Source organism: Dendrobium catenatum, unplaced genomic scaffold (assembly GCF_001605985.2).
Source record: "Dendrobium catenatum unplaced genomic scaffold, ASM160598v2 fragScaff_scaffold_542, whole genome shotgun sequence".
NCBI lineage: Eukaryota > Viridiplantae > Streptophyta > Magnoliopsida > Asparagales > Orchidaceae > Dendrobium > Dendrobium catenatum.
The window spans coordinates 5,526,172-5,598,260 of NW_021319004.1; the positions used below are offsets into that span (position 1 = coordinate 5,526,172).

The 72,089-nt window shown below is 33.1% G+C and overlaps 1 protein-coding gene across 1 annotated transcript; it reads left to right on the plus strand.

The window, feature by feature from the left end:
* Positions 1 to 45,752: 45,752 nt before the first annotated feature.
* Positions 45,753 to 51,781, plus strand: LOC110093961 (60S ribosomal protein L30). The gene is made up of 5 exons (XM_020819036.2): positions 45,753 to 45,898; positions 46,022 to 46,127; positions 49,473 to 49,574; positions 51,156 to 51,224; positions 51,305 to 51,781. Exons 1-5 carry the CDS (start codon positions 45,878 to 45,880, stop codon positions 51,343 to 51,345), a joined length of 339 nt encoding a protein of 112 aa, XP_020674695.1. The 5' UTR covers positions 45,753 to 45,877; the 3' UTR covers positions 51,346 to 51,781.
* Positions 51,782 to 72,089: the final 20,308 nt, after the last annotated feature.

Genomic DNA, 72,089 nt, shown 5'->3' on the forward strand with positions numbered 1-72,089 from the left:
CCAATGCCACTTAACCCTCTACCTTGTGGATTTTGACGTTAGAGCCTTCTCTAAAGCCTCTAATGATATCTAGACCCTTTATCTTGATGTGTTCAGAATTAAACTCTATTTTGGTGGACCTACTTAGACCCCCACTTGACCCTGGTCAAAATGACCAAAATGTCCCTTAAGGGCCATTTTGAAGTTTTCTCCAAACTTCAACATGGCCTAGTCAAATCAAACATCATAACCTATACTAATGCATCCTAAAATTCATTATAAGCGTATAAGACTAAAACCTAGACACACTGGTCAAGCTTGGTTGAGGTCAACCTATTTTGGCCAAAATACCCCTTAAGGGCTTGAATATCCATTTTAATTTAGATGGCCTCATATTTGCATGAGACCACTTCTATTGAACTCAAAACATCAAACCAAACCTTTTGGGCCTAATCCCAGGACCTAAGTTAACTTGGTTGACCAAGTCAACCTAGGTTGACCAAATAGCCCTTTAAGGGTCCAAAAAGTCAATTTGACTGAAATGGCCAATCATCTCTAAACATCACTGCAAACCTATTGGGCTCAAACCCTGGCTTTGGGTCAACATGGTTGACCAAGTCAACCTAGGTTAACCAAATCACTCCTTAAGCTTTCCTACATTAAATCAATCCTTAAATCCTTTTAAATTTCTTCAAAACTCCTTTTGGACACTCTCTTAGTGACTTGGGCTTGACTGGTCACCCTGACTTAGTCAATAGTTGACCAGGACAACTAGGCCTAAGCCTAGTCAAATTAGACCTAATTGAGTCAAGCTAATGCTTTCTTTTAGCTCATTCCATTTAAACTCCATCAAATCTCCAGACATACATGCTTTAAACTTCAAATCCATTTGAAAATTTTGATGACTTACATTTGTTATGTTTGACTTGGTCAAACCCATGTGTATGGTTAACCCATATCAAGATGAGTCATTTTAACCCACCTAACTTAATTAAACCTTTCAAGCTTCCAACATTATTCCCATGCATGATTAAAACACATTTAAACACATCATAAGTCAAATTCTATAAATTTTGACTTATTCAAACCCTCAAATATGGTCAAATCCTCACATACATGTACTTAATTCACTCAAACTTCAACTTGATTATTTCAAACCCCTTTCAAGCCATCACATCAGTTCATCAAGCCTTCCCTACAAACTCAAATCCCTTTGATGCAAACAAACTCCAGTAGCTTAAGGGGCTTCTTGAACATTCCTAAACCAGCCCAGGTTAAGTTCTAAGCATTCCTTATTTTCCCAACAAACCATGTTAAGCCAAAACCAACTTTACACATCATTATATTAGTGGTCCTTAAACTCCTTGCTATTTTAACTACTTTGGGACAAGTGGCATACATCAGGAGATATAGCCAAACTAATCCCAGTCCTCCAATTAGCCTAAAATCTTTTGAATTGGCTAAAAGACTCAAAATGAGTCTCATTTAAAACCTAGACTTCTTTCACTTCCCTTACTGCCTTTAGACGAAAACTCTTTTCTTTTTGCCTCTAGAGGCTCCTCTAGACATTCCAGGCTAGATTCGACTATCAAAAGCTCACCAGTGATGACTCTTCAGCCACTTAAGCATGAGGTCCATCCAAGGTTGAGAACTCCCAATCCACAATTTATCAAACTCCAGTTTCAACTCAGGAATTATGTGTGGACAACCAACAAGCTCATCGACGATGGCTCTCGGGTGGTGGCACAATCATTGCTAATGATTGCCCATGGTTCGAATTGGTGAATCCTGTTGCTACGTGTATTATTCCACTTTGGCCAGAGCTAATTAAGTGGTTTTAGATTAATTTTAAAACTATTTAATTACCCTAACTTTAGAAAATTTTAAAAAATTACATCTAAAAATAACATATAATATATCAAATTTCTTAGTTTATAAACCTCTTTAATTTAAAATTAAACTTAATTTACAATATTTATATTATTTAAATTATTTTAAATATTAAATATTAACTAATTTTAATTAATATTTAATTAAAAATAATTCAAATATTTTAGAAACTTTAAGAAATTTTATCTTAAAATGCTTTCCTAATTTTGGGAGAACCATTTAGAAATTATTCTTAATTTATGTATTTAAAAAAAAATATTGATATTTTTAATTTTCTATAAAATATTTAATTATTAGAATATTTTAGGAATTTTTAATTGTTTTAATTCAAAAGACTTTAATTTAAATGTCTTTATATAAAATTATTTAGAATTTGGGTAAATTTATTATAATTTAAAAATTAATTTTCAATAAAAAATATTAATATTAATTGAATAATTGATTAACAGGTCAAGTTATTCGATAATGAACTTATTTCTTTAATTAAATATTAACTTAAATATTTTTCACAAAAGAAAAAATTAAGGTTTGGAGTTAAAAATAGTCTTCATATAAATTAAAACTCATATTTAAAATATTTTAAAAATTAAAATAAATTCAAAAAGTTAAAATACTACAAATAAATTTGGAATAGTTTAACATCTTAAGATAATTAAGCAATGTAAATATTTTCAATGAATTCTAAACCAGTTTATTATAAAATATTTTTAAATAATTGAGAGAATTATTTTTAAAATATTTTAATTTTGAAAAACTAAAAACTAATTTAAGATATATTACATATATTTAAAATATTTTAAATAATTTTAATTATCCAACTTCTAAAATAATTAACATTTAATTAAATACTAATTTAGTCATTCAAATAATTTTTAAAACTTCAAAATTTATATTTGAAAGTATTTTCAAATTATTAAGGTATTTTTAAATTATTTCAAAATTATATTTTCTAAAATTCAAAATTAACCTATTTTTAAATATAAAATTTAATTTTAAAATTATATACATTAAATCCTTTAGTGCTTTTAGTGAGTGCTTGAAATTTTAAACATAGCTTGAGTTTGATTGGATAGATTTGAGGGGGAAAAATGATTTATTAATGAGCATATTTTTTGAATTGCTCATTGATTAGTCTTACAATTAATTGAGTTATATCTTAATTTGCATATATAGGATACACACACTCACCTTTTTTTAAGGCACTCCTAGTTTTAGAATTTGATTTGTTGCAACTTTAGCTCACAAGTTCATATTTTTTATGATAGCAAATATTGAGGTTCACATCATTATATATACTTGTCGCAACAACATACATGTGTTGACTACCTTCCGAAGGTGACTCTGAAACGATTTAGGGTTTTCCTTCTCCACAATCTTCTACCTCGGATTACTGGCGTTTGGTTTGTTTTATAGCGGTGGTTTTTGGCTTAGGTTTTGTTTTTTGTTGGTTGCTATTTTATTTTGAGGTTTTTCGACTTTTTTTTTTATGAGATGACGACTCCATCGTCATCTCTCCCACCGAATGTTGTTCCTTCTAATGGTCTCTCTAGATCTTTTAAGGAGGTTGTTTCTGGTTCCTCCACTGCTGCTCCTAAGCTTAGTTTTGTTCAATCTTCATTTAAGGGTTGTCTGACTTTACTCTTTGATGACGATGTGGTTTCGCAGCTAGCAGCCCCTTTTTCTTTGACTCTTGCAGGTAAATTTATGCTTCGTCGTCTGAATCTGGATATGATCCGCAAATTTTTTGTGAGTTTGAAGCTTGCTGGGGCATTTCATGTTGGATTGCTTTATCCGAGGAATGTTACGATCCAGTTAACGAACGACCTAGACTATAGCCATATTTTTGCTCGTAGAGCTTACTACATCAAAGGTTGCCAAATACGTCTCCTTAAATGGACTCCTAACTTTGACGTGAGTGAGGAATCTCTGATTGCTCCGGTATGGATTGCTTTCCCTAATCTTAGATTGCATTTTTTCAATACCCAAATTTTGTTTGGTCTTGCGTCAATTTTTGGAAGGCCATTGCAAACGGACCAGGCCACGGCTTCTATTTCTCGTCCCTCTGTAGCTCATGTTCTTGTGGAACTTGACGTTTCTAAAAAATATCCCTCGGATGTTTGGTTAGGCTCTAAGCTCAACGGCTACTTTCAAAAGGTGGAATTTGAAAACCTTCTTATTTTTTGTTCTCACTGTAAAATGCATGGCCATACTTTCAATGAATGTTTTAGGTTGCATCCTCATCTTCGAAAAGGTAATGTTGCAGTTAAATCCTTTAACCAAATTGAGGAAGTTCCTTCCGATATTGTTAATCTGCATCCTGCGATCACTATTGGAAATAATAATCGGGAAGTTGTGGAAACTGTTAGAATTAATTCTAGTTCTAAAGATGGACCTTGTACTGATATTAATGGGTCTTTAAATTCTCTGAACGATCCTATCCCTGTTTACTTCCTAATAAGGTTTAGGATTCATTGGAGATTGCTCATCCTAAACATCTCGAAGCTAGTGGTGGTGGTAATGACTCCTTTCTACTAAGATATCCTTGGATAAGCAAGGGTTGATTGATTCTTCGTCCTTAATTACTATTAAACCTGATGCTTCTATTATTAATCATTTATCTACTAATGTTGGTGATGATTTATGCGATATTGATAAACAGGAACTTCCTCATCCTTCTCTTCAAATTATTCCTTTTGTTGGTGGTGAGTCCAGTCAAAAGAATTTGGTTTTTTTAGAAAATACCCATCTTGGGTACATATTTCGGAGATGGATGGGGATGACTCTTTAGAGGAGGGTAAGTTTCAAACCTGTGGTATTAGTAAAAACTTTTTGCTAGATTGTAAGTCTCCTTCTAACTCTTTGCCCAATTATGATAATTTTACTGATAATGATGAACTTGAATGCACTGCTACGTGTTTTGCTAAAGATGATTTGGATACTAGCTTTGTTAAAGGGCATGGTAAACGTGGGAGAAAGGGTAAAAATTCTGTCTCAATCGGGAAGAAATTCTAATCTTGTTTTAAAATTTGGTGTTAGTACCAGATCTAAAAATAATCGTTAACCTATTTTTTTGATTAAGTTGATTATTTGGAATGTGAGGGGCATTGGGGGTGCTTCTTCTAAACTTCGGGTTAAGAATCTTTGTCATATTCATGGTATTTCTATTCTGTTTTTTCTTGAACCCCTTATTAATGTTTCCAAGTTAACTAGTACTGCTAAATTTCTTGGTTTTAAGCATGTGACGGCTAATATTGCTAATAAGATTTGAGTTTTTTGGAAAGATCTGATTCAGATTGACGTTATTGGTAATTTTACCCAAGTGCTGCACTGTCATATTGATGTTTTAAATATTAAGTGTTATGCTTCTTTGTTTATGTGGCATATTCTCGTAGCATTGGGAAAGTTTTGTGGGATCAATTAGCTGATTTCTGTACTTTGTCTCATGGCCCGTGGTTGGTTGGGGGCGATTTTAATGCCGTATCCTCTCCTTGTGAGCGTTCTGGGGGCTCTTCTCCTAACTCTTATTCTATGGAAGATATCAATAATATGATTATTAACTATAATCTCATTGACATTGGTTATTATGGTAATCAGTTTACCTGGAATAGAGGTCGGCTTTGGCAAAGATTGGACCGCATTCTTTTTAATGATAGTTGGATTAATTCTTTTACTGCTGTTTCCGTTGAGCACCTCAGTCGCACTCTTTCAGATCACTCTCCTTTACTTCTTTCTTTCAATGCTAATCAAATGAATGTTGTTCCTCAATTCAGATTTCAAAATATGTGGTTTCAACATGAGTCTTTTTTTGGTGTTGTTCAAGATAATTGGAATGCTTGTCTTCACCCTAATAATTCTATTGGGGGTATGGTTAGACTTTGTTTCAAGTTGAAGAGGTTTAAACAAGTTTTAAATTGGTGGAACCGTCATGTTTTCAAAAATATTTTCTCTAATATTTTATATGCTAAAGATTTGGTTAATGATAGAGAAATTTTCTGTCTTAATTACCCTACTGATGCTAATTTTGCCTCTCTTAGAGAGGCTAAAGCTAACCTTTCTAATCTTCAGGCTCAAGAAGAGACTTTTTAGAAACAAAAGGTTGACTATAAGTTCTTGGTGGAAGGTGATAATAATACTAAGTTCTTTCATGCTTTGGTGAATCATAGATGTGCCTCTAATTCTATCCTTAAAATTGCTCGTGATGATGGGTCCTTTACTGATAATGGTGAGGAAATTTCTCTGTTGGCTGTTCAGCATTTTTCTAATAGGCTTAATAAGAATTTTTCTCCTTTTAATTTGATCAACCTGGCTATTATTCCTAATCTTGTTTCGGATGTGGAGAATGTGATGCTTTCTAGCCCCCCTTCTTTTGAGGAATTTAAAACTATTGTCTTTGATATGAACTGCAATTTTGTGGCCGACCCTGATGGCTTTACTACTAAATTTTTTAAAAAAGCTTGGGATATTATTAAGGATGACCTCTATGCTGCTGTGCTGGATTTCTTTGAGGGTAATCAGATGCCTAAGTATTTTACTTCTACTTCTATTGTTCTTATCCCTAAGAAGTGTAATGCTTCTTGTTGGGATCATTTTAGACCCATTAGTCTATGCACTTTTTTTAATAAACTGCTTTCTAAAATTTTTATGGCTAGGCTTTCTACTGTTCTACCCAACATCATTTCCCAGTTTCAAATGGGTTTTGGTAAAGGCCGTTCTATTTATGATAATATTTTGCTTGCTCAAGAGTTTTGCCATGATTTGGACACTAAAGTGAGGGGTGGTAACTCTATCCTCAAGCTGGACGTTTCCAAAGCTTATGACAATATTAGTTGGCAGTTCATTTATAACATCCTCCATTCTTTTGGTTTTAATTTAGATTTTATCAATCTTATTAAGATCTGTATTGAGGGGTCTTACGTTTCTATGATTATTAATGGCAAAAGTTCAGGTTTTTTTTAAATCTTCTCATGGGTTAAGACAAGGTGACCCCATGTCCCCGGCGCTTTTTATTATTACTGTTGGTTACCTTTCTAGGAGTATTGCTAGCATGTTTGATTGTCATCCTAACATGTTTTTCAAAACTAAGGGGGGTTTCCCTATTTCTCACCTGTGCTTTGTGGATGATTTTATCATATTCATGAATGCCTCTAGGCCTAATATTGTTTGACTTACGCAATTTTTTCAATATTTCTACAATATTAGTGGTTTAACCTTAAATAATAAAAAAAGTTGTTTTATTGTCCCTAAGAGCATGAAGAGGAACCGCGTTTCTATCATCAAGAATCTGACTAGTTTTGTGAATGGGCAGTTACCTATGAAGTACCTTGGCATTCCTTTATTTAAGGGTAGGAAAAAGTCTTTTATATTTACTGATTTAATTGCTTCTGTTCAGCATAAACTTATGTCTTGGGAATCTAATTTTCTAAGTTATGGGGGAAGGATTACTCTTATTAAAAGTGTTCTGTGTTCTCTTCCTGTTTATTCTTTTCAAACTATGCTCCCCACTAAATGGGTGTGTAATCGTATTGATATTATCTTGAACAAGTTTTTTTGGAAAGGTGCTGCTAATAACTCCAAAATTATGTGGGCCTCTTAGGATAAATGCTCCGGTACTTTGAATGAGGGTGGCCTTGGCTGTAAATCTATGCACGATCTGGCTCATGCTTTTTCCTATAAACTTTGGTTTAATTTCTATGCTAATCTTTCTTTATGTGCTAAGTTTATGAATTCTAAGTATTGTGGTTTGAAGCATCCTTCTACATGCTATGTTAATAAAGGTGATTCCAAAGATTGGCAGAGAATGTGTAAGATTAAATGGGAGGTGGAGCCTCTCATTTCTTGGGGCCTTGGTAGTGGTAATATTTTTTTCTGGAAGGATAATTGGCTAAATCTGCTTTCTATTGATTCTCTTATTAATTTGTCCTCCATTGAGAATTTTAAGGCGAGCTACTTTATTTCTAATAATGGTTGGGATGTTAATAAGCTTGCTGAGGTGGTTCCTAATGCTATTATTCAGGTGATCCTCTCTATTCCTATTAACATTGATTCTATGATGTTATGTTATTTAAGTTAGCTAATGATGGCTTGTTTAAACTGAAAGATGCTTGGCATAATTTTAGAATTAAAAAAGAGGTTAGTCCTATTTATTATAGGATCTGGCTTAAGAATATCCCTACGACTGTTTCTACCTTTGTTTGGAGAATTTTAAATAAGTTCATTCCTACGGATGATTTTATGTCTAAACGTGGTTTTTTCATTACTTTTAAGTGTCAATTTGTTTCCATACCGAGAATTTGCACCATGTGTTTGTGTCTGGGCCTATTGCGGTTAAAACTTGGTGTTTCTTTGATGTTCTTTTTAATCTTAACAAGTTTAAGGGGACTTTGTCTATTTATGAGCTAATTAAGGTTTGGGTGGTGAATTATAAAGGTTTAGGAATGTTACTGTTTCTTTGATTTTTTGGTATCTTTGGTTGGAAAGGAACAATGTTGTGTTCAATGGTACTAAAATGGAGGCTTCTAGGGTTATTTATAAGGTGAAATACATGTTGTGTAGTCTGTTTTCTATTAAATTAATCTCTTGGAAAGGTTTTTATCAGTGTCATCATGTTGCTTCCACCTTTGGTATTAACGTGTAGCAGCTCTCCTTATTGCCTCGGGTGGTGGTTTGGGTTAAGCCGAGAATGGGGTCTTTTAAATTGAATATTGGTATTGATTTGGTTAACAATTCTTTAGGTTGTGGTGGCATTATTAGATATGGGTATGGTAATTTCATCACTGCTTTTGCAGGGCCTCATTTTGGTAATCTTCGTTTGGCCGTTTTGAACTCTATTGTCTACGGTTTAAATTGTTGTCTCTCTTTGGGTATTTCCAGCATTACTATTGAGGTTGATTTTCTTTAGGATGTTCAATGTTTAATTGGTGTTGGGGATGCCCCTTGTGCTCATGAAGTGTTTTACATTAATTGTGCTATCAAGGTTTTAACTTCTAATGTTCACACTGATTTTTCTTATGTGACTAAAGATGGGAATGCATGTGCTAGGTGCCTTGCTTGGCTTGGTGCTGGTTATTCTGGTTTTAATGACTTGGTGGAAGCTTATTTGCCTCTTCCTCTTAGAGGCCTTATTAATCTGGATAAAATTTGTTTTCCTTATGTTAGTACTTAGCAGGTGTTTATCATGTTTTTGGGTTCTAACTAACTCCTTCTGTTCCTTTATTTTTCACTGGTTTAGTGAGTTTCTTTGGGTTGGTGGCCTTTGTTTTGTGTTCTGGTTTGGGAATCTGGATGTGCTTATGCACTTAGGTTCTTAGCTCCTGTTTTTTGGCTTGAACATTGTCTGTAGCTTGGGGTTGCTGGCTATGTTTTCTCCCTCCTCGTTTATTCAGGTCTCTTGCCTTGGCTGGCTGTTGGTTTTTGTATTATTTTTCTGGGTTGGTTACGGCTGTTTGGTTGTCTGCTCTTTCTTGGATGTTCGGTGGGAGCTTCGTTCTGTGGTCTCCTTATTGCTACGGGTTGGTGTTGATTGTGGTTGTCCTTTCTTTTTTTATGGTGGATTTCTGGGGTTCTTTTGGCCCTTGCACCTCTTTAAGGGGGGGGGGGGGGCTTTTTTTTTTTTTTTATTGGGGGGGGGGGCGAGGGGGGGGATGGAGGGGGGGGATGGGGGGGGGGGGGGGGTTCTGTCTGGTTGTGACACTTAAGCCTGATTGTGAATTAGGTGGTTTCTTAAAACTATGATTTAGTCCCTGGATTTTTTATTACTAACATTATGTTGATCCTTTGCCAGGGAAACCGCATCCTTTTTTTTTCAGGGGGAATTTCTCTTTTATTGGTATGAGCCCTCCCTCATCTTTTTCTTTTCTGTGTTGTTATTGCTGTTCTATTTGTCAGGTGTTCCTTGGATCTTTAAGTGTTGCATGTATTTTGGTTTTTGGGAGCAATAGCGATAATGTTTTGATCTGGCCCTCATTTTTTGGGTGTTCATCCTTGAGCACCGTAGAATTCCTTAGGTATCATTGTATTTTGGATTAGTAGGACCTTGGAAGCTTCTAGTTTTTTTTTGTTTTTGATTGTAGCTGCTTTTGAGGCATTAGTCAAGCTCGAGAGGACCTTTAAGTACCTTGTATTTATCCTTTTAATTAACGCATAGGCCCCTCCGTGGATCCCAAAAAAAACATCATTATATTATTTTGTAATTGCAATGTATATTTTTTTGTGTTTCTACATTCTTAGGAACACCATGTACCATCCAGATAAAGATCAAAGGCTAAGATTGAGGAGAATTAGATTTATGTAATCGATTGTTTTGTATACATGCCATCTGATATTTTTTTTATTTCAGTGTCAATCACATAAAGGTGTATTGCTAGCTGGTGCCATGCACACTATATTTAAGGGAGAAGTAAGATTAAGTCAAAACTAGAAGATCAAATTTGAACTAATCATAATTGTATATGATCGCTCATCTAACAATCATATGTATGTTTATATAATAATCATTGGATGATCAATATGATTCAAGAAATCAATTGCCATATCCAATTTAGGAAAGTATTTTATAATCAAGTAATTTATTCATATCAACAAGGATGATCCACATTATTCATGGATATAGATTGCAATTCCATGCCAAAATTAATCCTAGTGATTAATAATACAATATGCTAAAATTATTTGGAATCCGACCAAACAGGATGATCGCTGATGATCATCCTAGATGAAAGAGAACATGCGTTGGGATGATAGGAATCACCAACTCTATCATACCTGATGAAGACCATACTTTTTCTACTAAGCATACTGGAACAATCACATTACGATACATGGCGATTAAGTACGTAACACTTGAACTATGTGGGCAGCATAATTCTATTCATTATTCAGTTAATGGACTATTTGTACTAATTCATAACATGTATGATACTTGATAGTTATTGGAATCTTAGGGTTTGTTCACTCCCCTATTTAAGCTTTCTAAAACAACTTGATAATGTCTTTGGCATCGCATTGATTCTTCATTTCTTCAGAGAAAAACTTGAAGACGAGAGCTTTGAAAGAGAGAGAGGAAAGATGAGGATTTTGAGAGGGGAAGATCCCATGTGGGTTTCAAGGGAGTGCGGAAGGGGATTTCACAATAGTTTCTTCGGCAAGCTTGCTTTAGTACCATCGTATTCAAGGGTTTTCTTGCGGTAAGGTTTTGGAAAGAAGATAGACTCTGTTGGTGTCAAAGACCAGGCTTAGCTTCCAAACCATCCACATTTACACCCCCCGCCCTCTCCCCCTCCCCGACCTCTCCCCCCCCTCCCGTGGCGTTCGCCGCTTCACCCTACCTGTTGGAACCCTGTCCCTCCGACCCCCGCCAACCCCTCTAATAGCCCCCGCCCACCTGGTCTCCCCCACTCTCCCCCATCACCTAAACTTCAGTTAGTATTTCAAGACTGTGATTTAAAGTCGAAAAAAGTTCAGTTAGCTTTGCTATTTAAAAATAAGTAGATTTAAAAAATACACACATACTAATCTTTGGAAATCATACATGTGAGAGTTATTCAAATCATGCACGACACTTTTTATGAAATATTTATTTTAATTTAAATTTATTGTATATCTTCTGTGAAATTAATTGATTATTGAATGTGGCGTATGAATTCATTACTAGTTATTTTGTACCATCATGTATTGTAAGATGGAGTCATAAACTAATATCCTTTTACTAAATTAAGCAGAATAGAATAAATCCAATGCTCAATGCATGCTAAATGCTGAATTATTTTTCTATGCTTGAATCTGAAGATTGCATGAAATCCTACATGTACTACCGGCAAAGAATGGAATAGATTTAGCACTAATATGAAGTACCAATGAAGTCCAGTAATCCTAAGTTGAATATTTAATGTATGATTAGAATGAGTTTTATATGAATCTATGAGAACTATCTTAGAACATTATGTACTAGTTTCTTTAAATTGTGACATCATTCTTGCTTTTGGTAAAGAATTCTTTTATGACTTTAAAAAGGTTAAAAAATTCCACAAATTATCTACCTACACACAACATCAGTCATCATCATCATCAAGCTTAATCTTCCACTACGTGGGGTCAGCTACATGAATTCTTTTTCTCCATTGGTCCAGTTAAAAGTCAAATTCCGTATTAAATCTAATAAAGAAAGGTCATTCTAATATTTTCTTAACGCAAGTTCTTTTTTTAGGTCTAACCCCACCTTTCCCTTACACATGATTCAAATTAATACGTCTACTGCTCCTAATTGGAATCAATCGGAAGGCCAGCCTTTTTATGTGCCAAACCATTCTAAGGCGACTCTCTCTAAATCTTACTTCTACTGAGCGTACTCCAACTTTTCACGTATTGCTCATTTCGTATCTTATCTCTGAGGGTAAGCCACTGCATCCACCTTGAGCATGCCTCATCTCTATCACACTTAACTTAGTATTATAGCTTTTTCTTGTAATCGGCCGAACATTTCGGCACCATAAAGCATCAGAGGCTCACTTAACCATCTTAAAAATTCTTCCCTTAAGTTTGAGGGGTGCATTTCTATCACATAAGCCTGATCATTCTCCCACTCTAAACATCAACTTGAATTCTGCTGATAATCCCCATCTATTTCACCATCACTCTGCTGAATCAATAGAATCAGATATCTAAAATGTGTACTCTTATATAATAGACTTGATCACACCAATAGTCACATAATCCCCTCACTAGGTCTATTAACTTTGACAAAATTAACTCTATATATTTCATTTTAGATCTACTCAAAGCGAATCCTTTAGCCTAGGTTGACCTCTCATTAATTCAAGTTTACCCTTCAACTCCCATCTGTCTTATCAAACAAGAATGAATAGTCATCAGCAAAAAGCATATCACCCAAGGTAACATCCTCTTAGCAATGTCTAGTGAGAACATGCCATTGACTAAAGCAAATAAGTGAAAGTTTCGTATAGGATGTTAAGCCCTAATAAGAAACTGGACCAAGCTAACCAAGAGAGAGGTAATTGAAATCTTTAACCCAAGATAAAATCCCAACCAAAATCACCACAAACAAAGTGCGGAAGAAAAATAAATGTAGGAGCGATAAAAGAAAATGAACACATCCGATTATAGTGGTTCGGTCCATAACCTTGACCATACATCCACGTCCTTGAGGCACCCTCCAAGTACATAGAAAAACCCTAACAGTGCCTCCTTTACCCCCACAGCTAGGCAAAGAAGCCCTACAAAATCACTTCCAACCTTCCCCGTTTGCGGCGGGAGTTCGCCGGGTCACTTCGAAGCACCAAAGAGATCTTCTTGCTTTTGGTGAACTACCTCCGAGACAAAGCCTTGAATCTGATGGACTAGGTGCGAGTTTCGACACGGAGCATACCGTATGAAATTTCCCCTCCACGACGCCCTTGCCTTCCGCCCTCCCGCTTAGCCCTCACAGGATCTTCTCCCTCTCAAACTCCACCATTTCTCTCTCCCTTTCAAGCTCTCTCTCTCAAGTTGTCCCCACAAAGACGAAGCTACAATGGCTGCCAAAGCTCTTAAAAGTTGCCATGTTATAGTCTCTAAATAGAAGCTCTCAATACTAGCTCATTAATGCAAGTTGCGAGCATTATCGTCAGGGACGATAGGCAATATCGTCTCGGCTGATTATTTCAATAATAGGAAACATCACACTCGCTAATATCGACCTGAAATGAGCTTGGACGATGTCTAATCGCCGCGAATCTGGAAGATCGTCCAGGACGATTTATCCATGTAATTGCTTCCTTAAATTCCAGAGAAATTTTTGGAAAAATTGACTTGATCTCTCTGTGATATTTATTAGTCCTGGACGATCCTCCTCTGGAATGTCTAAACATAACTATTTTCTAAATAGAATATGGGCGATAGATTCTGTTAATTGAGCCATGTCCTGGCCGAATACAAGAATCATCCAGGACGATGTGTTTTGCATAATGATGGCTGCTTAAATGAGGATGCCTAATTTGGGGTTTCTCTTTTGTCAGATCGTCCAGATGATATAGAATACGTCGCGGACGATGTTACCAAAATAGAAATCTTTAGGGCACAACAGAAAATCTCTCAGTTACAAACCATTAGATTCCACACCAAAGTCAAACAGACCAAGAAAGGAAACAAGATTCACTACAAGAAAATGGGGTCAATAGCGACCAAAAAATTAGAGACAAAAAAATTTGGTCGCTAAAGATCATCTTTTAGCGACCAGATAAGTAAGTGTGGCCTCTAAATAATAAGAAATATTGATATTATGCACTCAAAGAGGAAAATTGGCTTCTAATTTTGTCGCTAAATAGTCTAAGATTTATTTTTCCAAAATATATTTCATGTTATTTAGTGATAATTTTTTTCTTTTTTAATTGTGGCACATAATAAAATTTTAAAATGTCATTAACCTATTATATAATGACATTGTTTCCTTAAAAGTAATTTAGGTTAATGTATGGATGATTTATTTAAAAACAATTTAAAAGTGATGTATTGATTAATTATTCATTTGTATAAAATCATATGTTGTAGTTTCCTTAAAATTGGCTCGAACCTTATTTGTTTAATCATTGAACCGTCGTACGCTTCGTAGATATATTGGGGGTCTAAGTGGGCACTGCCCCTTGACGGGGGTTCGACCTGCCTGTCCCAGGTCGGGTGCAAGGACAGCGCCCTTGCGGGGGTTTTCGGGGGCAGAGCCCCCGGAAACACATTTTTCTTATAGAATATCTTTGAAATTAAAATTAATAAAATAAAATGATAAAATCAATCTAATATTTTAATTTTTATATGAGAAATAAAATAATTTATTGATGAAATAAATTATAATATATATTATTTAAAATTTAACAATTACTTATTAAATAAAACATACATTAAAAAACTAAAAACCTACCTCTAATGATCTCATTGTTCACGCACGCGAAATTGTCCTCGACGACTCGCCCACGCGAACTGCTTCTCAGTTTCTCTATTCCCGGTTTGCCCTAACCCTTTTAGCTACGACCTCTAACTGCAATCGACGGACTCCCGCGGCATTAACCTCTCTTATTCGTGCGTTGATATGATTTCTTTCCCTCACAATCTTCGAGCTTCCCACAAACTCGCACTCTGTCGGTTTCTTCTCCTCCCTCTCAGGTTAACCCTAATACCTTTTCATTTCAAAATTTCTATGCAACGCCTCCGTCGGTTTCTCGCCTTCGTCTTAACTCTTTTCATTTCAAAAATTTATATGATTTCCGTTTTAAACTATGATTTGCTCTCTCAGTTTTTGTGTATCATTGACATTATGATTGCTAGAGGTATGGTTCATTTTCAATGGCTGAGAGGTAAAGATCAAGTGATTTTTATTATTTATATTTGAGCACTATCCTTTTGCCATAAATTACTAATCTTCCTGTGATGGCTTGTTTGAAGAACTTTAAATTGTATTGGTTTTGTGTATTATGGACATCTGGAAGTGACTTTTTTGACCTGTTTCCCTAATAGTTTGATTATAGTTAGTTGTGGTTTTAAATCCATACTTAGTCATGTATCTTTGGTAGAGCTGTAATTAGTAAACTGCCTCTACGATTGTGGTGAGTTTGTCTATCAAACCAAGCCAATGCAATATATGGATGGAAATCATACCCAGTTTAATTATTGGTTGTCCTTAATTTTTTTAATTATCATGATTTGTTCAATTATGTTCAGAGCCTCTTATTCCTTACGTAATATTACGCAAAACTTGGTTTGTCTTCTGTCTTGGTGTCGTAAGAGCTGCCTTATTCTTCATGGATAGTTTGTATAATTGATGATCTAACGTTTGTTTCTCTTACTAACCTGTTCATTATTAAATAGATAAATCGCAGATTGTCAAACTTAAGCGTGTTTCATGAAGGAAGAATGGCTGAGTTCACGAATAAATATTTATATCAAGCATGTAAGCGTCCAATAAAGTTATAGGACTCACGTAATTGAGTATATATATATATTAATATAATATATATATATATATATATATATAATAATACATGAAAGGAGATTTACATGATAGTTCCTCTCTTTCTTAATGATAAAAAAATGTTCTTATTAAACGTGCTTATACAGGAAAAACCTACTGAAGTGAAGGGAAAATTTAGATCAGATATTAATTCTAACTGGTGCACATGTAATTCTTTGCTTTGTCCTTTTGTATAATGAATCATTAATTTCATATTTATAGCAGTGGTATACAACTGCTGTAATGTGTGATAGATTACAATGTTGTCTTTTTACCTCATAGCTTTGTATTATTTTATCTTTTTCAAATATCAATATAAAACCTGCTTCTACATTGTAACTTTAAGATGGCCCATAAGAGTAATTAGCATTGTTGTGAATGTTTACATACCTATAATTCAATGAGTTTCGTGGTTTGGCAGTAGGATTTCATTATTTAAATACTATTATATGGCCGATATAATGCTGCTCGTTTTCCTTTTATATCAAATGCAAGTGTTGCAGCATTGTGTTTGTTACGAATTGGAGGTTCTATATCAACATTGCAAGGTGATAAATCTCCATAATGCCTTTGGCTGCCCTTTGACCTTTTTCCATGTAAATATGATTTGGACCAAAAGTCTTTCTATCATCTGGAGTGAATATAGGAGGATTCTCACACCAACCTCTATTCTTTCTCAGTTATTTGATAAATAATGCACAAACTTAAAATGTGGCATGAAGCTTTCAGATCTCTTAATGCTAGAAATTTAACTTTGCCAATTAGTATTCTAACTTATTCGGGATTGTTTGAACTGAGTGGTGCCAAACTTAAAATGAATAATGGGCTTTATATGTGCAGTTAGTTCTTCAATCTTTAATAATATTGAATAGTTTCCATGTGAGCTTACTTGCAGTGGTTGTTGATAGAAAATTGAATTGCTATGTTTAAAATTTGCAGCTTTTTTTTAATTCCATGGAATATATGTATGATTGGCATAAAGAAAAAAGTTCATATTGTTGGATACGAATGAGTTAATACTAGCCTGGGAGGCTAACCGTGTGGCATTTATTGTTTGTGATTGGCATATAAGAAAAGTTCATTACTGTTTGTCGAAATAGTATGGATCTGCCGAATGACGATGCAGCTAGTTTGCCACTTTACCTTTTTATTAATCTCTTTTCTAGCTGGGAGGCTAACGCGCAATTGAATATAATTTTGTTGCGCGCGTTACTACCATCATGCACTTTCAATGTTGTGTGGCATATGCTTTTATTTGGTAACATGCAGGCAATAATAAGAAAGAGATTGCAGGTTTCGATCTCTTTGGTGACATCACTGTATGCTTGCCCAGTTTTACTATGGGCTGGTTTCTCCATCTATTTGATTGATAGTTCTGAGGCAGGAATGCACAAGGGAGGAATCGAAACCCAATTTCCTGGCATTTCATAGCATAAAACATCTAGTAGCATTTAGTTTTGAGGCTTTAATGTTTGCTTGTGTGATGAATAGGTAGTGGGGTTGTGAGCATGATGACCTTAGAGAAATACAATGCACAGTGGATGATGGAAAGATTTATAGATGTATAAAAGTAAGAAAGAAATCTTAAGTTAAGCTAACTCTTTTCTTAATTCCAAATTATTTTGATGTTCCCTCTGTTTTGAACCTGTGATCCATTATTCTATAGCTTCAACTCGTTTTTTTTTCCTGGATCCATGGTAAAGACTCCTTATTCTTTGTTTGCATGTGCTTTGATCTATTCTTCGTAAGTTATCTGCTGGTAGTGTCTTATTTAACATATATGTTAGTATCTGTAACTAGATTTTAATTTTTTCCTACTGCACATATAGCTCTTTCCAGCAAACTTAATCCTTTTTACGTGCTTCATTATATTCTTGGGCAGTAGCCTGGCGTACTAATGAGGTCCAAGTTTTGTGCTAATTTTGTGTTTATTTTATTCATTCTCTGTAATCATTCTCATTATATTCAATGATTCCATTCTTCAAAACATTTGTCACGGGGCTCTATGATTACATGGGCAAAATATGGTGGTCAATTCCTGCTTAATAGTCGGTCAAGTTATTGCTCAATAGTTTTGCTCTTTTCAGTGCACAGCACCTTTGGCATCTATTGAGTCTCTTTTTTTTTTGTAGGTAAGATTAATTTTTGTCCATTGAAGAAATCACTGTAAAGGATTGTGTAATGGCACACATGAGCAAGAAGATTTCTAATTTTCCGCTCCAAAAGGCTTATGTGCATTATAAAAAAACTGGAGGAGGAATGTTAAGCAGCCAAAGTCTTACAAAGAACTTATTGAAAGATAGATATTGGATTTGGGTTATGTAATTTTTTTTGAACTCAGAAACATAACGGTATGTCTTTAATTCAAAAAAAACTTATAGGTCATGCTAATTACTTATATTGTTATTAGTGATGATGAAACTTCTTATTAATCCTGTCTGCTAGCTGTTTTGCAAAATTCTTGTAGTTTGGTTAAATGATAAGTAAATAATTTAATGGTTTTTCTTAGATGATTGTAATATACAAAGTGTACGAGTGAATCTAACTAATGCCACTGTTAAGGTAAGATGCTTTCCCTCTGATTCCTTCAGCGATTTTCGGTTGATGTAATTATTGCATCGCCTATTTCATGGCATTCTGCTGCGTGGGATCTGAGGTAAACAACTTGTCCAAACATTCTCTTTTGTTTAGACATTTATTTAGCTCTATTTTCAGTTAGCTGATGAGAATGGCCGGTCACAAGGTTCTTACATCATTCTTTGGGAGCATGTTATATAAATATTTCGAATAAAGAAAGATAATTGGGAAACTTAATCTAAAATTGGCGTTCATCATAAACTTGGGTTCTGTGCGCTTTTTTAAACAGTATCCTTGGGAGCATGTTATACTGCTGAGGATCTAATGCTCTATGCTATTGGTTATCCTTGGTTTTCCAGATTCTGCACGACCCTCACAGTTCAAGGTCTTGAGTTCTAGTCGGTTCATTCTGGAGGAAGGAGAAATGTGGGCAATAGCATGGAAGTTTCCAAGGGAAAATGTTACTTCAAATAAAATAAAATAAAGACAATAAAGTAGATAATAAAATAAAATAAAAGATGTTTATCTATTACTTTATCTGTCAATATAGTAACTTAGTTATTTATTCCATGATCAGGTTCAAGTCCTTCAATCATGCAGTTCGAAGAGCTTCATCAAAGGCAACCTCAATGGACCTGTACCTGATCAGATTCGGGAGTCTCTTAGGCTGCATTTGTGCTGAAGTACTCATTCGCCAGCTTACAGATCTTTTTATAACCAGCTTGGGTAAGCTCCCTTAAGCTGGAATCCACTGTTTTAACATGGCAACAAAATATTGTGGATTCATACTAGATTTTTATAGCATGTTCTCTGGTTTTGTTGGTTTTGATTATTGGCTTAAAATTGGATGTTTATTAGCCTTTTAATCACGGAACCATAGGTTAACCCAACCTGATTCCCAATCATAAATGAATGTCTTGCTGTATAATAATAAAATAACAAGTACGAAGCTTATTTTTATTGATGTTTTTTTTGTTACTAATTGCAATCTTGAACCCATATTTTTTGTTTTCATTTTCTTCTAGATCGATCAATTGGTAGACATATACTTTTGAAGCTTAAGACTGATTGAAAATTGATGGATGAACTTAATAATATATAACGTTCAATTTATTTTGCTTTGGTCTGGTAGTTTCAGTTTCAAGTTCAATGGTTATTGATAAAGTAAATATATTTCTTATTTGCATTGAACATCGCTACAAAACTTGGCTGTTTTTTTTTTCCTTACTGCGAACAATTTTTTTATAATTAAAAGCTTTATTTAAAAATTTAGTATTTAACTAGCAGATTGTTAACTGTTTATCCCTTGTTGGCAATGATCAGCCATCCTCAAGATAGCATGATTGGCATTGATGAAGAGACTTTAGAAAGTGAAGAATACCAACTTTTCTTCATGCTAAAAGCAAATTCCTTTGCCATAACAAGCTGTTAATCAACATGGACATTGAAGATGGTAATGGGCATACCGCGGGTTCGTTTATGGGCATTGTGGTAGAGATTACACATGTGGGAATAAAGAACGGCAACTTTTCTATGGGAGTGAGCATTCCCTTGTCGGAACTGCGTTAATGCGCACTTCATAGCTGAGTGACCTTCCGCAATGTTCAACTATAGAATGTTATGTTGATTTATTTTGTAAGAATTAAAAATCTTAGAATTTGAGATTTCAAGAGATTATATTTTGTTTTTTTAGTTGATGAATGTATTTTAAAAGTATAATGATGATGCAATTTCAGTTTTCTTCTAAGCAAATTTCTTGTTTACTATATGAAGAATGATTTTTTTTAAATCTGTACTTGTTACTTTTGTTATTTCAATGTAATAAAATTAGTGTTTTTATTTAATATGTATTTTTAATATGTCTAAATTAATGAGAAGTAATTAGATGTGATATTATCAAGAGTGATTAATTTAATCTTAAATGTTTTAGCAAAGGTAATACATAATTGAATATAAATAAATTTTCTATAAATAATGACCAAATTGATATGCACTTAATACCCCACATTTCCAATGAAATTAAAGGGGCATGTTTGATTTACTTGTTGATCTTTTTTGTACAAATTTTATTTTGGTTGCTATTAACGAATGTGATAAATAAAATTAATAATTTAAATATTAATAGATCCAAATAATTAATCATTCAGCGTCAAACCAATGGGTCGCTAAAATGTAACCCTTTTAGCGACCAATATTAATGGTGTCACTAATTTAGCAAACGCAAAAAAGTTTGGTCGCTAAAAGTCTCAGCGACGAGGCTACTGCGTACACCCACGACCAAAAAATTTTTGTCGCTATTTGTTTTAGCGACCAAATTAATCCTTTATTAGCGACCAATTTAGATGTCGCCTAATAACTTTTTTTCTTGTAGTGATACAACTGACACAGACCTCTTCTACCCAATCTTGAGCTGAGTTCCAAATTGCAGTCTGATCGTGTGGACCTGAAACGTTAGCACATAAGGCAATCGTACGAGAAATAAGGAATGTTTGCCTATCATCAAAATCATAAACCATAGATCCGCAACAAAAAGATATGGGCTTAAGGCTGATCCTTGATGATACCCAATCAAAAAAGGAAATACTGGTCAAACCACCTTGTTTTTGAAACACAAGTAATAGCTCCTGCATACATATCTTTAATGATTTGAATTATAAGCATTATTGACTCCTTTCTTTTCAAGAACTCTCCATAGCACTTCTCTTGAACTTTACAATATGCTTTTTCTAAATCAATAAATATCATTGTAGATCCACCTTATTTTCTCCTATATCTTCTCCATCATCAAACCTTCTTAATAAATGTATATGCTTCCATAGTCGACCATACTCCGCATGAAATCCAAATTTATATTTTGAGAAAGACATTAGTCACTCCGCAACCTATGCTCCATAACTGCGCTCCCATAGTTTTAAAGTATGACACATTAACTTAAACCTCTATAATTTGTACCAATCTTGTGCATCACCTTTATCTTAAAACTAGGAATTAACACACTCATTCTCCACTCATCTAACATATTTTTTTAGTCTTCAAAAATAGTATTAAAAGTTTAGTAAGGCCAAGGAAATCCCTTTCATCTCCTAAGCAGTTCCACACCTCTATTGGAATTATCATCAGGTCCAACAGCTTTTCCACCTTCATTATTTCTTTAAAGCCTCTCTAACTTCAGTTTTTACTAATATGCCGATAAAAAAAAATCTTTATTATTATTTAGGGTGCTAAGATCACTATAGTCAATCTTATTTTCACAATATTATTAAAAGTTTTAGAAAAATATCTCATCCACCTTTGTTTGAATATCATCTTCTAAGAAAAGTATTTTTTTTATCTTCATCACTTAATACACTTCACTTGAACTAAATTCCTTAATACTCCTATCTCTTTGTTTGGCTACTTATACAAAAATCTTTCTCCCTCCTTAGTATTTAATCTATTATATAAATCACTAAAAGCTAATGTCTTTGCATCGCCATTATTGCTTTCTTAAAATCCTTACGAGCCACTTTATAATATTCCCAATTATCAAAATTTTTAAAATTAAACCAATTTTTAAACAAATCTTTCTTATTTTTTATATTTTATTGCATAATTGGATTCCACCACCAACTACTTTTTTACTATTAGGAGCTTTTTTTTGCACAATTGGATTCCACCACCAACAATTTTTACTATTATGAGCTTTTCCCTTTGATACTCCAAGGACATCTTTTGCAATATTCTTAATATCACTAGCCACTTTTTCCCACATTATTAGCATCCTCATGCACAGACAAAATCTTAAGATCTAAAATCTTATTTCTAAAAATATTTTTGTTAATATTCTTTAAATGCCCCCATTTAATCCTAGAAAATTGTTTTACTTTATTTTTTATTTTATGCCCCTTTATCTTAAAGTCCAAAACTAATAATCGATGTTGGGTACATAAATTTTCACTCGGAATAACTTTACAATCTTTGTAATCTAAACGATTTAATTTTCTAATAAGAAAATAGTCAATCTGGGTTGTACTATATCCATTTTTATAAGTGATGAGATGCTCATTCCTTTTCTTAAATAAGGTATTAGCAATTTAAAAATAATAAGCTAAACAAAAATCTAATATGGTCTTGCCACCTTCATTCATCGTTCCAAATCCATGGCCACCATGAATGCTTTTAAAATAATCTACCTCTCTATCAACATGTCCATTTAAATCTCCTCCAATAAAAACTCTTTCTTCAAGAGGTATCTTTTGTATTAATTCTTCTAAGTCATTCCAAAAATTTAATTTAGAACTCATATCCAAACCTACTTGAGGAGCATAAGCACTTATAATATTAACAATCTTATCATCAATAACAATCTTCAAAGCTATAATTCTATCTCCAGTCCTATTAATTTTTATAACATTATCCTTTAAACTCTTATCTATAATAACACCTATACCATTTCTAGTACGACTTCTACCCGAATACCAAAGTTTAAATCCTAAACTAACAATTTCCCTAGCCTTCTCTCCAACCCACTTAGTTTCCTGAATGCATAAAATATTTAACTTCCTATGAATCATAATATCTATTAATTCCATTAATTTTCCTATAAGGGAACCTATATTCCAAGTTCCTATCCTAATTTTAGTTTCATGGACTAGCTTCTTTGCACATATTTGTCCTTGATGTGGGAACCCTTGCCTATTTAACACTGCACCCGGATGCCGGTGTAGCAACCCTTGCACACTTGTCACTGTATTTAGGCCATACAGTGCATCGCTTTTAGGGGATGCCCTAGCATTAACACAATTTCTTAAATGATTCATGCCATTATTTTTTGATAAGTTTTACGCTGGCTGTCGACTACCTAACGCAACCCTCTACTTTTTTCATCCAAGACTTGGGACCTGGCAATGGTAGTGTTAAATTTAATGTTAAAGTAACTGCTATATATGAATCAAAAGACTTGAATGATTATTCTATTGGTAATATAATTGGCTCACTCATTTTCCTACAAGTAAAGTGTGAGTTAAAGACTTTTGAATGCTGGTGAAATTATAGTGCTAAAAGCCAAAGACATAGATAAAAGCAGCTTAATGGATGATTAGAGTAAGGAAATAGTATCAATAATAAGAAATTTTAAAAAGCTACTATAGCATAAGCATCAACATCAACAAAAGTGAAATAAAGATAAACATGGTAAGAATGTTAAGATTTCTTTGGATGTTATTTTCTTTAGGTGTAGGAAACCCATCATATGAAAGATAAGTGCTCTAATTTGAAAGCTCTTCCTGTAATAGAATGGGGTAAAAATAAGCAAATTGTAAAAAGGGCAAATAAGAAAAAGTAAAAGATCTCCTAGGCAGACCTAACTTATGAATCATCAGACTAGGAGTAAGATAATTAGGTATAAAATTTTGTTTGTGTGTTTATCTATTTTATAGTTAAGGCATGCGTGTATGTTCTTTGTTTTATTTTTGTTCACTATGAATATTTTTATTTTCTATGTCTTTTTAGTGTTTATGTTTTATAGTAAGATACTTATATTTGTAATCTTTTATTTTTCCATGTATATTTTTTAGAGCACTTTGAAAATTTCTTGTGGGTTTGCAGTCACCTGTAATGAAGATTGGCTCATTAAGATCCAAGCTAGCATGGAATTTTATACAGAAGCCGGAGACTTTGTTTCATAGAACAATCAAAGCCAAGTATGGCAATGATGTTATGAATGGCACACACAAGAAAGTACGTTCTAATGCGTGGCAAATTCTATTAGACGGTGGAAGGCACTTGAAAAACATTATCAGGTGGAAAGTAGGCATTGGAGACAAGATTAATGTTTTGAGTGATGTATGGTTGTTAGATAAATGCATCAATCGGTGGCCAACATTTGTAGATTGCGGTTATTTGGAATGGGTATATGTATAACAGTTGTTATTGAGTGATGGGCACTGGAATTTTGCTTTGCTTTAGAAGTCCTTTCATCCAAATCTCATCCTATTAATTAGTCAAATTTAGATCGAGCATAATATGGAGGACCGGGTGGAGTTGTTGAATCTGTGTTTGAGTAAGACAGTTTTTGCTTTGTCTTATGAATGAATGTTGTCACACAGATTTAATATGGATGATGATGGTTATTGTAATTGGCTTAATAAGCTCAATATTAACAAAAAGGTGGAGATTTTTTGGTGGAGACTTGTTAAGTCTGCAATTCCTACAAAGCTTTTTCTTAGGCACCGCAGGATTGCTGTGAATGAATCGTGTGCTAGAGGTTGCCATTCAGTTGAAAATTATGAACATATTATGGTTCAATGTAAATATATGGTTGAAGTCATTGGGAAGATGCTTGATTGGGGTATCCATATCCCTGATTTCCAATCTCTGGAATGCTGTTTGCAGGAGCTAAGAAGGTTAACAGCACGGAATGCTGGTATTGTGAGAATTTACTGCACCATTATTTACTTATCCTGGAAAAATAGGAATGAAGTTAAGCATGGAAAAGCTGCTTTTCCTTGTTCTTTGGTAGCTGTGAATGCTTTATCTCTAGCTAGCACCAAATCTAGTCCATATCTTTTCAACTGGGGTACTAATCTCCTTAGGGAGTCTCAAGAAACTTGGTGCCCTCCACCGAAAGATTGGATGAAGATTAATGTAGATGCTTCATTGCTTACTTCTAATATTGCTAGAATTCGTAGTGTCTTCAGAGATCACAAAGGTAGATTCATCATGGCTTTTGGGAAGAATAAATTTCATTGGGATATTGCTCAGCTTGAGTTGGAGGCTGTAATCACGGTGAGGGAGTATATACGGAGCTGGATGCTTGAATGCAAAGGGGTGATTATTGAGAGTGACAACATCAATATTATTACATTCATTCAAGATTCTTTAAAGAAGAATAATTGGTTTGTGGATAGGTGGCTGACTAAGGAGCTATTTTTACTTAAATGACTTCAATAAAGTAGATTTTCAACATGTCTATAGAAGTTGTAATAAAGTAGCTAATTTGTGTGCTACTATGGCATTAGAAAGCAGTTTATTTTTTGATAGATTTTCTTTTAATAACTTTCCTTCCTTGTTGTTGAAATTAATCAAGGAGGAATGTGATCTGTTTTACAATTGTAACTAGTTTCTTTGTTACTTAATGCAATCTTGATGAATTTCTTAAAAAAAAAAAAGATTATTGACTTTCCTAAAATAGCTAAAGGAAGAAAAATTGATTATTATCCCTCTTCCTCTAACTTCTTTAGAGGTTTAATTTCTTTTTAAAGTAAAAACTATTTCAAGTTAAAAATTGGACCAAAAAATAGAAATCAATTTCATCTTCCTATAATTCTCTATCTCATTTGAATATTTTTTCAAATCAATAATCTATTTCAAATTTTCTTACTCAATCTATATGTCTATATCAGATGGATTGTATTTTGATTTGCGGTTTAATCTTCCCTATAAAAGTGAGTGAGTTCCTCTTCTCTTATATTTGAAAGAAAATCTCACAATTGAGAATTTTTAAAGACTTACTAAGGTAGTAAGTTTGCAAAAGTGAAAAAGAGGCACAAAATGAGCCCAAACTGAAAAGATGCGTAATATTTGCCAAATAAATTACAAAATATACAAAGTGTATAAAATGTTAAAAGATTCTCAATATGTGTCAAACACTAATTAAAGATGCACAAAAAGAGCCCATAATAACTTAGCTTCCCTTCCTATCAAATTTTTAAATCTTAGACAAATTCGTATACCAATAAATATCATCCACACTTGAATTTGAAATTTATGATTTCTAGTTCATTACTTTGAAATGCTATTCTCTTAAGATATATTTTTGGAAAGAAGTTTGAAAAGATCACATTTTCTTTTTGATTTATTTTCTAAATTAGTTTTAACCTGCAATGAGCTTAAGCTAGAGTTGATAAAATTTAAATTTCTAACTTTTCTGGATCTCCGTGCAGTCAATTTATTTCTTATTAAGCTTTTGAATAAAATCATGATGTACTTTCTCATTTTGAGAAAATTTGCTACAATTAATTAATTCTTCTTAAACATCACCACCACTTACACATGATCAGGGTTCATATGATCTTTAGTTTGTTATGTGTGTTCCATTTTTTTTTCTTATTTTTCTGTTCTTTTTGATAGTATCAAAGGGGGAGAATGTATTGACTGGTTGTATTTGTGTTTAAGTTATATATATTAATCTTATATTTGCATTAGTTTATATGTTATGCAATTTTTAAATATTATTTTGTTCTTATTTAAAAAAAATTGTTTGTTTTCCCCTATTTTTTAATATAATTATCTTAGTGAGGGTGAAATAGGGAGAAACAATTTTTAGTTTGCAAATTCAACCAGTAATATTTGTCATCATAAAAAAGGGGAGATTGTTACAACTCGAGCTCATGAGTTTATATTTTTGATAATAATAAACATTATGACTCATATTATTATGTCTATTTATATTTGTAATGTATATTTATTTGTGTATATATCAACATTTTAGAAACACCGTGCATTATCCAATAAAGATTCAAGGCTCAAGATTGGATATAATAGGTTATGCTATAAAGATTTTTATAATATTCATTTATGTATTTTTAATTTCTTAAGTAAAGTCTTATAAAGATGAATGCTAACTTGGTGACTATGCACACACACACTCAGGGGGAGTGAGATTGAGTTAAAACCAAAAGTTCAAATTTTGAACTAATTATAATGTAAAATTTATATCATATTATATGATCTGTCATCTAACTAATCTTATTTTACAATATATTGTGTACAAGATGATCGGTTATGATTAAGAAATCAGCCACCAATTACAATTTAGGCAAGATTTTATAATTCAAAATTTGTTCATATTGTATAGGATTATCCACATCGTCTTGGACATGCCTAAATTAATCCTATAATTAGGAGAATAATTATGGTAAAATTACTCGATATAATCATATAGGATGATCAAAGACGATCGTCCTAGACAAAAGAGAACATGTATGGGGATGATAAGGGATTACCATCTATCATACCAGACAAAAACCATACTTGTTCTACTAATTGTGCTGGAAGATCACATTATCGTATAGGATGATCAGTATAAACTCTTGAACTGATCATACAGGATAATTCTATTTATACCGTCTATAAGGGCCATTTTGTACAAATTATATAAGACGATCTAATGATCATACTGGATAATCTTTGATGATAGAATTGAATCATTAGGGTTTTTAATGCCCTCAATTTAATCTTTATAAAGACACTTGGTAAGTGTCTTTGGCATGCATTGAGTCTCCGTTCTTCTAGTGAAAACTTAAAGAGAGAGCCTTGAAAGGGATAGAGGAAAGGGTGGAGTTTATGAGGAAAAAGATCCTTGTGGGTTTTAAGGGAGTGTGGAGGGGGTTTCACATAGGTTCTCCGGTAAGCTTGCATCTTAGTACCATCATATTCAAGATTTATCTTGAGGGAAGTTTTGGGAAAAAGTAGATCTCCTTGGTGTCAAAGGACCTGGCTAAAACGCCGCACTGGGGAAGGTAAAAGAAATTCAAGTTTCTTAGCATGTGAAAGGATTTGTGGTCCTCTATCATCTCTTGGAGGGAGAAAAAAGATTATGATACTCTGTCATACCGGGTTGGTGGAAGAGATTTTGTAAGGACTTATCTACCTGACTATGGGGGCTAAAGGAGAGTCACTAAAGGTTTAGTGCAATACCTTATGTGGGTGACTCCGGGGAGTGGATATCGGTCAGGTTTACCAAACCACTATAAATCTCTGGAGTGTTTTTTTTCACTTTATTTTATGCATTTATTTTTATGATAATTGTATGGTTAAAAATCTCTAATTTTTTGTTATTATGAAATTACTTTGCTTCCACATCCATGGATAAAATTATTTGTTTTTAGATGTTGAAAAAGCTTTTAAAAGAGGATTTTTCTTTATGTTAAAGAATTTTTTAAATCACCAATTCACCCCCCCCCCCCCCTCTTGATTAGCCCTGGTACTAGTTCTATAAGGTCTAATAACCTTCACAAACTTTCATGATTGTGATGATTGTGTATGCATTTATATGTGTGTCAAGGGTTCTTGACATTAACTTAAAAATACATAATCTAGTGACTTATTAAGGATTAAAATTAAGGACTTATCAAGAACATTTAAATTAACTTTAGAAATTAAAATATAGATCTAATAAGCATGAGACTTAAAATATTTAAAGTTAGTGACACCCCATACCTTAAAGAATTTTCTCACTAATTTTTTTAAAAATCATTAAGCCATTTAATTAATTAACTTAAGATTAATTCATTAATTACAATGTAAAACTTCAAAAAATTATAATAAATTAATTTTAAATCCAAAAATTATAAAAAAATACTTCAAACTGACTAGAATTCAACCCTTAACCAGATAAAATTAATACCCTCTGATTTGACTTCAATTTCAAGATTAATTTACTTTTAAGTAAAACTTAATATTTAATTAATTTAATTATTTAAAAATAATTAAAATTTCCAAAAGCAAAATTCAAACACTTGAGAACACCTCTTTAAGTCATTTCTGGCCTTTGGAATTGATTTTAATAAGTTTGGATTTCATTTGGATTCAAATCATTAAAACCCTTCTTATTAAATAATTTCAAAAATTCAAATAATTATTCAAACTTTAAAAAATCATAACTAATTCTAGAAAATTTTAAATTGAGCAAATTCAAAGGCATTGAACTCCATTTTAGGTTCTAATTATTTAAAATATTAAATTACTATAAATAATTTAAAATTAAAAAGTTATTATTTTTGGTCAAATGTATTTAAAAAGTAAGTCAAAACTTCAAAAATTCATAACTAAATATAAAACAATTTAAATCCAACAAAATTAAAGTCTAATTTACTTTATCTTAAGGTCTAATATTTAAGAAAAATTTTAACTTTCTAGAAATCAATCTAAATCAAAAAGTCAACTTTTGATCCATTTAATTAAAGCATTTAAATAATTTGAATAATTCCATAAATTTAATATTTAATTCAAAAATCCAAAAAACTTAAATCCAACTTTAAAAATTAGTAACCAATCATTTTTATTAAAATTATTAACCTTTAAACTTCATCTAATTAAATTTACTAAACTATAAATGTTATCATTGGATAACCTAGGCATATGAGGCTATTAGTTTAGCCCCAATGAAGGTGAAATAAACTTCACTTCCCCGGAGAGCAGCAAAGGTGGCAGCCATTTAACATTTAAAATATATTTTAAAATTAATTATAACCATTAATACTTAAACTTTATTTAAATTTTTTCTTAAGCCTTTCAACCAACTAGAACATCAAACAACTTCAACTAGTTACCCTATATAGGACATATCTAGATCACATAGCCTACTTCACACACTTTAGATGGTTTGCTAGGACAACTAACTCTAGTCTTAGGCTAGGCAGTGTTTTACTTTCTTGCTATTGTGTGTAGTGTTTTTCAAGCTTTTACTCTATGTTGGTTACTATAATTAAGTGTTTGATGTGATTGTTTACTTATTTTAAATGCAATCTATGAATTTATTTAATGGGCATTAGATTACCCCTAGGTTAGAAATAATATAAATGCCAACATAATCTTATGCACATGTCTATGATCATATAGGGCTATGAAAAAAAAGGGGTCATAAATTAAACTTTTATAATTAACTAATTACTTTACAGGTGTTAAGCATGCTAAGACCCCATTTAAATTAAAAAGAGTATAGCCATGTGTGACTGTGAATTTAAGCATTTTAATTTTAATAAATAGTAACTTCTTGGGATGTTGGTTTAACCGTTGATTATTTAGGATAATACTTCAAGTTATTTGACTCTAGATTTTTATTTTTATTTTAAATATAATTTGACGTAATTTGAGTTATAACTAAGAGTTGTAATGTTAAAGTGACAAATTTGAGATGGGATATTTATATCCAACTTAGATTCCAAAGAAGAGAGGACATCCCTTAGAGGAGAGTTCTCCTCCATTTAGAAAAAAAAGTTAGCATAATTTTCAAATATCTAAAGGGAAAAGAGAACACCCCTTTCGGAGGATAGTTTCATTTCATTTGGATATCAAGACCCGATAAATCCAAGGAGCCTGTAGAAGGATAAAGAAGTAAAGAATGAGGATAATCCTATTTTAAAAGTCACTTAAGTCTTAGGAGTAGAATCTGTGTTGTTATTAGTGGTATCCGGCCACTTTACTTTTTATGCATAACATGGATGTAATTTTAAATGTCACTTGCCAAATAGACTTTTAATTTGAATATTAAATTTTATTGATTTATTTAACTATTGTATGGTAGAAATGACATATTTTTTAGCTTTATTTCTTGCATGTCATATTTTGTTTTAGCCTGGAATGATCAGAGGCTTATGTGGGCATAAAAAGAAATTCTTCTACTTTAAATAAATTGAAAATTTAAAGAAAATATAGAAATTCTAATGATTTTAAGAAGTAAGCTCAAGCTCACCGAGGTCTTATGCATATATTTTGAATCTTCTTGACCTCTTAGGCACCTCCCCGTCTATGGGTTCTGACAGGCCACCTAAACTATTAGGGTGCAGTCCTATCAAGGTGAAGTTATACAGTCTCTAGGGAGAAATATATTTTAAGCCTTTTTAAAACTACTTCATACTTGATTTTAGCATTCATCGAGTCAACTAGCATGCATTATATTAGATACAAATTTAAATGAGTCTAAAATTTAAATGCATTTTATTTTAAGCTTCATAATACCTTACATGTGTTAATGGGCCAATTAGGATCTGTTTTAGTTGTCAGCCCCTATTCCTCAAACTTAGCTAAACAACATCCCTACCACTCTTACATAAAAGACCATATTCATAGATTTTAAGCATTTAGGTTATTGGCTGGCTCCCTAATCCAAGCTGGGGTAAGTCCAAATTTTACTGCATTAGCTAAGTTTGGCCGGCTACTAATTTATAGTGCCCAATTTAGATTTAGGTTCTAAAGTAGGTTCATAATATAAGATCTCAACCTTTCAGGAATATAATTATGTCTTTCTAATAAAATTAACAACTCAAATTAAATCTCTTTCAATCTAAATTTTAAGCCCAATATATAGGATAGGTTGAGGTGCGTCAGAAATATTTTAGAATCCCAAAGTACCTCTTACCTTTCTTCATTTGACCTCCAAAAATAAATGCTCCAGTTTGATCTAATCTCAGTTGAAGTTTTAACCTCACTCCTTTGACATCACTTCTTGAAAATTCTAAATAGAATTTCTACCATTATTTTAATAGAAAGTATTCATAGGAAACTTAGATTTCTTATGATATAATTAACTATGAGGGCTTGCACTCATAAGAGATTTAGAATCCATATAAAATTTTAAAAAAAATCTAGTGTTCAAATTTTAATTAACTATCTTTAGAAAAATCAAAGTCAATGGTCATTATTATCTTATTCATGATTGATAATAAACAATATTTTCTTTCCCCGGAAAGATATGTTGTCTTATTATCATAATTTTGATTATGAAATTAATGATTATTGTTTTAGATTATTTTAGTTAAATACTAGATCAAACATCATTTTGACTCTCCAGGGTCAAATGAGGTTTTTGCTTGAGTTTGACTACCATAATCAGGATGAACTCAAAGTTTTGTAATCTGAACCCATTAGGGAAAGATGTCTTTTCCTTTTAATGTGATATATCATTCATGATAATGTATTTGATTTCAAAACTAAAATTCCATAAAACTAACTTTCTAAAAGAAAATTATATTTTCAAAACACCAACTTTTTTTAATCAAACACCTATTACATAAACTGGATATATCAGACGATCCATCTAATGAGATCTGAGTCATCTGTATGAATACACATGTGATCTGACGGCTCATAATATGCTAGTTCTTTTAGTTTAAAATTGAACTATAAAGAAGAAGCATTCAAACTTTTTATTTTAATGGGCCAAATTAAATGAAATTTTAGGCAGATGTTATAGGGAATTTAATACTCTAATTCATGATATTTGGTAGCTCCATACTATAAGATATTAAAGTTATTTAAATCTTAGACCTAGAGTTAGAATTTAATATTTACCTATATATAAGCAGCTCAAAGGGAGCTTGATAGCTTGTTTTATTCTTTAAGTCCTCTAGATCAACTTTATAGAATAAACCAATGGTTGGGGAAGCTTTGTTTGAGATTAAAAGAGCCTTAACCTAAAATGACCTTAGGTTGCAAAAATCTTACTACTAGTAAGCTTCCAATAATGGATATTATTTTGGGAGAGGTAGAAGATGCTTATGGGAGATTAATGGAGAAAACCTTTGGCTCTAGGGGGATTTATAGACTAAGATATATTGGAATGAATATTTTTTTTATTTTGCCTAATTTAAACCCTAAGCTTGAAACCAAGGGCTAGGATTGATCAGAGCTCTTTCATGGATGATTTACAAGTTTCCAATGTAGTTGGGGAACAGAATTTGGCCACGGAAGTAAAATCCCATGTAGAAAGGGGTTTTTGACATTTCATTTATGGGGAACCACTTGGGCTAACATGGGCTAAACCAAAGGTTTGGGCAGGGTTTAAACCACTCTAAGAAGGTTCTAGAAAGGATTTAAGTGGTTTAAACCTGCCAATGTTGAAGGATTTGACAAATTTGAAAGGGATGACAACTTTTTACCATTTAAAGATTTTTAATTGATTTGACTTCTTTGATTGGTCAAAAATTTTGTCAAGCTAACTAGGATAGACTCCTAAGAGTCCCTAAAAGCTAATTGGGTTAAATGTATGAGGTTTGGAGTAATGAAATTTAGGTTTGGATTTGGAAAGTGAATTTGCATGTGTTTGACCTATTTTGAATGAGTTAACCTAGTCAACTAGGTAAATGGTCCCCTATGGTTTTAAATGGTTAGGAACTTGTAAATATCTTAGTTTAAATTTTTGGAAGGGTTGATTTGATTGTAATCAATGGTTTGAACCAAATTGACCTAGTTTGACTAATTGTGAGTAAAGTTGACCAAGACTAGACTAGGTTGACCATTCATGTTCAATCCATGGTGAGCTATGTTTAGAATGGTTTAATGAATTTTAGATGTGAATTGGGGTTTCATATTGAGTGAATCAGGGGTTTGATCAATTCAGCTAGATTGAGCTAGCTCAATTGGGTTAAAGACTATGTCGGGGAACCAGTGTTGATAAATTTGGTATATGAAGCTTCAAATGGTGTCATCTAAATAATAATTGAATTCTGGGAGTCTCGACACTATAGGGATAAGTGCACTAAGTAAAATGATTGTAAAATAGATCTCTGATGTTCATATGACCTTAGACATAAATGAAGTCAATATGTAGTATCAGGTATAAATTTAATAATAAAGACTCCTTATAGGATGGCACCAAGAGAATTACAAGAAATAAAGGTTTAGTTGTAAGAGTTGATGAATAGAGGGTTCATTAGGCTTCTATTAGGAGTTCTCTATTATTTATAAAGTAGAATGATGAATCACCGAGGATATGCTTGATTATTAGGAGCTGGATAAGGTGACAATTAAAAGAAAGTATCAAGTGCCTAGGATAAATGATTTATTTGATTAGTTGGAAGGTATTTATAATTTCTAAGATTGGTTTGAGATCCAGTTATCATCAGTTGAGAGTAAAGTTAGAATATTTAATGAAGACAGACTTCAACCTAGATATGGGCAGTATTAGTTTTTGGTCATACTATTTCGCATGATAAATCCACCATTAGTATTTATGCATCTGATGCATCAAATATTCGGAGAATATTTAGAATAATTTATTATTATATTAATGATATTCTAGTGCACTCAAAGTCTGTAGAGGAGCATACAGTTCATCTGAGGTTAACTTTGGAGACTTTGAGGTAGTGGAATTTATATGCTAAGCTTTTTAAATGTGAAATATAATTAACCTTTGTAGCTTTTTTAGGTATGGAGTAAGTAAGGAAGGGAACATTATGAACTCTAGGAGGTGCAAGTTATGGTTGATTAGACTTGGTCAATATCTATGATTGAAGTCCATAATTCCCTAGGCATGACATATTATTATAAATTTTTATTAGAGGCTCTTTACATATTAATATTCTTCTCATAAGTCTGACTCATAAGGTCATGATGTTTGAATGGACACTAGAATGTAAAGAGACTTCTTAAAGTTGAAGGGATGTCTATTGGTAGCCCCTATATTAACTATTCTTACTAGAGTTGAAGGCTTTTAGATTTATAGTGATGCATCTCTAAAAGCATTAGGCTTTTTTGTTGCAACAAAATGAAAATACAATTGCTTATGTATTTAGACATGTAAAGCCACATAAGAAGAATTATTCAACGTATGTTTTGGAGTTGGCAACTATTATTTTTCCTTCAAAAATTTGGAGACATTATTTTGCTGCGTGGAGTGTGTGAAAGGAAGATTTATATAGGTGAACAGCAAAAGGACAAGAATATAGCACTGAAAGTGGAGGACTTAGAGAGTGATCAGTCACAACCTGAGGATGAGGATGACATTACCATAATGACTAGACAATTTAGAAGTTTTCTTAAAAGGAAGCAGAGGAGATGCTAGTAGTGGAACATATGTAAGTTTAATAAAAATGCTAAGGTTTCTAATGATGTAATTTATTATGAATGTAAAAAACTTGGACATATAAAATTAGAGTGACCAAATCTAAAAGCCACTCCTAGCAAGGAGAAGGTAGAAAAGAAAGTAAATATAAAGAAGGGAAAGAAGAGATTTCAGATAGCTTTTTGGGCGGACTCAGCTTCGGATTTATCAAAAACAAAAAAGGAGGAGGAAGTCACCAACCTGTGCTTAATGGCTGTAATCAAATGTGACTTAACCTGTAATGAATTGTTATAAGTTTCTAAAAGAATTCATGATGCATATAGAAAACATAAGAAAATGTATGCTAGTCTAAACCTAGAAATACAATAATTATAAAAAGAGCATGAAATCCTTATGAAAGATCATGCACTGATAGATAACAACCACATGAGCTTACTTGATGAATTCGATGACTTAAATAAAAAAAATGATCTTTTAAAAACATCTTATGCTCAATTGGAAGAAGAATTCAAATAATTTAAGGATGAATCTAAGAATAGATAGCACTATTTGAAATATGATAACACTATGTTAGATGATACAAATTCATTTCTTAAAATAACAGTGAAAGCTCTTGAAGAAAATAGGATACCCCCAACACTTATTGAAGATTTTTTTAATCCTATTTTGAGGTCAAAAATTTTAAAACTCTGTAAGAGATGGATTTATTATAAAATTTTGAGAAATCCATTTTCTGGATTTAAATGTTATACTTATGGGATAATTGGACATATTTCATACACTTGTACCTTAGATAGAAAAACTCATTTAGTGTGGAGACCTAAGATGTATAAACCAAGTCATATCATACATGAATTTAGTTTTATTTTGCCAAAAAGAAGAACCCAAACTTGTTTGGGTTCCCAAGATTGACATTTAATTATTTTGCAGGTATGTTCTCATACAATGCCTCGTGAGAGTATTTAGTACCAGGATAGTGGTTGCTCAAAGTATATGACTAGAGACACTAAATAATTCATATCACTGAAAGTCAGGAATGGGGGCAAGGTTACATTATGAGATAACACCACTAGGAAAGTGGTTGGCACAGATATGATCATAAACTTGCAAAAAATTTTCATAGAAAATATATTACTTGTTGAAGGCTTAAAGTATAATTTGTTAAGTATTAACTAGCTATATGATAAAGGATATAATATAAATTTTTTTCTCACTAGCTATATATTAAGCCTAAAAGAAAATGATGTTTTGCATAGAATTAAGGTAAATAATATTTATATGCTAGATTTGAATTGTATTAAAACTCATAATAATTTTTGTTTAAAAATAATTTCTGATGAATCTTGGTTATGGTATAAGAGACTTTGTCATGCTAGCATGAAAAATCTTAAGAAAATTATCCAAAAAGATTTTGTTAGAGGTATACCAAAACTAGACTTTACTAAGGATTACCTTTATAATGCATGTCAATTAGGAAAATAAGTGAAGTTCTTTTTTCATTCCAATAAGGATCTTAGAATTAGCAAACCTTTGGAGATTATATATATGGAACTTTTTAGACCGATTAGTACTATAAGTCAAAAAGGGAAGATATACAAATTTGTGATTGTTAATGATTTCTCTAAATTCATATGGGTTAAATTTTTATTTCATAAGAGTGAATCATTTGAGGAGTTTAGAGACTTTTTAACTTGGATTTAGAAGAAACTAGGGTGTGAAATTTTAACTATACAAATTGACGGAGGTGAATTTAAAAATGATAATTTTGAGGATTTTTATAAGGAAAAAGAAATTGATCACAATTTTTCTCCACCTTGGACCCCTCAGTAGAATGTGGTAGAAAAAAGAAAGAACATAATATTAATTGAAGCCGCTAGAGTCATATTGACTGAATATCCACTTCCTAAATATTTGTACTGCATGTTATGTTCTGGATAGGGTGAACATTAGATCAAAATTGAACAAAATACCCTATGAACTTCTTAAGGAGAGAACACCTAATTTGTCACATTTGTATGTTTTTTGATGTAAGGTGTTCATACATAATAATAAAAAATCTTTATTAAGAAAATTTGATTAAAAATCAGATTTCCATGTGCTTAATAGGAGATAACTGTCTGATCATCCCGTACGAACGGATATCGTCCAGTACGATCAGTATAAAATTTTTATGATCTCCTTATGCGTGTGTGTATATTTTTATTCACTCAATTACAATCACTCCCTTTCAATTTAATTTCAAAGAAGTGCAAACTTCAAATTTTATAAAGTATCTCATTCTGAATTTGATTTGAAGTCTCGTAGTCTGGAGTTCGTTTTTCATGAAATGTTAGTACACACAAGAGCAAATACAAATCTTCTAAAATTGTTAGGAGATAACTACACATTTGAACAATAATGTTTGGAATGTTTGGAATCATCAAAACTACATAAGTTGCAAAATGTAAAGCATTCAAATAGCAACTATCTTAACAAACACCACTAGGAAAGTGGTTGGCACAGATGTGATCAGAAATTTGCAAAATTTTTTCATAGAAATTATATTACTTATTGAAGGCTTAAAGTATAATTTATTAAGTATTAGCTAGTTATGTGATAAAGGATATAATGTAAAATTTTTTCTCACTAGCTACATATTAAGCCTAAAAGAAAATGATGTTTTGCATAGAATTAAGGTAAATAATATTTATATGCTAGATTTGAATTGTATTAAAGCTCATAATAAATTTTGTTTAAAAATAATTTTTGATGAATCTTGGTTATAGTATAGGAGACTTTGTCACGCTAGCATAAAAAACCTTAAGAAAATTACCCAAAAGGATTTTGTTAGAGGTATACCAAAATTAGACTTTACTAAGGATCACCTTTATAATGCATGTCAATTAGGAAAATATGTGAAGTCCTTTTTTCATTCCAATAAGGATCTTAGAATTAGCAAACCTTTGGAGATTATATATATGGATCTTTTTAGACTGATTAGTACTGTAAGTCTAAGAACGAAGATATACAAATTTGTGATTGTTAATGATTTCTCTAGATTCACATGGGTTAAATTTTTATTTCATAAGAGTGAATCATTTGAGGAGTTTAGAGACTTTTTAACTTGGATTTAGAAGAAACTAGGGTGTGAAATTTTAACTATACAAAGTGATCATGGAGGTGACTTTAAAAATGATAATTTTGAGGATTTTTATAAGGAAGAAGAAATTAATCATAATTTTTCTCCACCTAGGACCCCTCGCAGAATGGGATAGTCGAAAGAAAAAACAGAATATTAATTGAAGCCGCTAGAGTCATATTGGCTGAATATCCACTTCCTAAATATTTTTGGGATGCAGCGATTAGTACTGCATGTTATGTTCTGAATAGGGTGAACATTAGATCAAAATTGAACAAAACACCCTATGAGCTTCTTAAGGAGAGAACACCTAATTTGTCACATTTGTATGTTTTTGGATGCAAAGTGTTCATACATAATAATAAAAAATCTTTCTTAAGAAAATTTGATTAAAAATCAGATGAAAGAATTTTTCTTGGATAATCTAGTATTCAAAAATCATATAGAGTATTTAACAAAATAACTTTGGTAGTTGAGGAGACCACACATGTTATATTTGATGAACTTGGAATTTTGGAAGAGGCAAATTTGGAAGAAGATGATTTAGAAAATAACTCCCAAATGATTGAGAAGATTGGAAGAAAAATTAGAGATACAAAACTTGTTGCCTAGATATTTGAAATTTTCTAAAAGCCATCCTAAGAAATTAATTTTAGGTGAATCAAGTGAGGGTGTTAGGACTAGGCATAGACTTAGCAAATAAGTCAATCACTCTACCTTTATTTCAACTATAAAACCCACAAATATAAATCAAGCACTTTTAGATGAATTTTAGATTTTGGCAATGGAAGAAGAATTAAATCAATTTGTAAGGAATGATGTTTGGGAATTGATTGTAAAGATAAAGGATCAAAGTGTAGTTGAAACTAAGTGTGTATTTAAAAATAAAATGAATGACTCAGGAGTTATTCTTAGAAATAAGGCTAGATTGATGGCTAAGGGGTATAATTAAATTAAATAGATTGATTTTTAAGAGATTTTTGCCCATGTAGTAAGATTTGAAATAATTAGGATTTTGTTAGCCTTTACTTATTTTAAAAGATTTAAATTGTATCAAATGGATGTTAAAAGTGCCTTTTTGAATTGGGTGATATAAGAGGATGTTTATGTTGAACAACCTCTAGGTTTTGAATATTCAAAAAACCTAAATCATTTTTTTAAATTGAAAAAGGTATTATATGGATTGAAATTGACACCTAGGGCTTGATATGAGAGGTTAAGCACTTTCCTTCTTGAGAGATCTTTTGAAAAAGAAAGTTTGGATACTACTCTTTTTTAAAAAAATTGAGAGATAATACACTCATTGTTCAAATTTTTATTGATGGTATCATTTTTTATCTACAAATAAAAATCTTTATGATGATTTTTTTAAAATAATGAGTAGTAAATTTGAGATGAGCCTAATGGGAGATCTTAGTTACTTTCTAGATTTAGCATTAAGGAAATTAAGGAGGGAATATTTTTTAGTCAGTCAAAGTATGTTAAGGACATCCTCAAGAATTATAAAATGAATAATTCTAAACTAGTTAGCACACCTATAAGTTTTTCAGTTCAGTTGGGTAAGGACCCAAAAAGAAAATCTATTGATAAAAAAAATTAGAGGAATTATTAAATCTTTACTTTATTTGACTGCTAGCAGACTTTATATTATTTTTAGTATTTATTTGCGTGCTAGATTTCAATCAGATGTAAAAGAGTCACATTTAACAGTAATAAAAAGGATTTTAAGATATCTCTTAGAAACTCAGAACTTAAAGATTTGGTATCATAAGTATAACTTTTCATTTTAAATTGTTAGATATTCAAATTCAGATTTTACAGGTTGTAAGGTTGATCAAAAGAGTACATCTAAAACTTATTAATTTATATGAAATTCTTTAGTTTCTTGGTCCAGTAAAAAATAGAATTTTGTAGCCCTATCCATTGCTGAAGCTGAATACATTGCCTTGGGAAGTTATGTGGCATAAGTTATTTGGTTGAAATAATAATTGATTACTTTAGGATTTATAATAGGCACAATTCAAATTTATTGTGATAACACTAGTGCCATTTGCATTTCAAAAAATCATATTCAATATTCTAGAACCAAACATATAGATATAAGGCATTATTTCATTAAGGATTATGTATCCAAATGAGAAATTGAATTGAATCATGTTTCAACTGAAAATCAACTTGTACATATTTTTACAAAACTACTAGCTTTTGATACTTTTAGCATATTAAGAATAAGGTTAGGTGTGATCGATATTAATGCTTAAGCAAAATCCTCTGCAAACTTGATATATTTCTATGTGTCTTCTCTGTTTTTTATTATTAATGTTTTATTTTTTGTGTGTATTTTCTATTTTTTATTTTTTTATGCTTTGTGTGATTTAGACTCGTACCACTTATCAAAATTCCTATTTCTGATCATTCGCATTGAATTTTCTAAGTATTATATTTTATCCTGTATGAAATCTATAACATGTCAATCATTGTCTTGGACATAATGTTTAAAGTTTTCATTTTCTAACACATATCGTACTGTACGATATTGATATCATCCCGGATGATTTGTCTTCGTTCGTCTATATGCATGTAGACGGTTATCTGAGTAGAATTAGTTATTATAACTGATCGTGCATACGAAAATTTATTTCATACATACGAACCACATGTTATTTGATGTGGGGTACGAACCCAACCATCATTAAAATGATCTTAAATAACAGATCGTCCCGTACAAACACTTGTTTGTCTGTATGATCGTCTGGTTAAAAAGCTTGTACGAAAGGATACTTCGTAACTTGCGTGATTATGAAAAGTCATTTCATTTTGGATGTTATCGTTCGTACATACAAAATTATTTTGGTCATGTACGAAATAATTATCGTACTGTACAAATCCATTTTCGTACATACGAAAGATCATTTTTCTTTAAATAGGATGGTTTTAGAATTCATTTTCATTCACTTCAACAATCTCTTTCAATCCTTCTCATCTTAGAAATGGCCAATTTTAGCAAGCGCAGTAGAGTCTCTATGGGTTCGTCTTCCAGGGGTGGAGATGAAAACTTTCTATCTAGAACAAATGAGGATTCTTACTATAGGTTTATAACTGCAAAAATCACTCCGTTTAGACTCTTACTCCAAAAAAATATCCACTTTCAAGTCATGCCTCTTTTTGTTTCAACTCAATTCATCTTTATTTTGAATTTGATCCATGCTTATCATAAGGAGACCTTTCACTATTTTTTTAGTGAACATTTTAGTGAGAATGAGAGTAGGATAAGATTATTTATCTAAAAGAAAAGGGTAGAGATCACTTAGGAAGATCTATGAACATATCTACAACTAAGGACTCAGAGAATTAGAGCACACACTATGACCTCCAAATCTAACTTTGATTTATCTAAAATAAATAAAGTTCTCATAGGGGTTGTTCAAGTTGGTCACTTGGCTAGGGTTTATACTTTAAATCAAAATGCCAGGATCATCTAACATGTCCTTAGAACTTCAATCATTTCTAAAGCTAGTGATCATATAAATATTACTCATCTTCTATCCACTGTTACCTATCTAATGATGGATGGATAACTAATAGATGAAGCCCAACTCATTCTATATTACATTCATAACCTTTCTAAAATTGGGCATGTTTCTCATAGGAGGAAGAAAAATATTATTTTAGGATATCTAGTGACATATGTCTTAGAAAAGAAATACAACATTATTCATCCTAAGATTCCACTTGAAATGTTAATCTACTTCACTAATGCCTCTTTTCGAGCACTCTTTGGGAAGAATGATAATTCAAGTAAGGATACTGAGCAAGAAGGTGGAGCACCTGCACCTGCTCATAGACCTGACTTTCAGGAGATGGTCCAGCACTTTGACCAATTAAAGTGTCATTTTGATTAACATTTTGATCAAATTTAAACTCACCAAAATCAGCAAGATGCATAGTACCAACAAGATATGGGTTGGATCAGATGTCAGTTCAAATAAGTGAATACTGACGTAGCTATGATGAAAAGTTATTTCTCTATCTTCAACCAGCCTCCTCCTCTAGACTAGGGTCCCTCAGAGTTCTAGATGTACTTATTTTGTGTTAACTTTGCCTGTCCTCTCTAGATATGATGTTTTTCAGTGATGATTTCAGTGTTTTGTGTACATGTTATTATTTAGATTTTATGTTGATGTTGTTGATATTATGTTATCTTTTTTATTTTGAATTGATATAAAAGAGCTTGAATGTATTTGATCTTTAAATTGATATCAATAAAAAAATGTCTTGTTTTTGATTTGTTGCTTTTGCTGGCATAAAATTAACCCAAATACAAAAAGATGCACAAAATGTGTCACAAATATTTGAAAAGATGTGCAATATCGCCAATTTAATATGTTCTTTTCTCTACCATTTAATCTTCAAATTCAAATCAATCTAATGATCAATTATATTTTTTATTAAAAAATGAACTTAATTAATCTTCATTTCGTCACTTTTGTAATAATTCTTCTTATCTAATTAGCTATAATACTTCATGATCTTGATGAATTTTTCTTATCTTAGTTATACTTTCATTTAAATACTTTTGAATCTTTATTTTTCATCTAATTATAATTAAAATTTTATTGTAATTCTATTTCAATCCCTTTCAAGATCACTTATTAAGGTTTCTCATATGAATTCTTCCATTTCAACTTTTCTTTTCACTTTTTATTATTATCAAAAGGAGGAGTAATATTGTTTGGTGATTGATTTTATTTTGTGTTTTTATGTTTTTATCATTTTGTTTGTGTTTTTATTTTTGTCATTTGTGGAAAATAAAAAAAATTATGTTCTTCAAGGAATTCCCTTATATTCACATGTTTATTCTTTCAGGGGGAGCTAATGAGAAATTTAGGGTATTTAATTTTACTCAAATAATAATTATTTTGTCATCATCAAGAAAGGGAAGATTATTGAGATAGTTGTATCTTAGTTCTTGATTGTTAATATTCTTACATCATGTATATTTTTTATGATTCCAAATAATATTACTTTGATTATTATTTCTCCTAAAATATTTTGGATATATTATTTTATTATTTATGTGTACTGATATTTTAGGGAAATCATACATCAGATTATTGAAGACTTCAAATCAGATCAGTTTAGGATTTATTATAAATGAAGTATGTAATTTTCTTTTTATTGAGTCTGAGATAGTGTGATTATAATTGAGTAACTGTACACACACACATCGGGGGAAAGTTTAAAATTTGTAATTTTTTAAACTAATCGTACTGTATGAAGTCATTTCATATGGGACGATTTGTTCAGTTATTTTTCCCTACGAGTAATCAAACGAATAGAAGTAGAAAGTTTTTCTAAGTAAAGATCGTATTGTATGATATACCATTAGTAAAAACCTTCCAGAGTACGAATTGAACGGGCACCTTTCCGTCCCGATTTTTCATCCAAATGAACGTGAAAATTTTCTAAATGGTTTGTATCGTACGATGTCATCATCGTACTTATGTCGTCCATAGTACAAATTGGACGTGTCCCTTTTCGTCCCGACGATCTTGAAAATTTTCATAACTAATAATATCGTACGATGTCGTCATCGTATATATGCCATATATGTATGAAATTATGGGGTCCCTTTTCGTACCGATGAAAGTGAAAAATTTTCTAACTATTTGTACCAGACGAATTAACTTAGTTTATACCAGATGATCATCATGTACAAAATCATTTCATACTGATTCGCAATAGGTTCATACGCAATAGTTTTTGAACTGTTTGTACGTATGAACATACAATCGTACTGTACGATCGTGTACGCTTAAAATGGAAAATTTTGATTTTCTGGATGGTTTTTCATGTCTTTGATATAAAAGATCCACTAAAACTGATATGAAAAAAATCTAGTCTTCGTGATTTTTCAAGGGCAATTGAAAGAGAGAGTGTAAGAGAGTGTTTGAGAGAAATTTTTTACAAGTGGAGTGTGAAGGGTTCACAAGGTTACTCAAAGGTAAGAATTTCTTTTTGATTTTGGTTATCACTCTTCTTCTTGTCTTTCTAGTTGCTCGTGAGAAGATCTTTGAAGAAGATTCGGTACTCTGCCAACACTTGGAGAGTATGAACAGATGACGGTTCTCTGCCGACACTTGGAGAGTGTGAACAGATGACGGTTCTCTGCCGAAACTTGGAGAGTGTGAAAGGATGACGATTCTCTGTCGCACCAAGTATTGGTGAAAGAGAGGATTTGTAAAGGCTTCTCCGCCTTGCTATGGGGGTAAAAGGAGAGACACTTTGGTAATAGTTCAATACCTGAAGAGGGAGTCTTCAGGGAGTGGATGTAGGTCGTATTTGACCGAACCACTATAACTTTTTTATGTCTTTTAATTTCTGCATTTATTTACTACTAGTTATTTTTCTGTGGTTGAAAAGTTATTTTAAAATTTTAATTAACTTACTACAAGAATCAACGATTTACAAATTTAAAATTCAAGAGAAATTTTTAAATTACTAATTCACCCCCTCTTGGTTAGCCTTGAGACATTAGTTTAGGTTTAACAACCTAATCAAGATTCAATAAGGGCCTTATCAAGTAAGTTGGTTTTGATTGGGAGCATGAGTTTTGGGTCAGTAAAATATATATTTTTTGTTAGTTCATAATTTACGTAAACAATTTCTTAAAATTAGTGTATTATGAACTATACTTTTGAGAACTCTGGATGTAATGAAAATTTAAAGAAGAGTTTTGTGTATATTATGGATGTTTATTTTATTTTATTTTTGGATGATTAGATGGCTCTGGAAGCAAATAATAAAATTGGGGATTAAGAAATTTGTTAGTATAGGATAAATTCTTCCATTAGATTTTACGGTGTTATAATTCAGATCATGCTTGTACTAAATTTCACATCCGATAATTAATATGCTGTATAAATATTGTTATACATGATTTTAAAAAATCAAAAGAGATATTATAAAACAATAACTGTCGGGTAGTTGAACATCCTTCAATTCCAACGATATTTCTATTTCCTAATTATGCCATAATTAGATTAGCATGAGGTGGTGAAACCTATCTAACAAGTAACTTGGTTCTGATATCAATTGTAGTGTATGGCACACCCAAGAGAAGGTGAATTGGTTTTTTTTTTTAAATATATGAAAATTTTAATATGATAATTAAATTTTTTTTGTGAAGTGAGGTATTAAATAATTGTTAAATTTATTAAAATTTGAAAAATAGCTGAAAGTTCTCTAGTTTTAATTTTTTTTCAAATAAATATTCATTTTTGAAAAAAATCATTTGAATAAAATTTTTATTTTAATTTTATAAATAATTTTTTAAGTTTCTATTTATTTTGAAATTTTTATGTAAAATTTTTTACTTGTGTTCAAATCTCTTATTAAGAAATTTAAAATATATAAATCAATTAACTTTTTATTTTTTAAAAAAATAACTTTAAAATTAAGCACTAATAAATATGATCATGTTCTTTTAAAGAATTAAAAAAAAAATCTATCAAATACTTGAAAAAAAAATGTACAAAATATAGTGATCCAAATTATATTATGATAGATATGAAAATTAATGAATATATTTTAAAATTTGTGTTATATACGTATATATTAGCTATCGATCCACGAGTCAATGGTAATTCCGTCATTTAGCATCAACACATTCCTCTCGTATAAAAGATGCGCTCTGCAGCTTAGGGTTTTGTTTAGTGCCGACGACGAGGGAGGGAGAGAGGGGGCACTGTTTTCTTGTTACGTGCAAAGAATCACAGCCATGGCGCCCGTTAAGAAAGCGGTATTATCCTAGTTTCTTGGACTTAATAAGGCTTAGATTTTACCACTGACAATTATTTGATGTTCGATGATCTATTTTTGCTTAATTTAATGGTGGATCTTCCTTCCGTTTTATTTGATGCAGAAGAAGTCTACGGAGAGCATTAATAATAGGCTTGCCCTGGTGATGAAGAGCGGGAAGTATACTCTCGGTTACAAGACCGTTCTCAGATCTCTTAGAAATTCCAAGGGTAGCGTATCTCTGCGCCTCGTTGTCTGTTTTCTATGAACTGTTTTGAAACATTTCATTCTTTTGCTTAATTGGGGCGTGAAATGGTACCATGTTTGGACGGTGGGAATTTTACAAGAAAATGACAGCAAAATATGAAAATTCAGAGCAATGTTTGTATATATTTATAATTTTCACATAGTTAATTAGGATTTCATTTCATTTCCATTGGTTTCGTTTAACCAAAACAAATCCTTAAGTTTATGTTCTAAGAATCTCAGGAATCATTGCGCGAGTTAAGGATTGATGCTGACTTCTCTCTTTATCTCAACTTTATTGCCTTTATAGTTAAAGGAAATTAATGATTCTTTCCTAAAATGCTTGATCATTTAGTTCTGGTACAGTGTTTTTTTTAATCTATTTGTTAAATTATAGCTCTTTACCTTTAAGGGGAAAAATGATAGCTGGAAATGAGTAACCAGAGTGTGCTCTGTGCATTGTAGGAATAGTTATTTTGTAGAACTTCTAGATCTGATTCTTATTGCTAAAATGTGTGGCATCTTACTCAGTTCAATATTTAGGTAAATTTGTATCGAAATCGCTGTGTTGCCTTCTTAAGGAAGCATGGTTACCCACTAGTGAGAGATTAATGATACCTAAAATGATTATATAAGAATATTATTGGTCTCCTGATAAAATTTGTTGCATGACTAAGTTGTGCATCCTGAGATTTAACCCAAACCTATGCATGACTTCCAAGATTTAGCCTCTTATATATGTTTGAAGTTTAATTTGGATCTTTATTCTAGTGGAGTTATTAATTTCCTTTGAAAAGAAAAAGAAAAGGGCAAGACATAATGCTTGTAGATAAAGGGGTGCTTGCTCTTTTTTTATGTGAATTTCTCAAAATTTTAGAAGAATATGGTAGGTTTTGTGCTGTCTCTCTACTTATAACAATACTTTTTTTTCATTAAGGTCTTTGTATAATGTATTCTGATACTAGAAAGTTGTTTGAAATCCCAAAAATGAAAGAGCCTCATTAAATATACACTTTAATCCCTTAAGTTTCATCTATTGAATCTTACCATTCTATTGTAAGGATCTTAATTGAAATTTACATGAACACGAAAAAAAAAAATTGAACTTCTCATTAAAGCTCAAGCGTTTAATTACACAACCATAACTTAGTTTTTAATTAATATGGCTTTAACAAAAATTCCTAATGACAAGTAAACACTAAGGCCATCCAATTAAAATTCAAACCAATAATTTATCATAACCATAAAAGTTATTGTTAAAAATAGTTTTAAAATAAATATATTTCTAATATTTTATCAAATAAATATATTTATATTTCTATTCTTTGACATATTAATTTTTTTTTACCTAGCATTTTAAGCTTTAAATAAATCAAGCAAAAACATAAACTGTCATACATCTTTGGGTGTCAATTTTTGACCAGAGCCTAACTCAACCCGAAAAGCTTGGGTTTGGGCTGATCCATTTAACGAACGGGTCGAGTTTGTGTTCCAAATTTCAACCTGTTTGAAAAATCAGGTCGGGTTCGGGTCGACCTGTTAACCAAAATTTGTGTCATATTTGACCCATACTGTATGAGCTTGACACTCCCACCCGCGGTCCTGCACAGACTGCTTCGCCCGCACTGTCGGTGGCAGACCCTACTCGCATTGTGTCGTGAGCTGCGCTTGGCAAACCCATGCGTCCCGCCTGTTGCTCGCACGATCGCATTACATCCCTTCGGCTTAACCTGCCCACATGTCCTTGCATCACTGCCGCGTGTCTCGCTCCCGCCCATGCGTCCCATGTACTGCTCGCGCATCCTGCCTGCTGCCCAGCTAGCTTGCGACTCGCTCTCGACTCACCCCTGCACCTCGCGTCGCGCTCGCTTACTCTACGCTCGCTTGCCCCAGGTCATTGTGTTGGGTCGTGTTGACCCATATTTGGGGTAGTTAGGGTTCGGGTTCAGATTTTTGACCCATTTGTGTAATTATGTAGGGTTTGGGTTGGATCAATTGAGGGTGGATTAGTTTCGGGTTGGACCCGAACCCGACCCGGAAACTCATTTTGTCATTCCAACATACATCTATCTAAGTTTCATTAAAGAATATTCATTGCCAATATCTTTTTAATTATTGTGAATTTGTGATCTACTATAATTATTTTTTATGATAGAATATTGCAATTTAATTTGCTATTTATTTGAAGGAGACCTTTTATAATCTGACCAAACTATCTTCACATGAAATGTTAGCAGGTCATATTAAGGGCTTCTAAGATCTATATAGTGACTCTTGCTTACATATATGAGGCCTTTCATGTGTTTAAGACATATGTTGAACCACATAATTTACTGTTGAATGAAATTCAATTAATTTTTATTTTTGTATTACTGGAAACCATTTATTAACTTAATGTAGTATTGAAACTAGCTGTTATGACGCCTGATGAGTTTAAGGAAAGATTGGGAGTATGTTTTGAAAAAAATAATTGATTTATTGGAGTAAACTGTAACATAATTAGGAGATGTTATCATTATCTTGCTTTGATATGTCAATATGAAGGTAGATTGATGTATTTAACAATACATTTTAATGCAAAACCATGCTTCATGGCACATTTAGTACTCTTTTTTGTGCAAGGTATTTGCTAGCACTGATGTATAGATAGGCGAGAAATTTGAGGGAGTGATATTTAGGTGATTTCGTTGTAGAGCAAGATATACAACCTGGTTATTCCTGGTTTTCTTTGTAGTTTAAAGTTATTGAAGTACAGTATGCTGATCTAGTGTAGTAAGTGTGAGAAACAGCATGTCTATCAGATCCTGTTATATTTCTTTCTAAAGGTAAGGTGTTGAAAATGAATAATCATTGCATTCACCATACACTTATTAGTATTCATTTTTTCTACTTATATCTTCTAAGCTATAAAGTCTTTGTTTCTGCTTAAGCTCTTCCACCTTGTTTTCTTCTTCAACCAGATCCTTTTCTTTTATCCAAATAAATGTGGGATAAGAGATGGATAAATAACAAAAGGTTAATGTTAAATAAAATACAGTGGAAACAATTGGATTCTCATTTTTATTGGATGGAACTTGCTTTTGTGGCACTTGAAGCCCTCATTGCCTTTGTAGTCCATTTTGCATTGCTAATCATGAACATAATGTTAGTTGTTTAGTGAATAGAGCGAGACATTGTTCTAAAAAAGTTATGATATGGGTATGCAAACATTTTTTGTCCTGTTGCATCTACAAGTTTTGTTTGTTTGGTTTAGCGAGGGTTTACACTGCCAACGAATTACAAGAACTTCTAATTCTTATCATTGCCTCACTGATTTTGCATTCTAATAGGGAAATTAGTAATAATTGCAAACAACTGCCCTCCACTCCGCAAGTCTGAGATTGAGTATTATGCGATGCTTGGAAAGGTTGGCGTTCATCATTTTAATGGAAGTAAGTTTCTTATCTGTTTCGTTGCACAGCTTACGTATTTGCTGTCGAATATGTTGCAGATAGCACTTTAATAGATTATCTCAGTGGTCTGATATTATCATTTTGTAACTGCAATGCGCTGGTTTATTTGTCCTGCAGCGTGCTTGTATTCTCTCTTCGTAATCTCTGGCCATATCACAGAGCTATTTGTTTTTGGAGCATAAGATTGATTTGTTTTATACATATATAGGATTGCATGTGTTCTGCAGTTGCTAAATTATTAAAAGTTTTATTGATTAATATCTGTCCTGTGTTCTGGATCCATCAAATGTTTTGGTTGTTAGAAGATTTTCTAGGAATAACCCTTCCCTATGATAATTACGATTTTCATTTTTTTCCATTTGATAAAACAGCAGTATTATATATTTTTAAGAAAATGGGATTTTTTTTTTATTTGATGCAATGTCCTTTTTTTGGTAATGACCAACTGTTTTTAATTTTATATTTTGAATCTCATTTTAGTCCAATTTTACCGTCAATGAAAAAAAAATTCCTGAAATGCTCATTCCAAAGATGGGAAGCTGAATCAAGTGCTGAAGAAACATGTCTTCTGCCCCAAAAAATTGATTTTTCTAGATGTAGCCACACATTATTTTGGGGCTGTTCAAAATATATGTATAAAGTAGGCCAATTTTTTAGGGCTGTTTTTCATGGCTTATTTAGGATCATCCAGCGAGAAAACACCCTCCAGAGACGATCCCATTTAATGGAAAAATCCAGGCCGCTGACATCCTGTTTTCCTTCATCTTGATTGTCAAAGTTTGTATTTCCATGCAAGCTTATCGGAGCTCAGTGTGATGTATAAAGGGTTTTATTTGTTTCGACATGCGAATTGCAAACAAAGCTTGTCTTTCAGAAAATTGAAACACGTATATTACACAGAAAATTCCGTAGTATTTTGATATTTAGCAACCTTCGGACAATTAATTTTTATGAAATAACCTATGCAATAAGTGAACTATTAATAAGAAAATTATTATCAACTAGTGATCAATTTAAAAAGTTGTACTCACGAGTTATTGGTAAGTGTACTTAAAGAAGAGAAAAATTGTTGTGAACTGTTGAATAAGAATTCTTAAAAGTAAAATAGGATGAATTGAAAACATTAAGTGAAGTGAAAATATGAATATGAAGGCTTGAAATCAAGCATGGGTGAGCTCATTAATAATGTGTGAGTTTGTTTTTTACTGGCTTTTGCTGTGTTTGGTTCGCTCATCCACGATGCTTGTGATTGCAATGGGGTTAAAAAGGCCTGAGATTAATAGGAAATGTGCTTCATTAAATAACTTTTGCTTATTTTTAATACCAAAAAGATTTTTTATCAGATTTCAGTAGGCATACAAGGTTTTTCCTTGATGTCTAAATTTGCCTTTCGGCACGTTTGATTGTTTCCCTATAAACATCCCTTAAATTGCACGTCAGTACAGATTTGGGTAATTTGTTAGTTTCTTTGTTGATTTGGATTACAATCTGTAGCTTTTGGTTTGTCTAACGGAACGCTTATGTTGTACCTTGTTCTGGTTCATTTTTCATTGATTGTAGATAATGTTGATCTTGGAACTGCTTGCGGTAAATATTTCCGAGTGTGCTGCCTCAGCATAATTGACCCAGGTCTGTTTGAGAAAATACCATTGTGCTTTACAAAGCTTCCATTTTTATGTATTGGCTTCTGAGAGCGATCTCTTTTTCAGGCGACTCTGATATAATCAAGTCCATACCTGGCGATCATTGATACATCCACTATGGAGATTGGTCTTCACTTGTTTTGAATTAGGATAATTTCTTGGGACGGTTTTCTTATTGTTTGCTACCTCAACTGGAGATATACTTTTGCTATGGAATTTTTTTTTATTTTGGAATTTCTACTTTTAGTGTTCCATCTCGATGATGAGTATGAGGTTTTATTTACGACAGCTTTTTTATTGTTTCTTAAATCAAATTTTTAGTACAAAAATTTATTTTAAGAAGCAATAAAAAAAGTGTCGCAAAATAAAATCTGAATCACTCATTTTTTCATGTTGAATGGTCTGACGAGCTTGTGTTTTGCTCCTGTTATCTTTGTTGCGCCAAACTAAATGGCTATATTGCAGTTTTAGCTGAAATTTGAAGAAAAATCTATAATAATTGTCACGCTATTTTCTTTAAAAAGAATATATCTATTGTTGACTCTTTCGTTTGATAATGAAGGAATATAAACAAATGAAACCTTTCCCTCTGGTTTTAATGAAATTAACACATTAATAGACGTTTATTCAATTGTTATTGTCATTATTTAGTAGTCATATCTCATTTATTTGGTGTCAACTTTCAAAATTGTTGTTCTATTTCTTCATTGCTTATATTGTTTATTGGCATTGGTTCATTTTACTCCTATTTAATTATTTAATACTAATTTTATTGGTTTATTTATCTTTTCAGTACTAATACTATTTTTCGTTGTGTAAATCAGTCAGTGATTTTATTTAGCCTATAGAACACAAAAAATGAAGCATAAAAAAGTCAGAACAAACTTAACCTGAATCTTCCTGATAACCTTAAAGAAACTATCGAAAATGAAGCTAACATTAATATAAATAAATTACCATTAGAGATGCCAAAATATGTACCATTTCTACCAGCCACATTCATTAAGAGAAGAACAAAGAATGGAAAGACTATCAATTATGAAAAGATATTAAGCCTTTATTAAGTATTTTCTAGCCATTTTTTCAACATTTATGGGATCATTAAGCTTGCCAGGGTTAATAAAGCTATATATATAGTGCATAATTAAATATATAAATTAATTATTTATAATGTATATTTAAATATATTAAAAATTAAATAGATAAAAAAAATTAAATAATATTAGCTAAAAAAATAAATATATTCATATAATAAAATTATTCAAAATAAGTTATATGTTATAAACATAAGAATTTTAATTTAATTAGTTAATCCTATACTACTTAGAAATTTTATATATAATATATAATTATATATATATATATATATATATATATATATATATATATATATATATATATATATTTGCGGATGAGAGTTGTGGGAAAATTGAGAATGCTTGATTAGTATAAATTTGGTAAATGATGATTGTTGCGTGCTAGAATATACGTGGTGGTAGAGTTTGTAAATTTGCGTCAAGCGGGTACGAGTATTCAGCACACAAACAGAAAAGAGAAATAAACACCAAGATTTTTACGTGGAAAACTCAAAAAAGGGAAAAAACCACGGGGTTTCACCCAGTTGAAAATTCCACTAGTGTTTTGCAAATTACAAATGGATGATTCCTCCCACAAGTCGAGGCAATCAGATAACAATTTGCTTCTTCAAGCAAGTTTACAAAGTTCTGTAAATTCCCTGCGTTTCTCAAAAATCCGACAGAGTTCCGGCGTCTTCAGGCGGTGGGAAGAGCTCCGACGATGGTCGAGGAGGAGCTTATTCCTTCTCCTCCTTCTCTTTTTCTTCTCTCTCTTCACTTCAGTCCCCCTTTGTGAAGAATGAGGGCTCTATTTATAGTTTTTTTGGAGTGGCATGGCTTGTAAATAGGTGTGAGATCATGAGCGAATATGGAGTGGTTTGAATGGACGGCCGATATTGAACCCTTCGATTGTACACCGTTCGTTGGACATTTAGAGGCCTTAAGAATCAAGAGTGAAGAATGATCTATCTTTAGACTGTTACTACCTTTTTGAGGTCAATATTAAGACCTTGCCTAAGGAGTAAATGTTCAACAAGGGATTATATACAGCTTAAATTTGATTGGAAGTATCCTTGCATTTATTGAGATTTTTCTGAAATATTATCTTGATGTTGAAAGCATTAGAGGGGTCTTCTTAATCGCAGTTGGAGTCAAAGTTGCCCCCCAATCCGTCTCTAATTCTTATAAAATTGATGCAGTAATAGATAAGGTCAGGAAGTTGACATGATTGACCTTTCGAGGTTGAAGCAAAAATTGCCCCTAATCGAGAACTAGGTTCCCATAAACGACGCCAAACTATTGGATCATTGAATATTCTCAACGATATATAAATATATAATTTAATGTCTTAGCGTTGTACAAAGATCTAGCATACAAGAATATAAGAGAGAGAATGTAGTGTTCATAAGAGATACCAAAGTTTTTATATGAAAACCCATGAAAAAGCAGAAAATAATGGGTCCTAGCCCAGTTTGAATGAATCTACTAGTATTTACAGTCGATTATAAATGAGGCCCTACCTTGGGAGAAGGCCTTAGCCTTTTGTCACAAATATATGTCATATAAAATGAATTACATTATGAGAGTTACAATAATCAACATTGATATATTTGTTTGGTTGGAAGGGCCATAGTCAACATGAGATAGGGGTCCGAAAGATCGTAGTTCATAGAAGACTAGGGAAAAAAAAAGATTATAGTAGTATGAGGTAGAACTCTTAGAATTAGGTGGTGGCCTAAAAGAAGTTCGGGCATCAGGTGGTGATCTGATAGAAGTCTGGGTCTCAGGTGGTGGTCCGATAGAAGTTTGAGCCTCATGTTGTGATTCGATAGAAGTCTGAGCCTCAGGTGGTGTGGTCCAGTGGAAGTTTGGGCCTCAAGTTGTGGTTTGGTGGAAATTCAGGCATCAGATGGTGGTCTATGAGAAGTTCGGGCCTCATGTGGTGTTCTGGTAGAAGACTGGACCTTAGGTGGTGGTCCGATAGAAGTTTGGTCCTCATGTGGTGGTCTAGTAGAAGTTTGGATCTCTGGTGGTGGTCCGACAGAAGTGCGGGCCTCAAGTAGTAGTACGACAAAAGTTTGGGCCTGAGTTGGTGTCCGATAAAAGTCCGGGCCTCATGTGATGGTTCAGCGAAGGTGAGGAACTCAAGTAGTGGTTTGGTAGAAGTCCGAGCCTCAAGTGGTGGTCCGACAAAGGTGAGGGCCTCAAGTAGTGGTCTGGCAGAAGTCCGGGCCTCAGGTGGTGGTCCGATAGATGGTGAGGGCCTCAAGTAGTAGTCTAATAGAATTTAAGACCTCAAGTGGTAATCCAGTGAAGGTGAGGGACTCAAGTAGTGGTCCGATGAAGGTGAGGGCCTCATGTAGTGGTCCGGTGAATGTGAGGGCCTCAAGTAGTGGTCCGGCAAAGGTGAGGGCCTCAAGTGGTGGTTCGGAGAAGATGAGGGCCTCAAGTGGTGGTCCGACGAAGGCGAGGGCCTCAAGTAGTGGTCTGGAAAAATTGAGAGCCTCAAGTGGTGGTCCAGCGAAGCAACGACATCAGGCGGTGGTCGAGGAGGAGCGAGGAGGCAAGAGTGATATTCAATCTCTCTCTTTCTCTCTTGTTTGGAACTCCCTTTTCAAAAGAAAGGAGGGGTCTATTTATAGATTTATGGAGTGGCATGTGTTACAATCCATGACCCCTAGCTTGAGATTTTGATAATGACAAATAATGTTGATTTGAATCACTTCTTTATTTATTAAATATTTTGAATTTTGCTCTTATCTGTGAGTACTAACATTTTAGGGAGATCGCATATTACTCAAGATAATAAGAAGACTCAAGACTGGGTAGAGTAGGATGTGAAGTCTATAAGGCTGCAATTTTCATTTATTTTATTTTTTTTCTTAAGTCTAGCCACAAAGTGTATGCAAACTGAGCAACCATGCACATAGACAAGGGGAGAGCTTTCTTTTAAGTGAACTTTTTTTAAACTCTTTGTAGATCGTATTGTACGATATTAAATCATACTATATGACCTGCTACGGCTCAATGGCTATATGTGAATAAATTATACTATATGATAAGGATCATATTATACGATGTGTTTTAAATTAAAAATCTTAGCAACTAGATTAATTTAAGTAAGTTCTTAAATAAAAATTTTGAAATGATCGTACTGCACGATCAATTCGTACAATACAAAATTTGAATACTTACTTAAATTAACCCTTGTGATTAGTCAGTAAATCAAGGATTAATTTTTGATTAGTTGTCGTACTGTATAATATAGTTCATACTGTACGATCAACCGATACTCTTTTCGATCGTCCCGAGCATCGTACCGGATGATCCCTTAATTTTTGAACTAATTGTACTAGATGATGTTAAGATCGTACCGGACGATATAAAGCTTTTATCATATCATACAGTATGAATTGGATCATATCGAATGATGAACAGAGATGAGTTTTGGTCATCCCAGCATTCATCCTGTATGAATAGAAGAAAAATAACATATCGTATTGGATGATGTTGTGTTGTAATGTATGATGTTGTTAAAAAAAATTGCTTGTTTGTACTCCTATGTATCAAGACAAAGTCTATTTTGAACTGATCGTAATGTATGTTCTTGGATCTTACTGTACGAACATAAATGGCTAAATTGAAAATTTATAGTTTCTTGGAGTCTGATTTATATATGAATCTTCTATCTTTTGAAAGAAGCAATGAGAGAGGAATGAGACAAGAAGGGGACTTCTTGAGAGATAGCTATTTGAAAAGACTTTGGGTTTGTGAGAGGAAGGAGAATGTGAGTTTGTGAGTGAGAAGGAGTATGAGGGAGATCACACAGTTGCTCTTAGCCTGCTGCACGCTTGTTCCTCCTGTGGTCCGAGAAGATCTTGTGGGAAGCTTTCTAAGGGGGAGATCTTTCAAGGTATGTGTCCTCTAAGGTACTCTGCCTTCTCCAGGAGGGAGAAAAATGAGAATGTTCATTGCTGTCACTGGGAGGGTGACATAGCGGTTGGTACTCCACCAAGCCGGAAAGGTGAAAGTTATTGCAAATCTGAGTTTATGGATTAAAGTTTTGATGATAACAAATATTCATGATTTTCTACGACTGCCTTGCCTACTAACTTTTCATGTCCACAAGATCGAATGCAACTTGCTCAAGATTGGGTAGATTTAGGTTGAGTCAAGTCTGTATCTTTTCCATTCTTGAGTCAATTGTAAAAGTGGTTCCTAATGCTAAGTAACCTTGCAGACACGCACTTGAGGGATTTTTTGAGTTTTTTCTGTTTTGAGTAATTAGGGCATCCTGGTTAAGCAGCCGTCATTAAGCAAATCATCCTGGACGATCCTTATATTGGTCAGGACGATAGGCTCAAATCAGAAAGAATCAGCCGCCATGATCAATTTCGGTATTCTTTATTTTAAAACATCGGCCAGGACGAACTAAACATCGTTCTGGACAATGCAGCACAATTATGTCTAAATTAATCTAACAATTATGAAAAGCAATTAAGGATGATTGATATGATCACATCGGCCAGGCCGATCTAATAATCGGCCAGGATGATGGACTGGACGATTGACATCGGCCAGAATCTATTCAGGGCAATGTTCAGGATGATTTTCCTCGGATTTGAACTAATCGTCCAGGATGATATTGTATCGGCCTGGATGATGTAACCAATTTTTTTCTGATCATCCCAAATCATCCTGGCTGATTGAGCTTAATTTGTAATGATCGGCCAGGACGATAGAAATATCGTCCTGGACGATAATGTCGATTCTTAAAATTCTATTTAAAGGACCCAAATTTTCTCATGCTTAAGACCTTGAGTGCTGCTATCTTGACCTGAGAGAGACTTGGGAGAGGGAGAGAGAGAGAGGAACTTGTGAGGGGGAGTTTGTGAGAGGGTTCACAAAGGTTGCTCCAAGCAAGGTTCTAAGTCGTAGTCTCTATTCTTCGTCCTTCATCCTTGGGAGGATCTTGGGAGGTCTACTTCAGCAAAAGGTCTATGTTCTCTGCCCGCTTCAGGATGAAGCAAAAGGAGTCGGTTCTCTGCCGCACCGGAGTTGGTGAAAAGGACTTTCTTGTAAAGGCTTCTCCGCCTAGCTATGGGAGCTAAAGGAGAGACACTTAGTGCAATTCTCGGAGGGTGCCTCCGAGGAGTTGACGTAGGTCAAGGATTGACCGAACCACTATAAATCCGGTGTGATTTTTCTTTATATTATTTTCGTATTTATTTATTTTTCGCATTCTGATTTCTGTGGTGATTTTGATTTATGATTGTTGTGCTTTACCTAAGAAAAATTTTTAAAATACTAATTTACCCCCCTCTTGGTTAGCCTCGTGTTAGTTCTTAAGGGCTTAACATCCGTAACAAACTTTCAAGTGGTATTAGAGCGGGATTCATAATAACTAATTTTGAAAATTTTTTGAATTTTGATCGATGGCTAACAAATGAAATCGTAATACTGCAGAAGGGTATTCTATTACCCGACCACCTTTGTTTGATAATATTTCTTTTGATTTTTGAAAAACTCGCATGTCTACATTTTTACAATCAATTAATTATCGCATGTGGATGCTTGTTAAGGATGGTTATACACCTCCAACTGGAAAATTGAATGTCGTTACTATTCCACTTCCTTTTACTGAATGGACTCTAGATGATAGGGATTTAGTACAATTAAATGTAAAATGTTTGAACTCTTTTTTCTGTGCTTTGAAATTGGAAGATTACATGCGTGTTTTCACTTGCACTACTCGTAAAGAAATTTGGGATAAATTGTGTATCACCTATAAAGGTACTAATGAAGTCAAGCAATCTCGTTTGAATATTCTCTTGCATGATTACAAACTTTTTCGTATGAAACATTCTGAATCGACTTATAAAATGTATACAAGGTTTACTCAGATTGTTACTTCATTGCATACATTTAGAAGAGAAATTACTAACTATGAAAAAGTAAACAAAATTTTAAGATGTTTGCCTTCCTCTTTTGATGCAAAAATTATTGTAATATTTGAATCTAAAGATTTAAATACATATTCGATTGAAAACTTACTTGGTTCACTCATTGCTTACGAGCAAGAGGTGAACCAAAGAAATCTTGATGCAGGTGAAACAAAGAAGTAGAAAATAGTGGCACTTAAGGCGAACGATTCGGACACTAACTCTTTAGGGTTTGAAAGCGATGATGTTTCTTTAATCACAAGGCAATTTAAGAGCTTTCTAAGGAAGAAGCACAAGAATCATCAAAAGTGGAATAAAGGTAACGTAGCAAAAATTTTAAGAATTCTAATGTTACAATTTGCTTTGAATGCAGGAAGCTTGGGCACGTTAATACTGATTGTCCTACGCTTAAGGCACACCCAAGTAAGGAGAAGGTTGAGGAGAAACCAAACTTCAAAAAGGATAAGAGCAAGAACCGATTCCAAAAGGCATTCTGGGTGGATTCTGCATCAAATTCCTCTGAAACTGAACATGAGGAGGATACAACAAACCTGTGCTTAATGGCAAATAATAATCTTGGCCAAAGTGACCAAGAAGAGGTATGTGAACTAACCTATGAGCAACTCCTTGAAGTTTATGAAAAAATACATGCATCATATAGGAAACTTAAGAAAACTCATGCTAGCTTGAAATTGGAATTTTTTAATTTACAAAAAGAGCATGAAATTCTTCTCAAAGATCATTCAACAATTGATTCAAATCACATGACTTTACTTGATGAGTTTGATGTGTTAAAAAAAAGCATGTTGAGTTATCTTATTCTCATGATTCTTTAAAATTGTCCCATTCTGAGTTAGAAAAAGAATATAAATTAGAAAATTTAAAAACCTTTGAAAATAAAAAATTTTCATTTCATGCATCGCATAAAAAGCATCACCATAGGAGTAGATTAGTGCATCCTTTTCCTAGAGTTAGATGTTTTTCATGTGGCATGCTAGGACACATAGCACACACTTGCACCATTCACCATAGCTCACATTGGGTCTGGAGACCCAAGTTACATAATCTACATCATGCATTGCATTCTACTTTCAATAAGAAGGAACCTAAATATGTTTGGGTTCCTAAATCTGACATTTGATAATTTTGCAGGCAAGCTCTCACAAAAGGCCTCGTGAGAGCATGTGGTATCTAGACAGCGGATGCTCTCGACATATGACTGGCGATGCCAATCAATTCATATACTGAGCCAGGACATGTCAGGCCAGGTGACTCTTGGGATAAAACCACCAGGATAGTGGTAGGCCTCAGGTACAATTGGTAATTTCAGAAAACTCTTTGATTGAAAATGTTTTTCTTATAGATATACTGAAACACAACATGTCATCGCATCAGTCAGCCTTTGCGATAAGGGCTTCATCATAATTTTTGGCAACTTCATCTGCATTATGAGCTAAATAATAACACTACTTTGTAGGGAAGCAGAATCAACACGCGTTTACATGTTTGATTTAATTAATACTTTGAATGTACTGCTATCATTTGCTTAAAATTGCTATTGACGATTCATGTTGTGGCTAGAAGAATTATGCAATGCCAGTATGCCTTAGAAAAGTGACCCAAAATCTAGTTAAGGTTCCCCCATAGCTTAAGTATTTTCAAAAGGACACCTTTGTTGATGCCTGCAAATTAGGAAAGCAAATCCACTCCACTTTTCATTCCATTAAGGACATTAGCACCACTAAACCTTTAGAAGTCCTTCACATGGATTTGTTTGGACCCATTAGCACTACCAGCTTTTGGGGGAAAGTCTATGGTTTTGTGATTGTCAGCCGATGATATAATTTTTGGATCTTCTAATAAAAAGCTTTGTGATGATTTTTCTAAAACAATAAGTAAGGGGTTTGAGATGAGTATGTTAGGAGAATTGTCCTAATTTTTGGGGTTTTGCATTAGACAATTAGATGATGGTGCTTTTCTGAGCCAAATAAAGTACATAAAAGACATCGTGAAGAAATATGAAATGGACAAATCCAAGTCAATTAATACTCCCATGACCTCAAGAATTCAATTAGACAAGGTCCCAAATGAAAAATTAGTTGATCAGAAGAAGTACTGAGGGATGATTGGATCTTTACTTTATCTGACTGCTAGCCGACCTGATATAATATTTAACATTTGTCTTTGTGCTAGATTTCAAGCTGACCCTAAGGAATCCCACATGACTGCAATTAAGAAAATTCTTAGATAACCTTTTAGGGACCCAAAACCTAGGAATCTGGTACCCTAGGCATAACACTTCTTTTGAGATTATTAGATTTTCTGATTCTAATTTTGCAGGATATAAGGTTGATAGAAAAAGCACTTCTGGAACTTGCCAATTCATAGGACAATCTTTAATCTCTTAGTCTAGTAGAAAGCAAAACTCTGTTGCTCTTTCCACTGCTGAAGCTGAGTACATTGCTTTAGGAAGTTGTGTGGCCCAAGTCCTTTGGCTAAAACAGCAAGTACTGGATTTAGGATTACTTGTAGGCACCATCTCAATTCTTTGTGACAACACTAGTGTCATCTGTATTTTTAAGAATCCTATCCAACATTGAAGGACTAAGCACATTGACATTAGGCATCACTTTATTAGAGACCATGTGACTAAGGGAGACATTGAGTTACATCATGTAGCGACTGAGAATCAACTGGCTGACATTTTACTAAACCACTGGCCTTTGACACTTTCAACAATTTAAGGACCAGATTGGGTGTGATTGACATTAATGCATGAACTTGATTTCTACTTATGTTTTATCTGCTGATTACTTTGATGTATTTTTCTAGTTATTATTATTTATTTCTTTTTTTTTTGGATTAGCTATTTTTTGTTTTGTTTTTGGTACTTTATTTTTCCACATGTCTTGCTTTGTTTTTCCCTTTCAAATCATAGCTGAATTGATATCTTATGTCTTATTTTTTATTTTGAAAATTTAGAGTTAATGTTTTACATCTTTTAATCTACTAAAGGGTAAAAACACCGTTGATTGTGTCTCTTTATCTAGGCTATTTTGGTGGTAAAAATTTCTTTTCTAACAAAAAGTCTATCTCAAATTAACAATTGGATTTTGCAATTGAGATCTTTTCTACCTTGCTATAGTAATCTAGCTTATACCATAATAGTCAAAGTTTTTATGTTACTTCAAGATTTCTCGTTATCCTGTCAATGCATCTCTCACATTATTTTTTATTCTATTTTGTGGATTGTTCTTCCCTATATTAGAGAGTGAGTTTTTCTTCTCTAATATCTCGAAGATATACTCACAACTAAGAATATTTAAGAGTTTTTGGAAAAGAATCTAGCTTGCAAAAATAATAAAAAAAAGTGGCCAATGATGCCAAAAACAAAAGATATGTAATGACGCCAAATTGAAAAAATATATATACACAAAGTGTATCAAAAATCAAAAGATGCACAAAGTGCGCCATCAATGGACAAGAGGAATAAAATGAGCCCATAAAAAAACAAGCTATCTTCTTTTCTTCAAACTTTTAAAACTTAGAAGATTTGATATATCACTTAAGATTTTCAAGGACTTGATTTCGAATTTTGTGATTTAACAAACTACTTTAATATATTATTTTATAAGATATTTTTCTGAAATCAAGTCTTGATCAGATCTCTTTTTCTTATTCAATTGTTTTTTCTGAGTTAGGCCTTTTGATTTCAAAAGAAGATTTTGCTTTAAAAGAATTCTGAGCTTAGGGTTAACATGATTGGATATTTTACCATTTTTTGGATTTTTTAAGTTGTTAACTCATTAACTTACAAATTTTTAAAGTCAATCACATAGAGACTATAGCATGTTCATGCCTTAATTAAAAAAAAAAATTTTGTTTTTTTTTATGAATTTTATTTTATCGTTGTTATTTTTTTGTTGATCTTGTTATTTTTTGGCCTTCTCTGATCATTCCATCCTTCCTTTGATTTGAAATTTTTTATCACATCATCCTGGCCGATATTTATATAATCCTGGACGATCAGCTTTTCGTGATTCAAAAACTCCATCTGCTGAATATTCTGACTTTTCTGCTCTCATCGTCCTGGACAATCCTTTATCGTCCTGGACAATATGATCGACCTCTTCTACAATCATCTTGATCATCCTGGTCGATACATTTTTTCATCCTGGATGATGCATTTATTGGTTATCATCCCGTCCGATACACCTGTTTGTACTAGATGATACATGTGTCAGTATGTTTAAAATCTTTAAAATTACCAGGGACGATCCATTTTTGGACAATCATCCTGGATGATCTACTATTTGTCCTGGACGATGCATGTGGCGCATGATTTTAAATGTTTTAAATTCAGTCGGTATGATCCATTATTGAGCATCATCCTAAACAATCCACCTAATCGTCCTGGACATTATGCTCTTTCAATAGTCGTCCGGCCTGACTCCTCGGGATGATCTCCTGTGTCTAATCGTCCCAGATAATATCTGATCGTCCCGGGCAATCAGACCACCTTTTTTGACCAATTGGCCTATTCATAATAATTGCATCGGATCGTCCTGGACGATTTTGCGATCGGCCTGGACGATCCGGCTGATCCTTTAAATTCAGAGCCTTCCAGCCAATGTTTTTCACTTCAATCTTTTTCTCCTCTCTTGTTTACTTCCTATTTGCTCGCTAATGGCTGGCAGAAAGTGTGCTCGTCAGATGTCTGGCAGCTCCTCGAGGGGCATGCTGGACCCTCATTTTTGGGAGGCAGGTGATCAGGCTGCCTACCATCGTTAGAAAGAGTGCAGCATTACTCTCTCCTGAACAATCAATCTAGCCTATCTCTCATATATGGTACTAGATCTTTTCACTCACACCTCTCTTTGCTTTATTCTCACCCTCGCAGACCCATTTAGTTCTGAACTTCTTTTTGAATTTTATGCAAACCTCCGCATAAATTCTTCCTACACTGCCCTCACCTCTTATGTGAATCGACGTCCTGTCGAGATCACATATCAGGATTGTGCTGAACTATTGTAGCTGTCCACCACTGGGGATAAGCTGTATACCCTTGTCTCTGATCCTGACTTCGACTGATCCACTGCAAATCACTTTCTTCGCCACACCAACGCACCTTTTCATGTTGGAGAGACTATCTCTTTACTTAAAGATGCTAGGATGATCCAGCACGTCCTTCGCACCTCTGTGATTCCTAAAGCCGGCGACCGAATCCATATCACTCCACTTCTTTCATTCACTACTTTTTATATTCTAGCCCATAGAGAATTCAATGCCACAAATCTGATCTTTCGCTACATCAAGCATTTGACTATCATTCAAGATCCAGGTCATAGAAGAAAGCCCAATCTTGCTCTAGGATACATCATTGCATATGTTCTAGAATCCGAATACAACCTTCAATATCCGGCTCCTCCCAACCATCTGCCACCCTTCTACTCAAATAATTCCTTCAATGCCCTTCACACTAATCATCTCCACCTAGGGGATGGGGAAGCTCAGGGGGCCGAGGAAGAGGAGGCTTCCGCTCCTATTCCTGAACCTGTTCCTCTCTGCAAGCACTCTCAACTAGATCAATTGGTAGAGATATTTGATCAGTGGGAGGCTCGGTTCGATGCCTATGTTGCACAACAGCAGCAGCAGCACGACCTGGATATGGCCTGGTTTGGGGCATAGTTTGCTACGTTGTCTAGTTTCTTCCAACAGCCACCACCACCACCTCCATCTGATGATCAGGGTCCCTCATTTTTCTAGTTTTAGTTTCCATTTTCTATAGTTTATTTTTCTTATGTTTTGTTTTAGTTTCTATTATGTTTTTTATTTGTGTTTTGTTGTGTTTCCCTCATTTTTATTATGTAAAAAGGGTGAGTAGTCTGATGTATATTATATTTTGAATTCTGGAACTTAGTAAACTAGTTTTTCATCACATTTTTTTACTAAATTGCCATAACTGCTTGAAATATTCTGGGTGTATTTTCCATCATCAAAAAGGGGAAGATTATTGCATATCAGAGTTTATGGATTAGACTTTTGATGATAGTAAACATTTATGATTTCCTACGACTCCCTTTCCTACTAACTTTTCAGGTCCACAAGATCAAATGCAACTCAAGCCAGCTCAAGATCGGGAAGATTTAGGTTGAGTCAAGTCTGTATTTTTTCCTTTCTTGAGTCAATTGTAAAAGTGGTTCCTGATGCTAAGTAACCTTGCACACACACACACTTGAGGGATTTTCAGAGTTTTTCTATTTTGAGTACATCGGCCTAGATGATGTACATATCGGCCAGGCTGATCTAACTAAAAATAGAAACTCTAATTAGGACATCCTGCTTAAGCAGCCGTCATTAAGCAAATCGTCTTGGTTGATACTTATATCATCCAGGACGATAGGCTCAAATAAGAAAGAATCAGCCACCATGATAAATTTAGGTATTCTTTATTTTAAAACATCGACCAGGATAAACTAAACATCATCTTGGATGATGTAGCACAATTATGCCTAAATTAATCTAGCAATTATGGAAAGTAATTAAGGCAGATTGATATGATCACATCAGTTGAGTCGATCGCAAAATCAGCCAGCACGATGGGCTGGACGATTGACATTGGCCAGAATAGGGCGATGTTCAGGCCGATTTTCCTTGGATTTGAACTAATCGTCCAGGATGATATTATATCAGACTAGACGATGTAACCAATTTTCTTCTGATCGTCCCAAATTATCCCGACTGATTGAGCTTAATTTGTACTGATCGGCCAGGATGATAAAAATTGGTTCTTAAAATTCTATTCAAAGGACCCAAATTTTCTCATGCTTAAGACCTTGAGTGCTACTATCTTGACCTGAGAGAGCCTTGGGAGAAGGAGAGAGAGAGAGAGAGAGAGAGAGAGAGAGAGAGAGAGAGAGAGGAACTTGTGAGAGGGAGTTTGTGAGAGGGTTCACAAAGGTTGCTCCAAGCAAGGTTCCAAGTCATCGTCTCTGTTCTTCATCATTGGGAGGATCTTGGGAGGTCTACTTCAGCAAAAGGTCTGGGTTCTCTGCCCGCTTCAGGAGGAAGCAAAAGGAGTCGGTTCTCTGCCGCACCGGGGTTGGTGAAAAGGAGTTTTTTGTAAAGGTTTCTCCGCCTAGCTGTGGGAGCTAGAGGAGAGACACTTAGTTATTGCAATACTCGAAGGGTGCCTCTGAGGAGTAGACGTAGGTCAAGGATTGACCGAACCACTATAAATCCGATGTGATTTTTCTTTATTTTGCTTCCGCGTTTATTTATTTTTCGCATTCTGATTTTTATGGTGATTTTGGTTTATGATTGTTGTGCTTTACCTAAGAAGATTTTTTAAAATACCAATTCACCCCCCTCTTGGTTAGCTTCGGGCTAGTTCTTAAGGGCTTAATATCCCTAACGAACTTTCAAAAGTGAGGTTTTGTAAAGGCCTCTCCACCTTGCTGTGGGGGTAAAAGGAGAATTACTTTTGAGTAGTGAAATTTCTGGAGTGGACTCCGGGGAGTGGACGTATGTCTAGTGATCGAACCACTATAAATCTTCTGGTGTGATTTTTCTATTTACTGCACTTTATTTTTGTTTTGCATTTTATATTTATTAAAAATGCTTGGTGAAAATCCTATTCTAAGATCTTTGTTGTGTAAGCTAAACATTCATCACCTATTGTTGCAATCGTGTGTTAATCATTTGCTTCTGCATCAAGTTAATTTTTTGTTTAAAATTTGAAAACAAAAACAAATAGAACTCATGTTTAGGATTGATATTTTATTACAAAAATTTTCAATTCACCCCTCCTCTTGGAGCATCTTGTACTTTCAGCATGGCCCGTAAATAGGTGAGAGATCAAGGGTAAATGGGGAGTGATTGGATGGATGACCAATGTTGAATCCCTTGATTATGGACTGTTTGATGGACATTAGAATGTCTTAAAGATGTCAGAATTCGACAATCTTGGGCTCATTAGATTTGTCTCATCAAGTTGCTCGATTTGAATATAAGCATGTCATGTTTGGAAACCGTTTGATAATCCAAATTGTGGTTCGAACCATCCACTAGCACTTCAGACCCTTGATTTGGATCTATTTGAACTAGGATTGAGTCGATTTTGGTGTCGTTGGGTTTGTATTTTCAAGACACTCAGTTAGACTATAAGTTGTCTGAAATCAGAGTTAGGATGTTCCCAATTTTAATTTTGAAAGTTTCCAACTTGATTTTGCCTCAAGATTCATGCCCGATCAAGATAATGTTTTGATGACGTATCAAAAATAGTCTTACCCCTGAGAGAGAGAGAGAGAGAGAGAGAGAGAGAGAGAGAGAGAGAGAGAGAGAGAGAGAGAGAGAGAGAGAGAAGAAGAGAGAGGGAAGAGGGGGAGATAGCTAGGGCTAGTGGAGGAGGTTGAGAGAGATAAAAAAATGGCAAAGAGAGAGAGAGAGAGAGAGAGAGAGAGAGAGAGAGTATAGGTAGAAGAAAGATGGAAAGAAAGAGGGTGGGAGCTAAGGATTTTTTTTTTGGTGCGGGGCACGTGCTCCCATTCCCCCCCTCCCTTCAAAGTCTACCCATGCCGTTAAGTGTCCATTTTGTAAACTAATTTCATAAAAATTTTCAAAGTATGATGGGTTATTTTATATGTATTTTTCTATAAATTTTAAAACTTCAAATTTAAAGATACAAGAAAATTTATAAGAATTTTATATTGAAAATTGAATAAATTAATATCTATTATTATTTTATTATAAAAATCTTAATATATTAATTAAGTCCCATTTCTCTCATTTTTTCTTTTCGTTTTCCCTAAGCCAGAGACCTATAAGGAGAAATTGAGAGAAAAGTGAGGAGAGAAAAAGAATCTTAGAGTTGGACATTACAGAGTGATTTTTTTATTCTACAACCCTCACTATGCCAGTTGTTAATGACCAATATGGAGCTAAATCACCATAATTGCTTGCTTACAATTTTACAATCTCTATATGTACATCAATAATTAAAACCACTCTTCAAAGAAACATCTTTACAAATTAATATAAGTTATATTTTCGTAATATAATTGTTTAATAGTAAATATAACTCAATCTAAATGCCACTCTTCAAAGCAACTTCTTTATTTGGAAAATGCTTCATAATATTACAATTAATTTTTCAATTTTGTAACCCTTAGATCAATTATAAATCCTCATTTTATGTTAAATGCTTAAATAATATTTAACAAGAAATGTTTGAGTTTCAAACATGTTATAAACCATACCAAGAAAATATATTCATTTTTATGAATTAAGTATGAGACTAAGCTTTAAATATTTTGCATCTCAAATAAAATTGATTGGTTAAATCAAAATCTATTGCAACTTAAGCTTGAATAGATTACTAGTTTTTGGATAGAAGAAAGATGATATTATAGACAATTACTTCTAATCTTTTGTCAATATTTATTTGTATAAATATGCTATAAATTTAAAATTTTAAATGCTTTTATTTGATCATATTAGAATGGAAGCTCTCAGTACTCAACATGTAACATCGAGTCTTTGTGTGTGTGAAAAAATGAATATTGCAGGGAATCATTTTATTGAAATTAGAGGGGCAAATGGAAAGAAATAATTCAAATGTTTGCATTATGGTACTACATATAAGGGAGGGGGCATAAATAGAATGAATTAATGATTAGTATGAGTTAGAGAGTGCACCAATTCTTATAGATGATGTTATAGAGGAGGGGATTCTTCTTCTCTGCCCAACATCTGATGTGCATAAATCATCAGTTGATAAAGGAAAAAAGAAAGCTTGATGATATAAACCTTTCTTTTCTCCCATAACTAAACTAGGATCCCAACCTTCGTATAAAAGTGTCTTAGCATCCAAGAAAGCAATCCATGCGAATATGGCTATAGTAAGGTGGTTCTTTTTTATTGCAATTCATTCAATGATTTGAATTCAATATATGCACATAAAGCTGTTGATGTGATCACTGCCAAAGGTCCTCGTTACAATTTTCCATCATGCTATAGAATGAGAGTTAACCTACTTAGGAATTGCAAAGAGAAAAGCATATTACTTATTGATTTCTATAGACAAACTTGGAAGGAGATAAATTGTATGTATTTTATTATCTGTACGGTGTGTGTTTTTAAAATCGGTCGATGCGTTTGATCTGACCAAGGATTCAACAACCTTGTGTTCTTTTTTTATTGAGGTTATCTAATTAGCAGGCCTGAAGAATGTGATGCAACTAGTAATTGATAATACTATGAATTATAAGAAAGTTAGTGAGATGTAACATAAAAAATTTAGTAGTATTTATTGGTCACCTTGGGCAGCATACCTGATATAGAAGAACTTATTAGAACATCATTAAAGATGACATTTTTTTTACTTACAATTATATCTTTATACTTGCATGCTTAAAAAAAGATTAGGCTAGAAGGGGATTGTATGTCTAGAAGCTACATAATTTACAACAACCTTCATAACTTTAAGAAGTGTCTATAAGTATAAGCATGACTTGTAAGCTTCAGTAACCACTAAAATTTATATAGATTCAAATATATCCAAAACCACCAAAAAGAAAGGAGACAAGCACTATCATTTTGGATTTAAATTTTTGGAATGAGTGTCTTCAGATATCAAAGATATCTGGTCTGTTGATTATATTTCTATGTATAGTTGACTCATATGAGAAACCCTTATTAGGGTATTTATATAATGGTAAGCATAGGGCACGAAAGGTAATTAAATCCATGTTAAAAAATGTGCAGAGAATATCTACGCCATACACCACTATTATAAAAAGAATATGAGATTCTCAACTTAGGCAATTCATCCACTAACTACATATTTTTTGTACACTCATTTTTAATATGATAAAAGGAATTGTTCTCATAAGCCATAAATTATGCAAGGTATTATTGAGTTGACTAGGAATAAAAGCATTTGTCCAAAACTTAAAATTTGCAATGAATGAGGTCAAATTTTTTTTGTGATGCCTTAAAAAGATTTGAAAAGTCAATTACTCTCAATAGCAAAAGAAATGCAACCACGTAAATTTCTTTTTAATGACAAACATAAACTTTTATTTTAATTTTAAAAATATAAATATTCATTAAGATCTCTAACTTGATATTAGATGAGTAGTGGAAGATGTTTAGATCAAGTGATCCAAACTTGCACAAATTAGTAATAAGAATTCTTAATCAAACATCATCTTCCTTTGGTTGTGAACAAAATTGGTGTATTTTTGAACAAATTCACTCAAAGTGATGCAATTTTTTGGAGCCTAAATGACTTAATGATGTAGTATATGTTTAATACAGTCTTAATTGAATATATAAGGTTTTCAAGTATAATTATATAGAATTATAGTTTTTATACCATATGCCAACGTAATGACTTAAGTTACTCCTTCACTCTTTAGGTTTTTGCATAAAAAAGAAATTATGATCCTTTGGACATTACAAAGGTTTAAATAGTTAATTTTTTGTTACTGATAATGACCCAACTCTAAAGACTAACTTGGAGGATTTAATGACTGGGAGCTATATAGAGGATGCAACTACATTTACTGAAGAACAAAACATACATTTGACTCAGCAAAGTCATTATAATTGGTAATTAAATATAAAAATATTTTTTTAATAAATTTAACAAATGAGGTCTTACTTCATGTTTTTTATTTTTTAATGAAGGTGATATTGATAATGAACGGGATGGAGATGACATAATTGGGTTATATTCTATAGAAATATTTAGAAAGAAATATTTTGGAGAAATTGGACTTGGATAGTCAACTTTTGGGGCTAGTTTTAATGATGCAAATTTAGGAGATTTTTTACTATCCTCTTGTAAATTTTGTTAACTATTTAACTGAGGAAGAGAAATATTGTTAGGTTTCTCTTTACATCACAAATTGTTTTTCTTTATGTTAATAGCTAGTATTAATTGCATAACTCTTTTTATAAGTTATGGTATTTTCATATGAAATTTATTAATGAGTTTTCTTATTTCTTCTATATAACTATTTAAGTGTACAAGTATAGTAATTATGTTATCTTTATGTTATTTTTAGAGCTTTACTAGTGCTGGGTGAAAGTGCTATGATAGCACTTAAAAGTTCGTTAGGGATGTTAAGCCCTCATGAACTAGTCCCAAGGCTAACCAAGAGGGGGGTGAATTGGTATTTTAAAAATATTTTGATCAAAACACAATCTTAAAACAAAAATCAAGATTCACCACAAAAATCAAAGTGCAGAAAATAAATGCGAAAGTAGTAATAAAGAACACATAAATTTATCGTGGTTCAGTCAACACGACCTACGTCCACTCCCCGGAGGCACCCTCCAAGTATTGCACTAAATTCAATTTCTCTCCTTTTGCCCCCACAGCAAGGCGGAGAAGCATATACAAACCTCCTTTCCACTAACCTAGGTGAGGCAGAGAACCCAACTCCTTTTGCTTCCTCTAGAAGCAAGCAGAGAACCCAACTCCTTTTTTCTTCCTTCAAAAGAAGGTAGAGAACCCAACTCCTTTTTCTTCCTCCTGAAGCAGGCAGAGAACCTAGCTCCTTTTGCTTCCTCCTGAAGCAGGCAAAGAACTATGATTAGATGCTGAAGTTTACCTCTCTAGAACACCCAAGGAACTAAGGATGATGACTGGAGAAGACGATGATGGATCCTTGCTTGGAGCAACCTTGTGAACTCCCTCATAAACTCCCCCTCACAAGATCCCCTCTCTCTCCCTTTCTCTCCCTCTCCTCTTGGCTCTCTTAGGTTAGAACAGCAGTAAAAGATGAGCTCTTGGGTAGAACAAGAGCTCTTAAATAGAAGAGTTTTGAAATTGCTCTTATTTTATACAAATCGACTTTATCATCCAAGATGATATGGATATCGTCCTAGCTAATCAGCGTAAATTTCACTCAATCAGCCCGGTTGGTTTGGGATGATCATAAGATTTTTGGTCATATTGTCCAGGCCGATATAATATCGTCATGTATGATCAGTATAATTCCTTGAATATCATCCAGACAATCGCTCTGAAAGGATGTTTGGACGATAAAAAAATAGCTTGATCATCCAGGCCGATCTCACAATCGTCCTATACAATTATTTTAAATCTATGAAACTTGTCCTGAATATTGCCCTGAATAGAAGCTGGCCAATGTCAATTGTCCAAGCGATCATCCCGGACGATCCAGCGATTGTCCCGGATGATGTGATCGTGTAATTAATCCTTAATTACTAGATTAATTTAGGCATAATTGTGCTGCATCGTCCAGGCCGATGTCCTGGATGATGTCTAAAAATAAAGAATACCTAAATAGATATGGCGGCTGATTCTTTTTGATTTGAGCCTATCGTCACGGCCGATACTAATATCATCCAGGACGATGTGCTTAATGATGGCTGCCTTAACCAGGATGCCCTAATTTAGGTGTTTATTTTTAATAGATCATCCAGGATGATATTTAGATCATCCTAGATGATGTGATCAAAATAGAGAACTCTAACCAATAGACATAAATTTTCTCCCATGTGTGTGTGTGTGCAAGGTTACTTAGCATCAAGAATAACATCTTTTATAATAGACTCAAAAAAGGGGAAAAATTACAATCTGATTCAGACCTAATCTATCCAATCTTAAGCTGGTTCAAATTGCAGTATGATCTTGTGGACCTGAAATATTAGTAGAAAATGCAGTCGTAGAAAAACATGAATATTTGCTATCATCAAAATTCTAATCAGATTTGTAACAATCTCCCCATTTTTGATGATGACAAATCAAAAATTAATCTAAATAGTTCAAGAATAGTTTAAAAGAAATAATAAGAAGAA

Coding starts and splice junctions, on each gene's coding strand:
- LOC110093961 (XM_020819036.2), top strand. CDS start 45,878: ATGGCGCCCGTTAAGAAAGCG. Junction 49,575..51,155: donor CGTTCATCATTTTAATGGAA/GTAAGTTTCTTA, acceptor CATTGATTGTAG/ATAATGTTGATCTTGGAACT. Junction 51,225..51,304: donor CCTCAGCATAATTGACCCAG/GTCTGTTTGAGA, acceptor TCTCTTTTTCAG/GCGACTCTGATATAATCAAG.